Source organism: Pyrus communis, chromosome 13, assembly GCF_041283825.1.
Source record: "Pyrus communis isolate YQ-2024b chromosome 13, ASM4128382v1, whole genome shotgun sequence".
Lineage (NCBI taxonomy): Eukaryota > Viridiplantae > Streptophyta > Magnoliopsida > Rosales > Rosaceae > Pyrus > Pyrus communis.
In genome coordinates, this window is record NC_142577.1 from 28,158,222 (window position 1) to 28,213,589 (window position 55,368).

Sequence of the window (55,368 nt, forward strand, 5' to 3'; positions counted from 1 at the left end):
ATGTAAAAAGCAACAAATTCAATTCAAAGAACAATGATTTCACTCACAAATATGCGAAATTGTTAGGCACTCTCTCTCCAGAGGAGCGGACGATGGCTATCAAGCTTCAAGGAAACCCTAGGATTTGGGAATCGATACCGAAATTGACCGAACCAGCGGGCGGCGAGAAAATTGAGATCTCAAAGCGATTTGGAACCGGATTAAAACTAAAACCCTAGGGATTTTGATTGCTGCTTATTGCTCCAGTTGGCTGTTTCGTTTTTCTGAAAACTAGGGAGATATGGGGCTTATTTATAGATGACGTGAGACTTCTGTGACTATTTTGCCCCCTGTGTGATAGTGGAAAGACGGTATTAGCCCTACACCGTATAGCCTGCTAGGCTGGCGAGGAGGCTTGTTGGAAGCCGCTGGGCCTTTTGAACGAGAAAACCTATTCGCGGTCATGCGTTACTTGCTTTTTCTGTTATTTCATTTTCCCAAAAATTGGAAAATTCGTAACGGCACTAATCGAAAATTGGAAGGTTGGTAACGTGTGCAATCAATATTTTAATCGTTATGGAAATAAAGTAGGATTTTCTTCCTTCTAAAACTTTTTTTTTCTTCTTTTATTTAACGATCACGATTAAATCACTTCAACATTTTATATTGACTTCTCTAAAAAGAGAAGGACAAAAAGAAGAGTGAGAGATGAAGGAAATAAAGAATAATGAAATTGAAACAGAGAGAATCCTACTTCTTTGAAAAAGGGACAGTTCATTTTCCTTTTTCTAGTTATACACTCATTTTTATTCATAGGCTTTAATTTTCATCTATTTAGTTTTAAATGCCATAATTAAACATAAATATGTAAGAGTAGAAAAATGATTTGCAAAAACTATTTTTCTTACAAATGGTAACATTGTAAGGTTAATATTTTTGGCACGAAATTGAAAAGTTATAGATAGTGAACGCTTGTGCAAAAAGTCCAACTGTACAACAATTTCTAGTATACATCACTTTTTAGTGGCTCAAATTCGTCAATGAACGCTTGTGCAAAAAGTCCAACTGTACAACAATTTCTAGTATACATCACTTTTTAGTGGCTCAAATTCGACAATGATACATTTTTTTTTATAAATATTAAGAGAATTCATTTAAAGTGAGTTTTTTATGAATTACCTGTTACCTCACAGTTATATGATAATTTTAATATTGACATTATAAGTCATTGTGAAAAAAAAAATGAAGTCTCAGATAGTTCGTAGAGAGTCCAATCTTAAGAGTCCCCTAAATATTTTTTTCAAGTTGTATTAAAGTCAAAACAATATAATGACAAGACGCTTATATTTCTACATTAAACATTGACCTTGAAGTCTTTTAAGAATAGAATAGTCGAGAGAGGATCCACTTGTGAGGATTTCAAATTCTGTAATCACATTTGTTCATTATGTATCATATGATCAATTTTCATCAGGCACTGTTTATATTTAATTTTAAATATGATTGAAAGATTTTCGAAATCCTTACTAAGAACTCAGAATAGCCGCGTAAGGACAAGGGACAGAGAGAATCAGATTCGCGTGGGGGCACTTTTGTCACGATAAGGTTGGTCCGTGGTGAGTGGGGACCTGATTTAACAGAGCCTCAAACCTTCTGACACATGTTCGGCTTCTGTGGCCTCTATCCTTTGCTCTTTTTTCCCCTTTTTATTTTCCTTGCCTCCGATTGCTCCCTTCATTTCTGTCCACACGCTCCACCAGTACTTGTCCTGCATCGCAATTTGTATGCTTTCTTCCCTTATTTTCCTCCAATAATTACTATTTCTTTATTGTTTTCTTAAAATTAGGACAACTAGTGGTAAAACATAATTATTCATTTCTTTGCAACTAGAGAAGTTATGGAAAATATCATTTGGTTTATCGTCACAGTTAAACAAACTTACCAGCTTGAAACATTAAATATGAGATCTTCTATATTCTTTTGTTTATTGAGAAATGCAGACTGCACCCTTACTACTTCTTTATTAATTTTTTGGCAATAATAGCCACCGGATGAAGGGGTTTTCTTTCGCTGCAATTTCAACAACTTTTGTCAAACTAATTTTTGACTAAATGAAAATGTTGTCGTACCTAAAAAAGTTCCTTACTAAAATTACTATATTAACACTCTTAGGCACGTAAATATTTTCAAATTATCGCGTTTTGGGAATGAAATTTTCCTCCTTATCTGGTAAAAAAAAGTATGAAAGTGATCATCTTTGGATCTCTTCCACTAAATCAACCCAATCAATGAATTTGGACCTTTGAAATTTGATCTAACGATTGAAAACATGGGACTCCTTTAAAAATTATGATAATTCTAGCTGTTTGATTAAATTTTAAAGATCCAAATTTATTGATTTGGTGGATTTGATGAAATGGATTCGGAGTGGATTCCTTTCCAAAAAAGTAACGAAGAAGAAATTAATAGAAAAATAAAAAACAAATTAACAAAGAGTTCTTGCACGTGTTAGATGTGGTTTGTGGACTCACTCGTGTTAGATGTGGATTCATAATTCCAAAATTGCCCCTTCCTAATTAAGATTTTACAAAATAAAACCACCCACGTAGTGGGTAGTTTTTCTTCTTTTATTTCTTTAATTTGTTTAAATAAAAAAACATATTTAAACAAAAAAAAAGAATAAAAATTAAAAATAGACAAGAAAATGTACAAAAGAAAATTGCCACGTGAGCTTGGGGCAATAGACTAGTATATACAAAATGAGAAGGCACAAAAAGTGATGAAGCTTCATAATACTCAAATTGCTCTAAGAATTTAAAGAAAAAAAAAAAAAAACAAACAATCTAGTTGGACTGTAGGTGGTTAATAAGTGCATTATTATTTTTTAAAATATATTTAAATAAATAAATCAATTATCACACCCGTACGCGTGTAACAAGAAGCTAGTATAATATTATTTTATAATATAATTAAGTATTGTTATCCTTCATCTAAATCATGATAAAAATGTTCTTTAACATCACAATTCACACAAGATACATCAAGATGCCATGTCAAAATTTCAACACTAACTTTGCCTGGATTCGGTTTGTCCAACTAAAAAAAAAGAGGAGGTTCCTATGCTTGGATTCGGGAGCATCTAGCATATTATATATGTAAAAGAACATCCGTGGCCATTGGGGCCGTTAAACAAACATTATCTGTGCCCTTTGGGGAGCGTTAAACAAACATTAACTGTGGCCGATGGGGCCGCCCTTGAGATTAGCCATACCTTCTGACTTTTATTACCACGAGATATTCCTTGCTTCTCGGTGAAGTAATTTAATTAAATTCCGGCTTACCTTCTACATTATAAGCATCTTTTCGTTTGGATCTGCAAAGATATGTGGGATAGGTTCTAACGCACTTATTAATTTCTTAATATACCTATCAAGTTTTAAATTGCATGGACGGTTTATAATTTTCCTACTCAACTCAACTGTCTTGTGTAACTCATGTTATAATATGAATGGATTGATTATATAACTTACGTGCTTATTACTTCGATTCCCACAAGATTTCTTAAGCAGAGAAATTGAGATTTTCTTTTATACACCAGCTCACTATCAGTATCGAACGGACAACCATCGCATACAATTGTGATGCAAAGTAAGCAAACAAGAAGATCTGATTGAGTTGTTATCTTCTCTTAAACAAAGGTATTCGTGCACTCCCATGAAAACACAATTCTCCAAAGAACCCCGTGGAAACACGCTTTAATGGAATTTTAGCTTTAGTTGATCGTGACCAAGAAATGTGGATACATGTAAAAAGAAAAATGTGGTACAGCCAATTCAAGTGTTTTTGTATGAGTAGATTGCTTATGTCAAATAGCATTTTTCCAGTACCGTACAACAATTTCACGCCTCAATGAAGTCATTTCCAGTGCTTAAATACGCATGAAGATATGATATGCTAATTAATTATCCCCTAATCACAGATACTGTCAAACTAAAATAATTAAGTATAGAGATGTAACGTTACTGAGCTGTTACGCACTTGTAAAGCTCCATTAACAAAATGAAAAATGAGGTCAGCGAATGTGCAAGATATTTTGGATAATCATCACCCAATTATCAGCAGGACGGCTTTTTGACTCAGCAAGCAAATTGGGAGGATGATCAATAGCAAAACCTTTTCTCCTTCTTTTGTTTTTTTTGAATATATATATATATATATATATATATATATATTATATAAACTTTTATTTATTTAATCTGGGCCTGTACTGTATTGGGCCTCTCTTTGTTGGTGTCGTAGCCCAACTGGTGTGTTATATTAGTTGGGATTAACCCTTTTTGCATTTGCTATAATCAGGATGCACCCTCTTAAGGCCATCTCCAATTGAAAGGGTTAAAATATAACAATATAACCTTGTTTGAAATTATAGCCCTATAAAATATATTTTTATATAAACAGTGTTAGGTCATACTCATATATTATCTCCAATCGGATAGGCTAAACATGACCCCCTCAATATTTATTAGTTTTAAGTTTATTCTTTAAATTTGTTGGTTAATTTAATTAAACCACCGTTCGATGTTTTCAAATTTAGCCGTTGAGTTTAAATCAATTGTTGCAACTAAGGAGCTAATCCCCAAAAAAGGGTTAAGAGAGGGAGGGGGGGGTGCTTTGCTACATTTGGCACCACGAGGCCCTTTGGCCAAATAATGACCGGGTGAGCTCTAAAGAATTATAGCACAACCATTGGTAGGAGACAAGCTCTTGAACAAATCAGACTATTTTTTAGCTTTGGACATTTAGCCCTCTCTATTAAAGATGGCCTAACAATAGGAAAAAAACAGTTGCATGACCATGAGGTAGCCTGGCGAGAGATTCTACCCTGCAATTAGTTGTATATTCATATATGGATCCATGATTTGAAACTCCGGTGAGTTGAACTTTCAAGCCAATTCTTCCTTCCAAAGTTTCGGCAGAGCTTTGTTCGTTTCAATGTATTTTTTTCATTTGGGAGCTCACTTGATTACGCTATGTAGTCAATGATCAGCTAGGTCCTAATATAAAGTTCTGAAAGTATTTTGTGAGAATCAAGGAGCACTCCATAGCAGCCAACACGGTCTTCGAACATAGTACACAGAAATTGGTTGTGATTAGAAAATCAAGGGAACAAGATTGAGAATGATGTAGCAACTTGAGGAGGATTTATTGCATATGGTTGGAAGAGCTTCAGCCTTTATTGTTTGTAGGACTCCGGCAGCTCTATATTAATCAACTATATATAATTAATTAGTTTGAATTATTAGGTGAGAAATGCTAAGAGACTCTTCATAGACTCTTTGACACCTTGTGTGTATTGTACAACGTTTTATAATGTTGGTTTGTAGAATTATGCTTTAAATATAAGGTAGCGAAAAATCAATGATGAGTCTCACTTTTAAAAAAAATTCTTTAAACTAGGTTTAAAGCGTTGAAATAACAGCCACAACTTATTTTCTCTATTTGGCGTGCACAACACGACTAGGAAAGGGAGGGTGTGTGCGTTGGAATGTAAAAGTTTGTCATCACTAGGGGTGGGTTCAAAAAACCGAAAACCGAAAAAAACCGACAACCGAACCGGACCGAAACCGAAAAAAACCGAACCGATATTGTCAAACCGAACCGATATTGTCAAACCGAACCGAACCGAATCTGACCAGTTCGGTTTCGGTTTTTGAGGCTCGGAAACCGAACCGAACCGAACCGAACCGATATATATATAATTTTTTTGAATATCTATAAATAGTTTAGTCATACAATTATAACAAAACAGAACCTGTTGTCAAGTTGGTTTCATTGAAACTTTACAAGCTGGAGGCACGGGTTCGAACCCTCATGCCTCCAGGATTTGTGAGATTATTTTTAATTTTTTAAGTTGTTGTAACCCTAACCCTCCTCCTCCTTATTTTTCATTCCCCTGCCCTGGCCTCTTCTCTCTAGACTCTCGTTCCCTCCCTCTCTCTCTGAGACATGGTGGCCTCGTCCTCATCGTTGTCTGAGTACTCCTCGGACTCGTCCTCGTCGTCTTCGTCTGTATCTCGCCGCAGACATCATCCCCACCACCGCAGTTGCCGAGATAAAAACAAAGATGCCTTCAAGATCCGAAAAAAGACCAGTCGCTCCAACACTAAACGACGTCGTAGACACCGCCACCGCCACTCCTCGTCGGATTCTTACTCTTCCTCCTCTCCTTCCGATTACAGGTCAATTTACAAAACCCTTCTTTTATTTTTTGGGCTTATGTATGGTGGCTTTAATTTTGTTATCAGTTTTATCCTCTGTTTGGTTAGGGTTTTGAATATTGTGACTAATTCTGAGTAACCCTAATTTTAGTTATTTTATTCGGCGTTTAACATGGTTATGTAAATTATTGCAATTTGTATGCAATTTGGTGATTTGTGTAGTTCCCGTAGCTAACATTGGAAAGTTTCAAAACGGCCGGATGGGAAAATTAGGTTGGTTTCAGCTCAAAGTTAAGGTCTTTTATCTTCTTCTTCAGTTCAGAGTTCAGAGTTCTTCTTCTTCAGTTCAGAATTCGTTCGCAGTCTCGCGCAGCCTGAGGCCCTGAGCCTCCTTTCTCTCTCGCTCTGTCTCTCAGGCGACTCGCGTTGTCAGCAAGAGTGGAAGATCCCAACGGCGGATTCGGTTCCCAAGCTCCAACGATTCTGTCTGTGGCAAAGAGAATTCAGGAAGAGTGGAAGATCCTGGAGAAGGATTTGCCAGGCAAGTTCTTCCGTTTTTTTATTTTGAATATCCTTTTAGATGTGCTTACCCCCTTTTCATTGACATCCACGGATACAATAGTTGTTAGAGCTTATGAGGCAATAATGGATTGTGTGAGAGCTGTAATTGTTGGGGCGGAGGGTACTCCTTACCATGATGGTCTCTTCTTCTTTGATGTTTGCTTCCCCAGTGGCTATCCCAATGTACCACCAGTATGTGATAATTTTGAACTCCTAGAATTGATTTGTATCTGTTTACATCTTTGGCCTAACCGGGAACTCTGTTATGCGGAATGTCTACTACCACTCTGGTGGCCTTTGATTTAATCCAAATTTGTACAATTGTGGAAAAGTGTGCCTTATTCTTGGTTCTGGACAAACCAAATTCCATGTGTATTTGGTGGTTTTCTGCATTTTTTGCATCTTCATTTTCCTACTTTTGTGTGTTTGGCTCTGGAAAATTATTGAAACTCTGTAATCTGTATATAGTCTTAATATGAATGTGAACTTTCATATTTCCTTTTTTTTTTTTTTAATAATTTTGGAGGGAGAAAAAAAAAAAAAAAACCGAAAAAAAACCGAAACCGAACCGAGAAAAACCGAACCGAAAAAAAACCGAACCGAAAAAAACCGAAAAAAAATTGAACCGAACCGAACCGAACCGAAATTTCGGTTCGGTTTCGGTTTTGAGAAAAAACCGAACCGATTAGAACCGAACCCAGCCCTAGTCATCACTCCGTAGCCCAATCTCATATACCTTTAAAACTTACTTTTGCATGTACATTTAGTGGTGATAATTTCACGACTCTAAACCCACACGAACGCAAGATTAGCATGTATGATGTTAACAAAATGATAACTATTCTTAAGTTTTGTTGAATAGTATAATTTTATATGTTTTGCATGTTTATTATCCGTGGGACGTGAATATAAATAGGTGGTGGCATGGGAGGTTATATCGAAGAGAAATCACAAAGGCACACTTTTTTATTTTCTAACGTACTCATATTTAATTATATCTGTTATTTTTATTTGATTTGTTCGGTTTGATGCAAAAATTAAAGATAGATATGTGAAAGTTATAATAATGAGTTAAAATCCGCTGTCGTTTACAATTTTCTAGAGACTTAACCTTTGAACTTCACCCAAAAAAAAAAAAATTTGCCCTTTGAACACCCATATACACATGATATAAATTGATCATGTATATTCTAGCTAACAAGTGGTACTCTATTGCGGACAAAGTAATGATGGTGCCTTCAACTCCGGTTTAATTAGCTTCATCCTTTAACATGATCAACTTCACATTTTAGTCCGCTTAATTTTGGCTTGAAAACTTGTGCCATTGATCGGCTAATCTCTCATTCAAAAACTTGTGTTATTTTGGTTGGGCTGAACCCTTTTTGCATTTGTTATGAATTTGTATATCCGTGAAAATATTCGAAAGTATAGAAAAAAAAAATATGGAAAGAGGGGTGGGGTGAAGTCTAAACATCACTTTACATTAGAGAAACTCTTAAGTTTGGGAAAAAATTGATAGTTTTTTTCGATATTTTCGACATTTCGGTTAAACATCAAAGAAACTTTTATATTTCATCCAAACCATTGTTTGAGATCAGCTAAATTTTCACTTTAAATTTCCATTATTTCAATTGGAAATTCTATCAAAAGCAACTGAGACCATCTCCAACCGAAAGGTCCAAAGGGTCAGAGAGCCGAAAATAGCCCGAAAACCGTCTTCAACCGAGGGCTAGGCCAAAGGGCTTGTGGGCCCCATGGAATTTGAAAGGGCCAACCGACTTGGCCAGGAATTTAAGAATTGATGTCGAATATAACCGACAATATTATTATTAATCATGTCGGTTATATTTGACATGAATTCTTAAACAATTTTTGAATCCAACGGCTAGCTGACGCCAGTTACAGTTAGATTCAATTTTTCTTTTTGGGCCAATTTTTTTTTTAAATTCTTAAAAATTCTAATTTTTTTTCTTCTATAAATACCTAAATCATTCCTCACAAATTTTTCACCATTCCTACCCCATTTCAATTCTCATATTTTCTTACCTCTTTCAAAAATATTTTCTTCAATTATTTCAATAATTTTCAAATGGTATCGTCTGCAATAAAAGGATATGGAGAGGAACACTTCAAATCACACTCTAATAAGGCCTATTTTGATAAGAAAAAAAAAATTATGACCCGATGACAGTTGTTTACCTCTGACCATACTCCTATAATGGCGGATGATGAAGATGATGTTGATTATGGATATTAAATTTAATTTGTTGTAGTTTTTAAATTTAAGTTAATGTTGTTTTTAAATTTAATTTGTAGTTTTTAAATTTAATTTGTCATTTTTAAATTTAAGTTGTTGTTTTTAAATTTAAGTTGTTATAGTTTTTAAATTTCAATAATAAATTATGTTTGGCCCTATGACCCTTTGACTCACTGTTGGAGACAGTTTTTTGTGACATGGCTAAAACGAGCCATATGGCCCTTTTGGCCCTCGGTTGAAGATGGAAGCAAATATGACCATGTACTGTTCATTAAAATATTAATTTCTTAGAGGGTCAAAGGGCTAAAACGAGCCATCTGGCCAGCCTTCGGTTGGAGATGGCCTGATATCAATATTCGATATATCCAATAATATTTTTATAAATTTGTATATCGATATTTTTACGGATACTAATATTTTAAGCAATGCTCAACAGTTGGGGGTGCATCTCTTACCCTTAAGAAAGAGCATGGGCATGTCCATAGACAGCCAGACGAAAGATTCTATCTTGTAATTGGTTGTATTCATGAACAGATCCAAGATTTGAAACTCGATCGAGCAAGTTGAAATTTGAAGCCTATTCCTCCAAAACTTCGGCTAAGCTTTCTTCGTTTAGATGAAAATTTTTCTCATTTGCGAGTTCACTTGATTACGCTATTTACTCAGTGATCTGCAAGTTCCTAATGTAAAGTTGTGCAAGTATTTTGTGACAAATCGTATAAGCATTTAGTGGATATAGCTGGAAGAGCTTCAGCCTTTATTGTTTTTAGGACTCCCAACAGCTCTATATTAATCGATTGTGTGTAACTAATTTAAATTAATTGGCTTAATTAGAGTTCGGTGAGGTTTGCAGCATTGCAAAAAGGAAGGGGGTTGCAGCATTGGAATGTATAAGCTTCTAATCACTCCGCAGCCCCATTTTATGTGCCTTCAAAATTCACATGCTAGTCCGCTTAATTGGCTTGAAAAGTTGTGCCATTGATTGGTTAATCTTTCGTGCAAAGAGAAATGTTAACGGAACTTTCTTAAAAGAGGTAATGCTGGATAGACTAAATTTATAAACAAAATTTTGAAAATAAAGGACATGAAAATTGATTATCGGTTTATTACTTATGCGTTGATAAACGTGTTAATTCCTATTGGTGCCATATCATTTTGTTTGCAAATTTAATTTCTAAAACATTACCTATCTTACTGAAATTAAAAATAAAAAAAAAATACATTACCTCTTTTAAAAGTAAGATTCTCTGTATACTCTATCACCTCATGTTTTCACTTTCAGCACAATATTTTCTAAAAACTTAACCTTTGGACTTCACCCAAAAGAAATAATTAAAAAAGACTTGCCCTTTGAACACCCATATCCATATACACGTAACAGAACTCATGTATATTCTAGCTAACATGCGGTATTCTCCTTTAGCGCGGAGAAAGTAATCATGGTGCCTTTTAATTAGCTTCATTCTTTTACATTATCAAACGGCTAATGTTAGGAAAAATAAATTTGAAGATAAAATTTACAAATTAAATGATATATCACAAATGGGAATAAACATGTTTATTAACGGCTAAGAAATAAACCAATCATTAACTTTCGTATCCTTTAATTTCTAAAATTTTGTCTACAAATTTAGTTTTTCTAGCATTACCCTTATCACTTCGTAGTCCACTTAATTTTTGCTTGAAAACTTGTGCCATTGATCAGCTAATCTTTCATTCAAAAACTTGTGCCATTGACCAGCTGATCTTTCATTCACAATATGTTTTAAATTCAAATTTCATGTGAAGTTATAGTCGTAAACCAGTGTGCGTTTTTCTCTTATTAATTTGTTGATTAGAACATAATTAGATCAATAGTTAATTACCTCGATCCAGAAATGGTAAGTAGTTGGGATACAGGAGTATTGTCGCAAAGGCAAGTGATCAGTTGACATAGGAAAGGCAACAGTGAGTCAAAATACAGAATGGCAAGTGAATAGACTAGTCACTTAGTACTACGGTCTAGTGATATTCTTATTTATTTGCAAGCGAGAGGTCTTAAGTTTGATTCTCGCCAAAGGTGAATTTGAACCACGTTATTGTTAAGCTTATTGTGAGGCTAAGCCCATCTCCTCTCCGTTAGTGTAGATAATTTTTTTTTTTTTTTAGCACATCGATATTTTTACATTATGGGGAAGGGGAGTTCGGCAAAGCCACAAAATGAGCAACCTAATTTGGTATCGAATTCACCATCCATGAGATTCAAACCTAAGATCTCTCACTTCCAAGTGAAGATAAATAGCACCAGACCGTAGTAAAAAAAACAAAAAAGTGACTAGGCTATACATACATGCATACGTACGTACATACATACATACATACATACATACATTAATTAATATGAATTATTTTTCTTTGCTAAGTTGTATTATAAATACTCTCCTCTCCTCTCCTCTACCACAGACAGAGAAAGTCAGATTAATCTGCATAATTTCAGCAGCTAGCCATAAGCCATGTGGCCACCTTCATTTCTTTTGTTGTTTTTGCTCCTAACTGTCATAGCTCCTGACGCCATTCTATCATCCAAACCAGCTTCTTGTAAGTCCGTCAACCTTGGAAACTACCGTGAGATAGAGCTGGCTAGGGTTGTTGGCCCTGAAAGCATTGCCTTTGACTGCCGTGGAAAAGGACCCTACGTTGGGGTTTCGGATGGTACGATTCTCAAATGGCAAGGACCTCGCTTGGGTTGGACGGAGTTCGCCTTCACCTCCCCAAACAGGCAAGATCTCCCTTCATTATTCTTTGCTTATCTTCTTTGATGAAACGTGTATGTAGGGTCTCCAGACTCGTGCTATATTAATCACTTTAGTTCTTCTTGTTGGGTTTCCGCCCACCAACTTCCCGCGAAACCCAACAAGAAGAACAAAACTAACTAGCTAGCCTGAGTCTTAGAGATCCAAAATACATCACACACACACACACACAACATACAAAACTAACTTCGATTGTTGTTGCAACATATTAATATGGCCACTAATATATAAGAACGTTAGTTGAGCTCACTTTTTTTCTTTGCAAATGAAAAATAGGTTGATATATACTTGGTTTGAAAGCATTAGTAAATCAACGATCCTTCCAATAAAATCACTGCAGTTTGTAGTTCTTAGATTTCTGTTGTTCCTTCTTTTTGTCCAAGGATAAGGAACAGTGGTAGGTTGGAGTTTTTGGGTTATGCTTACCTACCCACCAATCGAGTTGTAAAATTGTGATGCCAACTCCAGAAAGTTGACTTTTTGGTTTTTGTTTTAGGGTGCTAAGCAAAGTTGACTTCTAATGTTTTCAAAAATAACAATCAAAGGCTGAGTCTCCACATTCACTTTGTTGATAAACCAAAAGTAGGCCGTAGTGTGGTTTAAGTCAGCTGACAAAACTTATTCGCATACATTCAAGTTTGAATCTTCTTCTTAAATCAAAATAATTTATTATATCGTCTTGTATAAACCAGGGCAAGGAAACTATGTGATGGTTCAACCAACGTGACGAACGAACCAATATGTGGGAGGCCACTGGGTCTGATGTTCCACCCTAAAACCTGTGATCTCTACTTTGCAGATGCCTACTTCGGGCTGATGAAGACGGGGCCTAATGGTGGTAAGGCGGAAGTTCTTGCCAATTCTATAGGAGGAGTCCCCTTCCTTTTTGTAAACTCTTTGGATATTGATGAAGAAACAGGAATCGTTTATTTCACAGACACAAGCAGTGTGTTCCAAAGAAGGTACATCATTTCTAACTCATCCTTCATTTTCCTTTGCTGACTGCACGAGTTCTTTTGATTTAAAGAAAAAAAAAACACAGGCACGTCAGTGAAATCCCATTTCTATTCAAGTATTTTCACTTTTGACCACAATTATTGATATGATTGATTACTTGAGAAGTATAATCACTGTTTAATCGACTGCTTGGATTTTAGGTTTAAGTCTAAAATTTTGATTATATACCTAAATAATTATTCCCATCACAAAACGAGGTTGTGTTGATTCTAAAAATTACTAAGCCTACGTGGCACGTAGATCAAATAATTAAGAGCTAATTACGTCCTTTTGAATGCGGGCGTGCTAACTCACAACTGTGCTCGATCGGCGAGTAAAATGGATGTGGTGGTGATGTCAAATGCGCTACTGACTTATGTGCTCAAGCGGTCACAGCCGAGGAAGGAACATGTCTCGGCCTTGGGTTTTAAAACCTGGAAACAAGGTTGCTAGTTAATGCGAAGTTCAAGATCTTTTGCACCAGGTTTGGCCGCTTTAACTATATTCGTAAAAATATATATAGGTGGACTGAATCGGCATTAAAATGTAAGAACACATGTACTCGAAGGAGATAAATGTCTTGATGGTAAGTCATTCAACCGTCAGAATGTTGAACCTTGAAATGAATTGGGATAACGAATCATACAACACTTAGCTAAATGAAATGACTTTGTTCTGCGAAAGAATCAAAGACTCTTCGCTGGTTGAGACTTGGATAGAATATTCAACCGAACTTGAAGAGCTTGAAGTACTGATGTTAATTCAAACTTTGAAGTAAGGCTGTGCTGTTCTCACAATGTGAGAAGGGTTCGTGCAGTGCGAAGTTTTGTGCAGAACGTTTGTGTATTGAGTTGAAGTCCCTTTTATGTTGGTATCTCGTATTTTTAGTACTTGAAGACATGACCCCCCATTCTCATTCGGTTCACATCCCCCATCCACATGCACTCCATGCATTATCCCATTATCTCATGCATGCATGATAGTATTCTTATCCCATTGAATCACTCGTCATATCCTTCTTTTTTTTTTTGAACGACACTCATCATGTCCTTATCACATTAAAGCCAAGGGGGAACAAATACAAACCTATCACCTTTCGGCTTTTTGAAAGATAAGCACTGTACCCACGTAAATGTGGAAACAAAACCACTCCAGCCAAGCTCCAACTGTTCCAACCCACACGCTCACATGCCAAATGGCCCAGATCAATTTGAATTGACTGCTTTTAAATTGGAGATATAGTCTGCAAATTCTATTTATCTCGCATATATAAGAAAAAGTCACGACAATTTAATAATTTATTAAGATTTAACTATTACAATTGAAAATCACAATATTATTCCTCAACAATTATTAAAAATTATCTTAAAATCTCTCACATATAAATTATCTTAAAACTCTCGCATTCAATGAACGCCTGCTAACTCAATGGTCTCAATTACACAAGCCGAGCTCATAGTGCGTCCAAGCAGATTGTGATGCCAAAAGTAAAGAACCAAATATGTTTGAGAAGAGATAGGCTGACATGACATGTATGCGATTCACTCAAATTAGAGTGTCTATTGAGTTCATAAGTGATATTTTGTTGACACATTCTTATTTTAAGAAAAAAAAATCGATGCTCTACTTATGTAGGCGAGATATTCGGTTGTTTTAGACTCAATAAAATTAAAAGAAAGAATCGATGTTTAATAAAATAAAAGTGATTGAAGATTTTTTTTTTTTTTTTTTTTGTCAAGATTAAGGAATTGAAAATTCACAGATTAATAGGATATTTGTTGCTCCCATAATGTTTTGGACTTTAACCTTATATACTCTTGTTGGTTAGATTTGTCAAATTTGTTTTGGTCTATTAATTACCTTCTTATACTTTCTTGTCGTCAATGTCAAAGGGTATGGGTTCAGTCGGTCCTAGCCGGTGACAAAACTGGCAGGCTACTACAATACGACCCACGTACAAAGAAAGTGAAAGTACTGCTCCACGGTCTGGGTTTTGCAAACGGCGTGGCTCTGAGCGGCGACAAGTCCTTTGTCCTCATCGTCGAATCGGCCGAGTTTAGAATCCACAGGCTATGGCTCCGAGGACCCAAAGCTCATGTGTTGGAACTTTTTATTCAGCTGCAGAGGCCCCCGGATAACATCAAGAGAACAAAAAGAGGAGAGTTTTGGGTTGGGCTCAACAGTGGAAGAGGAGTTAAGGGAGTGCAGAACAAAGTGCAGAATATGATGAATAATAATGAAAGCTCGGGGGAGTTGTTGAATGCGAATGATCCTGTGGGGGTGAAACTTGACGAACAAGGTGGGGTTTTGCAGGTTTTGGATGGAGAGGGTGGTAAAACTTTGCAGGCTGTTAGTGAGGTTGAAGAACACAATGGGCTTTTGTGGATTGGATCAGTGGTGACTTCTTATGTTGGTGTGATCAAGATTTAGATCTTGGTTCATTTCCTAATTTGATGTTAAATTATTTTTCGATGTGTGAGTTTCTCTTTGTATGTCACGCATGCATTGATTACATTAGTTTGTGACGTTGTCGAGATTACTTATGGAGTGGCTTAAAATATTTGCAGGCAATAAAAAGTGCTTTATGGCTACATTTGAAGAAAAAAATTCAAGTGTTTCTGGTATAAAAGTGCTTTATAGTGAAGAAATAACTTTTAGGTAAAACATACTTTTAATGAAAACACTTACGTTTTATGAGAAAAAAAAGTTCATAGCAATCACGAGTCGATTCAATGCAATACTATGAGAGAATTCTAGGCTTGTATTTCACATGGCTAATTTTGAGTTCAATTTTTGATGTTGATATAATTGCATGATGGTGATCATGGAAGACTGAAATACCTCTATAAAAAATTTTTGCTTCTGAAAGATTGGACTGCCTTAGCTTTGCCACAAACTTGTTCTTTTTTTTTTTTAAATAAAAAATAAAAAATAAATGGTCAAATTACAACTGCGTGAACAATAAAATGGACTCATAAGCTATATGCAGTATGAAATATTTTATAGTGGAGTATTACATGATCTAGTATTCGCTCAAAAACACAAAGATCAAGAATTAACGATTTAAAATTTTAAAGGTGTTCTGTATTTTGAATATCCATGGAATTGTAAACACTTGTGTTACATGTGCTGTTAGTAACATGTGATAACAACGTGTCATCTTAAGATATCTTAATTGGGGTGACAAAAAGCCTATTTAAACTACTTATTAATAGAAACCTGTTCATTAACTAAAACTTCATAAAATTACTATTCCAAACCTCTCATCAACACTAAACAAAAATAAAAACATGAACAATTTGATAATTACATGCAACACAAATTTTACTTTTCTTTTACATTAACCTCACACCCAAATAAACATAACACACCCTATTTAAAAATTAAATAATTGAGAAGAATTTTTTTTTTAAACCCACGTGTCCCACTTCAAACCCCGCTTCTTCCAAATAATAAACAAATTTAATTACACACATATAATATGTGGGCATATGACTAGTTTATATTTATTTTTTTAGCTTCGAGAATTTTGATTAGCAACCCACGTGCGAAGTTCCCACATCTCCCAAAAGTATTGAAAATACAACGGGGCAAGAAGAAACAACTCATCACTGAATTATCCTAAATCTTTTTTAATTTTTATCGAAATATAAATATTTTTAAAATTTTTAAAATTAAATTAGGATAATCTGCATAATATATATTTTTTAAATTAGTTTAAGAAAATAATTATATTAAATTTATTTTTTAATAATCCCAACTTAAAATTTTAACCATAAGGGTGGGAGGAGAACACTATTTCAAGGTTCAAACTTTTAAGTTTAAGCCGAAGGATATGAGATGATCTTGGAGTTGGGGGTAAATTAGAAATTTTCATTGACAAAAAAAAATTGCTAGTTTGACATTTTCTCAGATAGAAGCCTGAAGAATTACGTGTCAAGCTTCTATTCGCTAGGAACACCAACTCAACTGGATTGATACCGGGAAAATTTCTCCAGAAATTGGGCTCCTTTTCTGCTTTGGCATTTAGGGGCGGGAACCCGAGAATTAAAATAGTAAATAAATTTTTTAAAAAAGCATCAACTTTTTCCCCTTCTCTCTTTTGTTTTCGGCCAGCGGCTCTTTTTCTGCTTTTGTTTTTACCATTGAACCGACGATCTCAAGGCTCGAACAGGTAAACACTTATTTATTTATTTAAGTTTAGATTTTGTTTTGTTCTTCTCGCGTTTCTCTTATCTGCTTCATTTGTCTAATTTGGAACTTATTTTCTGAATTTAGATCCATGCATCGTTATATTTAGCATCCCTTCCACCCATTTTTTCGGAAGAGGAGAACCCCAAAGTTTTGGGTACTTATTTTTGTTAACAAAGTTTAGAGCTTTGAATGTTTTTTTCTGTTTTGGAAAAAGGTCTACGGGGTTCTAATCTTTCATTGTTTCTGCATTTTGGGCATTACCCAGTTGAGATGCTTAAATGTGTTGAATCTCAGAAAAATTAGTATTTGGGTTTGTGTTGTTCCGGATTATCTTGGGGGCAAGTTGACAAGCATGTATGATTGTATTCGGTGATGGGTTTTGTTCAGATGCTTGTATTGAGTTATCTCAGTTCATTTTGGTAGCAGGTTGGTTGTACTAAGGCTTATTTGGATTTTGAATCCATACGAAATATCGAAGCTTGGTTTGGAAGAGATGGGGTATATTGGGGCACATGGTGTGGCTGCTTTACATAAACACAAGTACAGTGGTGTGGATCACTCTTGCGTTGCCAAATATGTCATGCAACCCTTTTGGAGTAGCTTCGTTAAAATCTTTCCCCTTTGGATGCCGTAAGTTTCTTAATCTTCTTCTCTGATTCTATTGATTACGAGTGTTATGATTGACTAAAGTTAAGTTTATGTACTCTTCTCTTTGGCTTTAATTGGTGGCTACAGTCATGAGTTTTCTGGTGTTATGAGCGCGCTCAAGCGTCTGTTCTCGAATTTAGGAGCATAAGTTTTCTGTTTTAGTAGTTTCTGCTGGGTTTATCTTGGATTTAGGTTAGTCAATAGTCTACTTTTGATACATTTATTTTAAGAAAACTGCCAAATAGACGAGCAAACATTTGTAGTTTGCACATCGAGCTCGAGATCCTTAGCTGACTTTATGTAAATTTACAAGCCCAGCAATATGCAGCTATCTTTTGCTTAGGAGATGGAATACGTCTCTTAGTTGATTTGTGGACTTCCAAGAACGAAATTTTGTAGCATTTGTTTTCTCGGACTAGATATTGTCTTCTTTGGCAGTCCCACATCGGTGGGGGAAGTCAACAAGGGTGGCTTTAAATATGATTACCCTACTCTAACTAATATCGAGATCTTTTGTGGTAAAACTCTACACCTAATGGATTACGCATTTGGTAAAGTTGGCAACTCTATTGGTATCGTTAGAATGGAGCCTCCCTGAGTCCGACGATCTAAAAAATTTCAACATGGTGTTAGAGCTTAATGTTACTTGCCAGTGCAAGACAAAGGCTTGTCACTAGGAAGTGTGGGCTTGGAAACAAGTTTGGACTCTTAACATAGAACCGGCTTCTGAGTTTTTAAGAGCCACTTCTTGAAAAAGATTGAAAACAAGTGTGTGACTCTCCACGTGTGAACCACTAAATGAGGTTACATGTGTAAGAGTGTGTTAGCAGTCCCACATCTGCTCGGGGCAGAGCCCATGGTTATGGGCCCACGCAAGCCAAAGGAATCTTCTCCTTCCTTCCCCGTTCAATCCTGCTTCTTCTCCCATTTCTTCTTCCACCCCAGTTCTTTCACGCCATTTTTTTTCACCCCAGTTTTTTTTGCACGTAAGTGTGGACTACCACCCACGCCAATACTTTTGTACCCACTTCACACTACTCACACCAGATGTCATTATTTTTCAACCCATAGTACAAAACCCCATCTTTCATCATTGAGTAAAAAAGCTCCAGCACTTCTTTCCACCTCTAGTCTCTAAGACACGCACCGATCATGGCCGACCAAGAGTATAAATTTCTCTCACATATTGTGTAGAACACCTTGCGTGCATCATCCAAAAACCCGCATTTTTGCATACATGCTCACCAACTTCGTCTCAACAAATGGGTTCAATTCCTCAACTACATCAATACGCTCATGGATCTTCCGACCAGTTGAATAGAATTGGTGTCAATGCAAGATTGAAGTAAATTCATGTAAGTAGTGGAAGTTACCTTTAACCCACTTTTGGCAACGGAGTCAGGAACGGTGACGACCATGATCAAAGTTACCTTCGACCCACTATTGGGATCTTAAGATTTGGAGGGTTCTTCTAGAAAAGGAGATTGTGGATGTGAAAAGTACAAGAGAGGGTGGTAGTCCGCACTAACGTGAAAAAAATTGGGGTGAAAAAAAAGGACAAGGATTGTCTGCCCTCCTACTTCCGGTGTCCTCCCGTGCTCTTCTGTTTGTGTGGTCACGGTTAAGCCACATTAACATTTTATATTACTATTCATTTTTGTCTTATTATCTCTACAAAAATAAAAAATAAAAAATGTTAACGTGGCTTAACCGTGATCATACAAAACAGGAGGGCACGTGAGGGCACTGGAACTGGGAGGGCAGACAATCCTTGTCCGAAAGAAAATGGCGTGAAAGAACTAGCGTGGAAAAAGAAACAGGAGAAGTTGCAGGATTGAATGGGGATGGAATGAAAAGACTCCTCGTATACCACAATTACTATTTAATTCTAGCTTTTTTTTTAATTATTGGTTTATTAAATGTTTTTAATTTAAATTAAATTCTTATTATTTTAAATGATGTGGTTGTCCACATCAGATGTCACATAAGGTGATATATAAATGTGGTATATAATTTAAATTAGCTTTCGTTGGTAGACTCCTAATTTCATTCTGCTACTCTTTACTTGTATGCACAGCTTAAAGTTACATCTAAACCATTACTCTAAAGCCTCTTATTTTCTCTCTTTACATTTTCAGGTTCTGGTGGGCTTTACAACTTGCAAAGTCTTTGCCTTTTATGAGTTGGGGCCCCGTTCTTAATGGTAAGGCCGAGCCTTGTTTTTACTTCAGAAATCACAACAGACAAACCTGTGTTGTTTTCAACGTTTTAAAAGGCTTGCCCCAGGGCGCGCCTAGATGCTTTCTGAGGTTGCGCTTGAGGGTTGCCACCTCTGTTGGCGGCCTCAGGGCTTGTTTTTTTTATTTTTATTTTTTATATATAACTCCCAAACCCAAATTTTGGGTAGGGTTTTAACTACCTTATACCTCTTTCTTGCACTATCGTCTTTTTTTTTTTTTTTTTTTTTTTCTGATTTTTTTTTTTTATACAATGGACGTATGTGCTGTTAGCGTGCATTGTTATATCTGTACTCATTGTGTTTTTCATATTCTATAATATATATAATATAATATAATATATGTTTATATGTGTGTGTATATATTTAAAATATATGTGTGTGTTCAGGATGATTATTGGTTAATAATCTTTTTTTTTAAAATATAATATATATGTACGCTCCGTATATATATTAAAAAATTTAGGTTCCCTGAGGCTTCGCCTCACGCCTCACGCCTCATGTCTAGGTCGGGCTATCCCTCGAACGTCTCGCTTACGCTCACGCTTTTAATACACTGGTTGTTTCTAATGATAGCTTTTGCTGTTCTCCCAACGCTCGCATTCAAGTTTGTAATTAATTGTTATCCATACTACTCTTGGCATATTTGTGAAGACTCGAGTTACGGAAGCAGGGTTGCATTGCTAACCCAACATTGTGGGCATGAACTCAGAATTATTACGTTGCTATCTTCATGATCTTATTAACCTAAAATTCCTTGGGGTATGGGGTTGAATTAACATTCACTATTTTCTATAGATATAACAGCAACCTGGCGTTAATATTCCCAACAATATGTTTCTTTTGTGAGTGCCTTGGTATATTTTACCACTTCCCCAAACTATTCCTGTGTTAGAGGCTCAGAGTTCACGTGTAAACCTTTAGTCCATTGAAGGCCATTCGATACTTTTCCTTATGTTGGTTTATGCATGTGTGCAGTGTGTCCAACGTTCATAAGGTTGTTCAAGCAAGGAAAGCAAATATGCTATTCGCACTGGCAATGGTGATGCTTCCATCTTTCTGATTTTATGCTAATTCTAGACACTTGATTGGCTTAATGGGTGTTTCATGTTGTTTCTTCTCAGCTTTACCCTTTAGTAATCCTTTTGGGAGGAGTTTTGGCCTGGTATGTTTTGGCAGGGAAGACTGGTTCTTGCGCACGTGTGTGATGAGCCGAAGGGTTTGAAAACTGGAATGTGCATGGTGATGGAGTTTTGAGCTCCCATTGTAAACAACAATTTGTCAAAGCCCTTTATATAGGTCAAGTCTTTTTTATTAGTGATTAGGTGTTGGACCATTTGGAATGAGAATTGAGGTTTGTGCCATTAATTGTGTGGATTAGGCTTAATGATTATACTATAATATTAATATTAATTAATTAAGACAAGGCCCTTGGGCCTTGGGGTCAAAGAATTAAAATTAATCTGATCAATTAGTTTTAATTTCGAATTAAGTTTTTAATTAAATTAATTAAAAACGTTTTGATTAATAGACACAACTCTTTGGAAAGAGTTGTATAGCTTCAGATACATCCAAAATGTGTTTGAAGAGTTATGAAAGAGCTTATATAACTGGAGTTCTCAGTTCCATCAAAAATCATATTTTCTTCCTCCTTGTCTTCCGTACAAAATTTCCAGAGAGTAAACACACAAAGCAATTCGCTAGAGTTCTATAATCCAGTGTGGGTTGTAGAATTAGGTAGTTGTATCCTGGTCGAGTAGACGGTGTAGAACCATAAGCATAAGAGTGGGACGGAAATATTGTTCGAATGACATAGCTTTTGCGCTAGCATGTACCTTCAATTCATTCAAGTTAGTATCATTTTAATTTTTTGTAATTATTGTGTAATTGCATTCTATATTTTTGAATAATAAAATATAAATATTTCGGTTCTGTATTTTTGTTATTTTGTTGTTTCTAAATTGTTCTCCAACACATGGAATGTAACGTTCTAAACTACTGGAAATTTACAGGCGCTTGAGTGTCTATTTCTGGAGACACACTAATTGCAACGTCATATTTCTCGGCCATTGTTTAGCATCGACAACTTCTGCCATTTTTTGTAACTCAACACCACATTAGATTACTAAGTCCAATATTTTTTAATCTGTGCAGTCACTGTTGTATCTTCCATTTGCCATTGCAAATGCACCGATAGCTAGACTGAACGACGGGTATGTTGCATTTGATATTACGTTGTGAGCTCTTCAAGTGGAAATGTTATTCTTCTGTTGTTGATAGTCTTGACGTTTCTCATGTATTGAACTTCCTGTGTTTGCAGAGTTCCTTTGGTCGACGAGAGCTTGGTTCTTCTTCGTTACTGTGCATTTACAGGTACAGTAATATGTTACTTAGGTCCGTGTATTGGAAATACATGACACACCACTATTTTTATGGATATAGTGTCTACTTACGAATTTCATTAAACGATATCATGTCTTTTGGTTGAATTTTCTCATTTTCTTAATACAGCGACACTCTATCTTCACTTTACAACATCAGTCGTTCACGAGGTCACAACATTATGTGCTCATTCTTTCTCCCATACGACACGACAATTTGCTTCCGTTCACCCACTATACTTTTGATATTAACTTCTGGTTTCTTGTTGAATTACAGGATAATATAGAAGGAAGCTTGAATTATGCTGGTGTTAACTTTAGGGTAACTTTTATCTTCCAATCCATGCATTGTTAGTATAAATAGAAATTTAGAAACATTCACATTGCATCCGTTTCCTGAGTTCTCTATGCGTTTTTCAGTTTTCGTTTCAGAAGCGCTCGCAAAGTCGAGAATGGTGCAGCTCGAGCGAGGTTTCTTGTCGATATAAGTTTGTATAAGATGACGCAGCTCTGAATACAAAATGCAAACAGTGGATATCGACATTTGCCTGTTTTCGATACAAAATGTAGCTTTATGCAATACATGAGAGAAATGTAGTCATGGACAATGATGAATAATGTGATGATACACGATACTGAATCTTTGCCATGGTCTCACTTAAAGAAATGAAACCACCGTTGCGGTTGCGGTTTTTTTTCCCCGACCTATAACATGTGCAACTATAGAGTTATTAATTATTCGATCTCTGGGAAGTCAAATTATATAGCCTTCTCCAGCCATCTTGGCAATCTTAATGATGCTTTCATCCCGAGCCTCGTAAGGAACACCGAATATAATAGATGTATCAAGAACACGAAGGATCCGCAATTAATCAATACCTGTTACAAGTATAAAGCCTTAATACTTCAGTATATAAAAGAGTGTGTGCGTGCGAGAGGCAGAGACAGACATACCAGAGTACCAAATAAGACATAAATCGCTTCCATTGACGGGACTGTATAGATGCCCGTTGCAGTGAATATGTATGTTAGAGAAGCATGAATGTTTATAGTGATCTGCAAGCAAACCGATCCACGAACAAAACCATTTTAACTCAAATACTGGTACTGCATAAAACAAATATCAAAGGATAGTAAATTACCAAAGCAAGTATGTTTTCACTTATCAAGAACGACGATATCAGGACATACCCTACAGCACCCAGTGATCGAACCTGCACATATAATAAACTGTTACCATCAGTAAAAGCTTTTTGACTGGTTAAGAGACAACCACTGCTTCAAATAGATATAACGAATTCGGTGCAGAAGGGAGAAAACACTACAACTGTGCACAAGAAAATTGAAAGACTCCAGTTTGCTCCCGACCTGAGAAGATTAAAAATAAAAGTTAAAATTGCCAAGCAGCACGACGTAGACTCACCATAAAACTGTGATGTCAAAATGGTAACCCTTAGCCACTGCTTAAACTAATTTCAATCACTTCATACCTCCATAAACTTCCCATTGTGAAACCAACTAAACCATGCTTAAGCTGCACAAGATAATCAATTAGCATGGTTAAGTGCAAACATTCGATATTCACCAAATTTTGAAGAAAAAAGTTAACACTTTTCAAGGTGAAACCAGGCCATCTTGATCAATTGGGATGGATCGACTAATTTGGAATGGTTTGAGAATTATGACAATATCTCAGCTATTTTATGCAAGGAGAGATTCTGAAATACTAAGATGCAACTTGTTCGGACATGAAGAATTAGAAAATTGCTATACATACTAATTCACAATAACAAGAACAACTTGACAGACAGCATGCTCACCAGATAGGTTAAGGCTTTCACCGGACCAGACAGGATTAACAACAGCATAGTTGTTGCAACCTAGCAAGATCAGAAAACCATTGCAATTATGTAACACAAAACGCTACACCAAACCACTTCAAACATGGCAGGTCATGGATGGTCACAAACCATAGTTTTTCTTCCAGTGGCGATGCCCCATCTCATTGAGGTGATCACTATCGGCAGCGAGAAGAAGCAGCCAAAATAATTCTGCACTAAAACAAACATTATTGAGATAACCGATACTAGAATGCATAACCTCTCTCTAGCCCTATGCCTCTTAGGCTCTTATCCTTAGGTTTTCGTCCACTGGCAGGCATTTTCGGAAAACGTCTCAGATAATCACAGCAAAGTTCATACATAATCTGACATGAGTACACTAGTTATAATCATCAAATTCATACCAAGAACAAATAAAAAAAATAAAAAAAAAACTAACTTGAGGACTTGTAAGTTAGAACCAAAATAACTATCAGATTGTTCAAAACTTGTTTTTGTATATCTCTGCACACAAAAAAATCCCAACAAAATATGTAAAGCAAGCTACTTTACAAGCAAGAACATTAACAAAAGCATCATACATTACAAAATTAAAACTGTTAACTTGGGTTCTTCTCTGAATTATCAAAAACCCAATTTCAATTCGACCTAACGAACCTCAATTGCGAGAGAATTGCTGAGGAAGTACACCAAGCCAGTGAGAGCAGCAAACATGGAGCACTCCACCAACGCTAATGTCTTCTTATAAACGACGCCGTCCGCCGACAAGTCTTCGAGCCCGGTTGAGATTCCAGCGCTTTCTTCCTCATTTCTAGAAAGCGACGACGTTTGGCTCCGTGCGGCCCTGGGAAATTTGCAGGTGGGGTTGGATAGCAAAATTGGGGAAAACGAAAAGGGGTAGGGTTTGAGGGAAAATTTGACAGCTTGAGAGGTGGGAGAGAGAGCGGAGTGGAGAGGGGTAGTTTGGGAAATGAGGAAACGTGGGGTGAGGTGGTGGACTTGCAGAGGAATCATGGAGGTCACCGACTGGGAGAGCTCTGAGGAAGTGAAGAAATTTGAGAGCGGGAGAGGACATTTAGATTGGGCTTAATGGGCCGTCAAAGTGTTGGGCCTGATTTAATGTTGTTATAATGAGACGGGGGTGGGCCTTGGTACCAGAAATGCCGATGGTCCGGTTTGGTGTGAGTTTTTTATTTTTATTTTAAGGGTTCTGAGAGCGTGGTGCACCCAATAATTTTATCAATGCACTCATTGCCTTATTGCACTGGTTTAATAATTTAAAGAGATTTGATAAAGAAATCAATAATTAATATATATATATATATATATATATTTTTTTTTTTGGACATTTATCTCAAACATGGATTCTTGATGAATTAGATATGTAGTCTTAGGGCAAAGAGTACTTTTAAAATGATTGAAATTCTTTATAGATAAAATGTTTATGGTTCCAAAATATTTACTTGCATTTTTACTAAAGATTTTTTTTTAAATATTTTCACAAAAACGCTTTCAGCCATTTAAAAGTAGTTCCAAACAAAAATCCTTAAAGGATTTGGGATTTTTATATTTTGGTTTCGAGTTACAACCGTTGAAGCTAAGCATTGATTGAATTATTAGGAAAAGCTTAGGCAAAAGCACATGACAAAGAAAGTGCATGTCAGACAAGAAGCATGTTTATAGAAAAAATCTGCAGGTAAAGTTTGTACCTAATGATAAGCATATTCAAAACAAGAGCAATCTTATGATCCCCAAAACATTTAAAAACATCATTAATTTGCAGCACAACAAAATTATTAATCAAGGCAGCAGAACAATGGAAAACATCATGATGTCTTTACTAAATTAAATCAAACAAAACATTCTTTTGGTAAATAATTGTTTGTGTCCCAATCCTTGCACGGGGATCTGCATGCCTTGGGCGTGCCATCTTTGCTATTATTTCCACCTCCATTTTCGTTCTGCTATTGGTTTTGGTTAGAAAGGGTAGCAACTAGATTCAATAAATCGAGATGTTGAAGTGTTTTAGCTCATATCTCACACAATACGTATTGAGTTTGATTTTGTTATTAGTACATCACACGATGGTAAATAGGGAGCGGCTGAGATGCCTTTGTGAGTCTTCATGGTTTTTCAAAGAATGAACTACTGTAATGAAGCTGTCAGCTGGTCCCATTTAAAAAAAAAAGATAATAATTACGTGATATTGTATGATTAAAGTTTAGCTTCACATTATTAGTTTAGAATACCGATATATTTTGACATCTTAGTAGCATGTATATTTTTCTTTAACTCAAGTGTAGGATTAAGTTCAACAAAAGTAAAACAAGCAATTTGACTGAATGAATTTGTTTACATTTGTTGTTTCTTTTTTTGTTTTCTTTTTGTTTTCTTTGTTTTTTTTCTTGTGTGCTTCAAATTTAGGTGGGACTAAAAGGGAGGGATTTGTTGCTAAGTCATGTTCCATGTCAAATCATTTTCGATCAGTTAATCAGATGGAGATTGAAGCTTAACCAACTTTATTGAACCTCTCCATAATTAGATTCGTGCTTGCGATAATTATCTGTCGTGCAAGCGGCACTAATTAAGCATAAATAAGCTTTTCTATTTATGCTAGCTGTTGACAATCTCACGCAAAACAGTTCTCATAAAAATATAAGATTTTTATATTTTCGTATTAGTCAATCACATATTAGTTCTGTTCGATATGAGAGCTGTTATAGTAAGACGACCTTAATCAAGTCTCTCTCGAATCTCAATACATAGAGCTATTTATGTTGGTGATTTACCAAGTTTTGAGCTTAATGTTTGTGATCTAACAACACATAAACATAAAGAGACGATGGCAACCCCTTTCCTCAAAGGAGGGAGGGCGAGAAGATCTAAGAAAATAAGGGGAAAACGAAACAAGAAATCAATGGTGAGACAACGCTCAACAAAGCGAGACATCGCTCAAGACGAGCACCACCCAATAGGGGGTAAGGAAGCACCAACCCAATAGAAGGTAAGGAGACAGACCATAGGAAGGAGGGGGAAAGAGGCTGCCAGAGACCCAGCCCACAGCTAGGGTTGGCGACGACTAAGGTTTGGAGACGTTGAAGAACCAGATGTGGGAGCTAGAAATTCTCAAGAACCAGAGTTATAATATTAACTTCGAAATATCACATTGACAACAAATTCGTTTCATACAAGTTATTTTTTTTTTTTAACACACAATGTGACAGATGTAACCATCGTGGTCATCATCATCATCAACGTTTTAGCTTTGCGACTTTGAGGGCTAATCAGACACAATCTCATGCATTTTAAATTTATTTTTAGCCGTTATTTTCGTTTAATTTATTCAATCTAATCATTTGACTTTTTTATTATTTTTAAAACGGGGTTATTTAGGAGAGAATGAGTGGGCTTAGCCTTACAATGAGCTAGTAATAATGTAATTCAAATTCGCATTTGACGAGAATCGAAACTAAAACCTTTCATTTATAAGTAAAAATAAATATTATTAGACCGCGGCATTAAGTGACCTGATTGTTTGACTTATTTAATTTAATTATTAAAACAAGGATGAGTATGTTAAAATCATCTCCCTGCAATTTGAGTCAGTAACCCAGCATAAGTCAGTAAACCTAGACAATGCATCAGTGCACTGAGCAAGCATAAACGCTATAAACGTGGGGTATGTGACGCTATCCTCTAATACAATTTATCTATTAATTGAAAAACAAATAATCTTGCACCAATAAAAAGGAGGGGTATAAAAATCTTGAGAGAAAAAAAGTTGACAAAACAGATGGAAAGCTTGATGGATCTAGACTTATGATCTAATAACTTTACTTGCAGTGCGAAGCATGGCTGTATATCTATGTCGAGTAGGGAACAGTGGTGGGTCCGGAAAAGCACTGAACTGATAGTAATTAAGGTCATCTTCAATCGAAAGAGGATCAGAAGGTTATCTTTGATACTATAATCCTCTAAGAAATTAATATTTTAATGAACAATGCATGATTATATTTCTTACCATCTCCAACCGAGAGGCCAAAGAGCCATAGGCCAAACATAGTCATGTGACAAAAAACTATCTCCAACCTAGGGCCAAAGGACTATAGGGCTAAACATAATTTATTATTTAAATTTAAAAACTCAACAACTTAAATTCATGTTGTTAAATGTTTCTTTTTATGTTGTATAATTTTTATATTGTTTAATGTTATTTAATGTTGTTTAATGGCTTAGGAAGTTATAGGAAAAAATTTAATTTTTTTTAAAAATTTTGTAAAAAAAAATTGAAATATAACGGCTAGCTGATGTCAACTAGTTATCGTTGCATTCAAAATCCGGCCCGACCCAGGGTTGGTTGGTTTGGGCTAGCCGGTTGGCCCTTTGGCCATTTTTTGTCCCGTGGGGCCCACGAGCCCTTTGGCCTAGCCCTTGGTTGGAGACGATTTTCATACTATTTTCCACCTTCTGTCCCTTTAGACTCTTTGGTTGGAGATGGTCTAACGTGCAATTAATCAGATATTGTTCAGTGTGTCTGAAACATATATGCATATACCATGTATCGATCCCAAATAGATGCACATCTATGCCCAGCCTCGAGAAAACCCTTCTTAGGCCTTATTCAAGGCTTGAATGAACGAGGTTGAAACTCAAGATGAGATAGTTAACTTTCTAACTGAGGTCATGAGATATTCTTTTTTTGGATTTCGAGTTAGCTTCCAATATTATACAAGTAGAGGAATACATGAAAAAAACTTTCATCTACCTAATAACATATGACATATTATTCTTTATTCTAAACACATTAAAAAATATGTCGTAATTAACAAATGCACGCAGTAACAGTAAAAATTTATGAAAAAATAACTTCACTGATTTTACTCGAGTTTGCTGTGACATTCACTTCTCTACACAATAATGCCTGCAGCGGGCTTTAGTGCTTTCTCGCATCACTCCTTTTCTTCCCTCCCACTGTTTTTCTGGAAAGCAAAACGTAAAGTTGACGCCTCCTCCTCCTCCCATCCATCAATTCATTTCAATTCAATTTCCCATTCAGTCACTCCAGAAATCTCACAGCCACTCTTGATTTTCTTGAATTTCCCAAAAAAAAAAACCTCTCACCATTCTTTCAAATTCAAGTCCCGCAACGCTTGTTGGAGCTGGCATTCGATCTTTCTTCAAAATCCCATCAAATTTTTTTAGTTTTCTCACAGACGCTTTTTTTTTTTTAAGCTTTATCTTTCTTCTCAGAGGTCGAAGCTTTATTTATCTTCTTTGAAGCGGCGGAGAAGCCATGAAAGAGAGGGGCAAAGCTGTAGAAGCAGCTCGTGAAAATATCGACATGGAGTATTACTCTTCGTCTGAAATGCCGTGTCGAAGGCACCCCAATTCGTCTTCTGTCGGGATATGCGCATTCTGTCTGAAAGATCGTCTGCTCCAGCTGGCTTGCTCCGACTGCGGCGAGCAGCGCCTCTCATCCTGCTCCTGCTCCGCCGTCTCGTCGAACCGAAACTCCACTGTGGAGGTCGGCAGCGTCGGTAGAGTCTCGTTTTTGATCGAGAACGAAAAGCAGGAGCCTTTACAAAAACCCAGCAAAACCCAAGAGAAAGAGGACATGGTGGTGCTCCAGCGAAGCAGCAGCAGTTGTGTCGAGATCAAGAAAAGTAATTTTTGGAGATTTGGGAGGATTTTTCGGAAGAAACGATCGGAAAAAGATGGTGGGAATAAGAGTGTTGGTGGGTTTGATGAGAAAAGTGAGATGTGGCTGGTTGATCACATGGGAGTTTCGAGATCAAGGTCTCTGTGCAGTTTCAGAGGCGGGGCCCTCTTCGGATCGGAGGATGGCGGCGAGCATTTGATGGTTTCCGGTGCCCGGAGCTCCATTTCTGCTGCGAGAAGCTCTAGCGTTACAACTGCCGGAATGGTTTTGGATTCCGGGAGAAAGAGCGGATTTAGTGAAGGGAGAAAGAGCGGATTTAGTGAGGGAAGAAAGAGCGGATTTAGTGAAGGGAGAAGGAGTGGATTTAGTGAGGCAGAGCCGAGAAAAAGCGGTTTTGATGGTGAGAAGAAAGAAGATGTTGTAGGGTTTAGCAGCGCAACGAAACGCGTTTTTTCGCTGAAAGAGAGTGATTTCGGCATGGATGAATCGAGGTTTATCGATTTGAAGCTCGATTTCACGGCGGATTCGAAGCCGGAGTTTTCGGGCATGAGGGTGGGGAGCATTGCAGATGGAGAAACTGTTTTTGGGAGCATGAGAAGGAGTGAGCTTGTGGGGGATGAATGCGATGAGGGTTCGTTTGGTGTTTTCAGACACGGTGGTTCATGTAGATTGACAGTGAATGAGAGAGGGATAAAGAGGGGGAGCAAAAGTTTGAAGGGTTGGAGGTGGATTTTCAGGCATCATCCAATTCCAAGCTGGGGAAGTAGTAGGAAGAAGGATGAAGATTTACTGTTCAAAACTTAACTGTGTTTTTTCTGCGCTTACAGAAGTAATGTTTGTTCTTTCTTTTTCCTCAAGTCCTCATTTTTAGTTAGTCACTAGTTACACATTTACTGCCTCCTTCAAATATTTTCCTCCTTGTATTTATGTTGATGTTGGTAAATGTTAAAAGGATGTAGCTGATACTAAATGAGACATTGCAGAAATAGGTTAGGCCAATCGAACAAGGCAATGCGTACGCTTTATCCTCTATTCTTTGCATTTGCAGAACATAAAAATAAGGAAAGAAAGCAATGGTCTTGTAAATTTCGGCATAATACATTTGGTTTACGAAGTAAATACCACTAATTAAGTTCAAAGTTATAAGCTTTGAAATTTCAGGGACACCAAAAAGAGCATGTTCCCTTTTCTTTTTCTCCATTTAAGTTAGCCCAAGATAATATGTACAGCCAGAGAAACAAGAGATTGTTTTTTTCCAACTTTTTAATGGAAGCAGCCAGGACTTGCTAAAATCAGAGAGGGACTAGTCACTAGTCCTCATACCAAGTTGCATGTTGGGTCACACTTGCATAAGATCCATTGTTTTGCTTTCGAAGCAAAACGGAGTCTTGTAGTTGAAGAACTGGGGTAGAGCTGTTTGACCATCCAGCTAGTCAGCACAAGTCTTACCAAAGAACGGCTCCGACGATACTAGGGTATTAATACTACTCTTATGTTGATGCAACGTTTAATACACCCGGATTGGCTGGATGGTCGAATTCTCTCGTCTTGTAGACATCATAACTCATCTGAAACACCCTACAAAAGAATGACCCCCACTATATTAAGGTACAATCTAACTCTAAGTAGATGCCACTTTCAATATGCACACGGATTAGCTTGATGATCAAATTGTGCTACTAAAGACTTTCTCGTCTTGTCGACGTTGAACTTTTGTTGTTTAATCTCTTCTAAGAAAACTGTCGAGTCTAACTTCCGAACCACATAACTCGTGGGACACTGGACACACCTCACGAAGGAGCGACATTCCACATCTTTACTCACCCGATCTCACATGTTTGAGTCTATTGCCAAATAAGGATGCCGCAATAAAAAAGGGTTCCAAAGTAGGGAAAAACTTCTACCCATTTCAACAAAAGAACGAGACCCCATTTATTTGGTCTTCCCAATCCTACATTGGTCCCTCGTGAGCCTGCTCGACGTATACGGACTGTCGCGCCAAGAATCCTCATCTGCCTGAGCTTTTACTTACAACCACATATTGGCATATCTTATCAAGAATGGCGATTTTCTCACCTAAGTCAACTGGAGCAACAAACAATTGACTAAGTCAAATTCTACAAGTCGTTTACCCTCCAAGACAACTTATAAAGCACAAGAAAGCCTTTCCTTTTTTTTTTTTTTTTTCTCTCAAGAACAAATAAGAACAACGGAGTGAAGAGTTTATTTTGCAAAAATGTATGTGACAAGGCCTCTGTCGATGTACAAAAAGTCTCCGGCTGATCTCTCTGCCTCTGCCGGAGGGTCCAAACTCCGGCATTCTTGTCGTCAAAGACGAAGAAACGATTTTCTGTTTTGAGTTATCGAATATCGATTATATTAAAGAGCTGCCTTTCCCTCAGAACAAGAGCCTTGAGCTTTACCATGCTACTTGGTTTTATCCCAACAGAGATCTTCAGCTCCACGGAGTTTTCTTCATCCCAGTTCTTGGTCCATATGGGAAGGATAAAGGGTAAGTTTTTCTAGTCGAGTGATATTCTAATTAATGTAATTAAGTTATGGGAAGATAAATACAAACTTGTGCGCAGATGGAGAGTACAACTGATATATGGTAAATTTCAATATGAGGTTTATAACATTTTGTTTTAAAAAAAAAACCACATTCTAAGGATGCAATGTGACAACACACTGCGTTGGCTAACTGACCTAATGAGCGAGGGTTGTAACATGTAGCATGATTTTGTTTTGCTGGGAAGGGTACACAAGTGCAAACGATGATTCCATGGACATGGAAACATGCTGCTTCGACTGTTGGATAGTGGCCAAATTAGGCTAGGAAACAAAACAATATTGATGAGGGAACATCATGATGAGAATTATGTTTCCTTGTTTTGTGGCTTGTTTTGTGGCTTACTTTGCTCCTTGTTTTGTGGCTTACTTTGCTCCTTGTTTTGTGGCTTTTTCAAAGCCATAATTATTTGGCTAGGTATTAAAAGGAATGGATGGAGGAAGGGAAATCATCCAAGGAAGAGATATGTAAAGCATCCAAAGAGATGGTGAGAGCATTTGGCTCTACCATGGGTAAGGGTGAGAGAAATCAAGAGAGCTAGAGTGAAAGATCTCTTGTGAAAGAACTCTTGGGGTAGAGTGAGGCTCTTGGGAAAATTCTGTGAGTGGGTGTACAAGGGATATGGGATTAGGTTATGTCGATTTAACTCATGTGTAACTTGTATTGTTTTTCTCATAGTGAAGAGCAATATCTCTCCGGGGACGTAGGCAGTTTTTTGCCGAACCTCGTAAATTTCTCTGTGTCTTTATTTCTTGTATTTAAACTATTCAACTGTGTGTGATTTTGGTGAGGTTGTAATCTGAATCTCGGTTCCGCACTAACGAACGGGCCAAGGCACAACAATTGGTATCAGAGCATCGTTGGGGGCTTTGGTTCGTGGGAGGTCCAGATTTGTTGTTCACCATGGAATTTTCAGTTGAGCAGTTTAAAGGGAGAGGCGGTTTTGCTCTTGGTAAAGGAGAGTAATGGAAGCCTGAAGAAATGAAAGCCGTGTTTAGGGATGCTTGGATCAACTGCGAAAGTTGATGTTGAGGAAGAAGACAAAGGCCTCTTTCTTCTTACCTCACTTTCAGATTTGTACGAGAACCTTGTGAAACTTTACTGCAAGGAAAGAAACAGTAAGTTTGGAGCATGTGCAAGCTTCTTTGGTGTGGAATGATACACACAAGAGACCATGGATGATGGTGGGCACAAGACTGCTTAAGCTATTCAAGGTTGAAATCGTGGAAGAAAATTGGAAAGAGGATCTGAGAGAGACAGCAGGTTCGGATCCGGTTCCGGAGGCAAGGGTCCATAATGCTACGGGTGCAAGGCCGGGTTAGCAAGTTTGTGGTGGAAGACTTTGAGTATGCCCTCTAGGTACTCGAAGCAACACTTCTCCTGGTGATGTTTAGTCTCAAGTGTTGCAGGGGTTTTGCAGCAGGTGGAGCTATGGGATTCACAGGTGATGAGAAGGTCCTGAGGTAGGAGGAAGTGTGAGGAATGTTTGTCTGGCTCGACGGGTGTTGTTGGAAATGGGTGCACTGACAAGTTTCCAAGTTGCAGACAATGAAGAGGAGGAAAACCTGCTCGAGGAGACGAGGATGTGTCGAGATCCTGTCTGAAGCTAAATGTTTTTTTTTGCTTGCAGCAGCTGCACATGCATTGGCAGTGACTGAATCGGAACAGGACCAACGAGGTTGATTCAGAGTGTGCATGCTGGTACGTAAGGCCAATGGACTTTGGTACAATTTGGCCAAGGTGGAGATTGTTGGATAGTGGCCAAATTAGGCTAGGAAACAAAACAATATTGATGAGGGAACATCATGATGAGAATTATGTTTCCTTGTTTTGTGGCTTGTTTTGTGGCTTACTTTGCTCCTTGTTTTGTGGCTTACTTTGCTCCTTGTTTTGTGGCTTTTTCAAAGCCATAATTATTTGGCTAGGTATTAAAAGGAATGGATGGAGGAAGGGAAATCATCCAAGGAAGAGATATGTAAAGCATCCAAAGAGATGGTGAGAGCATTTGGCTCTACCATGGTAAGGGTGAGAGAAATCAAGAGAGCTAGAGTGAAAGATCTCTTGTGAAAGAACTCTTGGGGTAGAGTGAGGCTCTTGGGAAAATTCTGTGAGTGGGTGTACAAGGGATATGGGATTAGGTTATGTCGATTTAACTCATGTGTAACTTGTATTGTTTTTCTCATAGTGAAGAGCAATATCTCTCCGAGGACGTAGGCAGGTTTTTGCCGAACCTCGTAAATTTCTCGGTGTCTTTATTTCTTGTATTTTAAACTATTCAACTGTGTGTGATTTTGGTGAGGTTGTAATCTGAATCTCGGTTCCGCACTAACGAACGGGCCAAGGCACAACATCGACAGCTGCACAAACGATGTACTACCGAAACGTTTTGATCCCAAGGACATGTATCAGCAATACAAGATTAATCTTCACAAAAACATTATCAATGTGTCGGGTGGTTTTGTGGCCAGATCAATGTCCAAAGATGGGTACCCTCCGGAGGCATTGTGGAGGAGAGGGTGGAAAATCACAAGCTTAGCGTCCCCCGGATTTGAACTAGGTGATGCACGGACCTAGATGCCTCCCTACGCAGCCGTCTTCCGGATTTCAATTTCCCACTAAAGAATGTGGTTGTAGGGAAGTGGTACTGTCAATTCATGTTTGTTAAGGAAGAGACGCCGAAAACGTTGAAGGACATAAGGAACAGACCAATGTACTATGAAATGACACTTGAGCAGAGGTGGAAAGAAGTATTTGTGAAGGATCATAGTTTTCGACATGGTGAACGCAACGCCATTGGTGTGGATTTTGTTGTACAAAGTGAAGCGGTTATGGTGGGAGGGAGGGAAGGTGGGTGTGATGAGAAAAATGGGGATGATGATGGGGTGGTTTTGCATAGGAGTTTGAACAATGTTGGGCAAGAGACAAGCGTGCATGGGGGTGAGTTCAACAATTTTTGAGAGGATGAAGTGGGAGCAAGGGGGGGTTGGGGAGGAGAAGAAAGGAGAGTGAGAGTTGAGAGGGTTGAGGAATTTGGGGGGTTGGGTGAGTGGAAGTTCGGATTTTTTGTATTGGTTGAGAGGTTTTCTTTGACGAGAAAGGATGGGAGCTTGGTTTTTAGCCATGATTTCAGGCACACTAATCATAGGACTAAATGGAAATGAAAATTTCTCCTCTTTTTTTTTTTTTTTTTTTTAAACATCAATGGCACAAAGAAAATTTTATTGATAACGAAAAAAAAGAGTTATACTTAATCCTTTTTATATTTATATATGCTATTTGGGTATAAAATTTCAGATTTTGTACCTATATAAAATTTCAGATTGGGTTTTTTTGCATTGTTCTAACGTCAAGGTTATGGATTCAGTTATGCTTTTTGAGGTACTATTTGATTTATGAAAGTGTACATTTTTTTTGTGAATCACAACCCCAATTCATCCAAGAAACACCTTTTGAGGAATGTTCACATAATTCTGATCAATGCTGTTTACAATGTCCATTGTTCACATAAAGTGTAAATTTACTTATGATCTAATGTGCAAAAGTAGAAAAATTTGTGTACAACAGTCGAATCAGGTGGATTATTCTACTCATTCACAAAAGTTCGTGATATCGGAGTTTCTACTTGCATAAAGTCATATGATATTTAAACATAGAGAATTTCATTTCTTTATAAGTGGGTTAGACAGTCTATTTATATGATATTTAAACAGAGAGAATTTCATTTCTTTAAAAATGGGTTAGACAGTCTATTTATATGGTTTGTCGGACACAAATTTTTTACCAAAACATGAGACCGATTCTTAGTTCAAAGCCAAATTTGTTCCAACTTACATCGTCATATGGCTCAAAAAGTCAAAAACAAGAATTATATAAGATGTGATAGGGAAATTTCGTATTGACTATGAAGTGTAAGAAAAGTCATGAATTCATTAGTCATTGTCAACCCACGATAGCCTTGGCTGCCAGCGTTACACGTGGCAAATCTTATCAAGAACCACATCGCGAATTTGCGATCAACAATTTACTAAGTCAAATTCTACAAGTCCTTTACCCTACGAGACAACTTATAAAGCACAAGAAATCCTTCCCTTTATTCCTAAGAACAAATAGAAAAAACAGAGAGTGAAGAATAAGAATTTCTGCAAAAATGTATGTCACAAGGCCTCTGTCGATGTACAAAAAGTCTCCTGAGGATCTCTCATTACCCCCGCCAGAGGGTCCGAACTCCGGCATCTTGGTCATCCAAGATGAAGAAGCAGAGCCTACATGTTGCTTTGGTCTATGCAAATCCCACAAGCTCCGTGACATGCCTTTACCTCAGAACAAGAATCTAGAGCTTCGTCATGTCACCCAAGTGGGACAAGTCCAACATGTTTCTCTTTTCTACACCGCCTTCATTCCGGTCCTTAACCAGCCTTTGGCTTCCAACCGTTACTACGCGATTCAGTCGCGTGGAAATCTTGAAGGGTATGTATGCAATCTCAGTTTGAGCTTGGTATTTTTGTAGTGGCAATATCAATTCCCATAGTAATAGTATTAATAGTTTTTTTGTTACCTAACTTGAAATACATTGTTAGTCCATGCGACTTAATTGATTTCGGTTCCATGCAGGCAAGCCTACACATGTTCAACAGATGAGAACTTGGGAACCTGCTGCTTCTGCACTTATGTAAAGGATGTGCCGTCACAGCCGTTCAATCCCAATAACATTTACCAGCAATATGAGATCCAGCAGAAACGAAGTTGCAATCAATTTGGGGGTTTTGTTGCCAAATCCATAGCTTCAGATGGGTACCCTCCAAAATTTCTTGGAAGAAAAGGGTGGCAAATACACACCTCAACTCCCCGTGACTTCCATTTAGGTGAAGCACTGGGTCTAGACGCTAAGCTACGCGCCCGTCTTCCAGATTTCAACTTCCCATTATCACTCACAAGCTCGAATCCGGTGGTTGTAGGGAAGTGGTATTGCCCCTTCATGTTTGTTAAGGAGGGAACGCCTCAAGATCAAATGAGTAGGAGAAGGTTTTACGATATGACACTTGAGCAAAGATGGGAACAAATATTCGCATGTGACGGTAATTATAGCGAAGGCAACGCCGTGGTGGTTGATGTTTTTGTTCAAAACGAGTCTGTTGCTGTTGGCAGGAACGCGGAAGCTGTGCATGAGGAGATGGATGTGGTTAATGGGGTTATGTGGTATAGGGGTTTAGACAATGTTGGGGTGAGCTTACGAATTGTGGAGAGGATGAAATGGGAGCAACAAAGGTTTGGATGGTTTGGAGGGAACGAGAGGCAAGTGAGAGTGAAAAAAGTAGAGGAGTTTGGAGGGGTGGATAAGTGGAGAAAATTTGGTTGCTATGTTTTGGTGGAGAGGTTTGTGTTGAAAAGAATGGATGGAAGCTTGGTGCTAACTTACGATTTCAGACATACTCATCATATTAGGAGCAAATGGGAATGAAATTTTTGCTCCTTTTGGTTTGTGATTGAAAATTTCATTTCGTTCTGTGCTTTTAGTGGATGTAATTAATCACTCGAAGTAATATCCTTTCCATTATTTTTTTTTATTCGGACAAAAATCTTGATCATTATATAAGTACTATGAGTAGATTCATTTCACCTGTGTAATCTGCCCTTTTTAAAATAAAGGATATATTTCTTCAGCTTGATGTGTTATGAACCCATGCTATAGTACTATAGTGGGAGCAAGGGAGGGTTGGTGGGTGGGGGTAGAAGAAGGGGAGTGAGAGTTGTGAGAGGGTTGAGGAATTTTGGGGGTTGGGTGACTGGAAGAAGTTGGGGTTTTTTGTATTGGTTGAGAGGTTTTCTTTGAAGAAAATGGATGGGAGCTTGGTTTTTAGCCATGACTTCAGGCACACTCATCAGGTTAGGACTAATGGAAATGAAAATTTGTCCTGTGTTTTTTGTATTTATATATGCTAATTGTGTACAAAATTTCAGATTTTGTACCGAGAAAAAATTTCAAATTTGGAATTTTTGAACATTTTCTAGGTTATGGATTCTGTTGTGCTTTTAGAGGGACTATTTGATTTATGAAATTGTAAATTTTTTTGTGAATCACAAACCCAGTTTATCCAAGAAACACCCTTTGAGGAATGTTTACATAATTTTGCTCAATGCTGTGCCCCATGTTTTGTATAGTCAAACCATTCATTCACAAAATTATAGGGCCGTCACATTGGAATTTGTATTTACATGTAGTTAGATAGTATTTAAATATAGAGGGTTTCATTTTTTTTGTGAGTGAGTTATAATCCATTCAATCCGATTGTTGGACTTAATAATTTTTCCTAAAAATGAGAAGGATTCTTAGTTCAAAGCGAACTTTGTTACATCGTCATATGGCTCAAAATCAAGAATTTATATAATATGTCAATATCATATGGAGATTTCGTATTGACTAAGAATTGTAAGAAAATTCTTGTATAATTGGCAACATTGAACACAAATAAAATATTCAAAAATAATAGTCGACTAGAGCAACAAGCAATTGACTAAGTCAATTTCTACAGGTCCGTTACCCTCCAAGACAACTTATAAAGCACAAGAAATCCTTTCCTTTTTTTTCCTACAAACAAATAGAAAAAGGACTTTTTTTTTTTTTTTTTTTTTTTTTTTAGTACATCGGTATTTTTACATTTAAAAAAGTAAGAGTTCCGCTAAACTACATAATTGACAACTTAAAATTTTTTTTTAAGTGAGTCCAGTTTTCTAAGTACATGTTATTATTTTTTAACATTCATTTTATATTTTTTTAAATATTAAAAATCAATTAAAATCTTCTAATATTATGCATTTTTCAACTCCAAAAAATCTAATTAATATCTTATTAAAAAAAAAACTAATATACTAACATAAATTTTATCTGCAAAACATTATGCCCTAACTCAAGTAACAAATATATGAATATAATATACGTATACGAAAGATATGAAACATAACTAAAAGGTAACAAGAAATAACAAAAAAATAAATAAAAAGAAATAATCAAAAAGATAATTAGGAAGAAATTTGATTTTTATAATAAATCTTATCATTGAAAAGATAACTATTGATAATAAAAATAATTAAATTCAAAGAATTGGGCTTATTTTAATAAAGTAGACTATTCCTATTACTGGCTAAAAATTTAGACATATACTATTTCTATTATTTGACTAAAAAATTAGACATATACCAATTTTCTCCATAAAAAAATAAAATAAAATAAGATAAAATAACAACAGAGAGTGATGATTCAGAATTTCTGTGAAAGTGTATGTGATGAAGTCACAATTAGATTTCAACAAGAAGTTTTGGAGGTAAGCTTCCAAAACAATAATAATGTGTTGTTTTAACACCTCTCAACGTGATCGTCACATTGAAAATAAGTAGCCATATCAAAATTAGATGTTAACAAGAAGTTGGAGGTAAACTTCCAAACCAATAATTTGCCGTCGTAGAGAACTATAATTAGACTTAATGCACCTTTCCGACCTGGTGCGACATACAATAGAAGACACGGGTGATTAAAAAAATAAAAAAACACTAGAAAACACGCGTTATGCCGAAAGGCCTTTTCCAACTTAAGGTGACCGAGAAATAAATGTACGGACCCCCCAGGCATTTGATGCAAATTGTCAATTTCTGACACTTTTCTTGTATCAACCGAAGATCAATCAAGATAAAAGAGAAATTTTTAGTTGTGACGGGAACACAAGTGATACATCACGTGTTTTAATAGGAATGGTAGAAAATTTTATTTTTTTAATTATTAACTTTTTAGCACACATATTTCATAATTTGTATAATGACACGTGGTGTACCATCCGATATACCGATGACATTGAAAAATCCCTCTAAGATTAGACCAAGACGTAATTATCAGCACTTGACTAATCTCTACCGCTAAAATCACATTAGAAAATTAAATAATAGATTAAACGCCAATAGGCAGAATTACATAACAAAAGTATACTTCGTGTTACCGTAATAACTTGTATCAAGGATACAAAATTCTACGTAAGGTCATTTGATGCAAATTGTCAATTTCTGACACTTTGCTTGTATCAATCGACGACCAATCAAGATAAGACTATGACGTAATTATCAGCATTAGACTAATCTCCACCGCTAAAATCGCCAATAGGATCCCTTCCAGATCACTTTGATAAGGATTTTGAAGATTCGTAAATTGTGTTCGTTTATCGTACATCGTGTAATTAATTTTTTTCAAGTACTATTTGTGTTTAATTTTAAATAAAAATATTTAAAATAATTTCTGATCGTACGCTCTACGATGAACGAACATAATTGACGAATCTCCGAGATTCTCGCAAAGAGGATCCAGATTCCTAAAATCACATAAGAAAATTAAATAATAGCTTAAACGTCAATAGACAGACTCTCATAACACGAGTATACTTTGTGTTCTCATGATATCTCGTGCTAATGATACAAAGTATTATGTAAGTTTTTTACAACGTGAAATTGTATTAGTAACATAAAATATCACAATATTCATATAAACGTGTCATATAAATTGCTCACCATAAATCACCAGCTTTTTAAATATTTGCAGTAGCGAACAGTTTTCGGAATTACAAGAAGGTAAGCCATAAACCTAGGATATATAACGTGCAAAGGTTATAGGTGCCTTCTCAGAAGTTTGACTTCCTGAATTTCTATAAATTAAACCTCCTTGTAATCAAGTAATTTCATCAAACCAATTTGAAAGCGAGCCAATAGTTCTTTTCTTAGACGTTATTTTCTTTGCTTACAAAAATGTATGTTACAAAGCCTCTGTCTGTGTATAGAAGGTCTCCTCAGTTACTTTCTCTACCGCCCCCGGAGGGGCCAAATTCCGGTTATCTTGTACTTCATGACGACGAATCAGTCGAGATAAACTGTTGTGGATGCGAGGACAACGTGGTTAGAGGTTTGCCTTTCCCTCAGAACAAGGATCTAACCGTTGGATATGGCTCAGATGACGATGCTGTTGCCTTCATTCCAGTGCTTAATCAACCCTTGTCATCCAATCAATACCATGTCATACGTCGACGAGGGAGACATAAAGGGTATGCATCTATATACACTCATGCATAACCTTAATTAATATGATTGATTTTTAATGTGGCGATATTACTGTCACATAGAAAAATTTAGATGTACAATTAATACCGGAACTGATTTGATTTGCAGGGAAGCATGCACAAATACGAGGGAAGAGGACACGGATATTGGCTGTTGCGGCGGTAAAAGTATTCCAAATGCTATACCAAAACCCTTGGACCCGTCAGACATATATCAGCAATTTAGGATACTTCCCAAGGAGATGGGCAGCAGTCGTTTTTTTGCCAAGTCTGTTGATCCAGATGGTTTTCCTCCTTACTTCTTGAGGAGGAAAGGGTGGAGCGTGAGAATGAGCACGCTGGATCGTAACCAATTGGGTGAAGCCTCAGGACTCAACTCTTCACTACGAGCTAGCCTTCCCGGGTTTGATTTTCCATTATCACATGATTGCTCTGAAGTAGTGTGTGTTGGCAAGTGGTGTTGTCCTTTCATGTTTGTCAAGGAAGGAGGGGTGAAGTTGAAGGACCAAATGAAATATTCCATGTAATATGAAATAAATCTTGAGCAATGATGGGAAAAGATTTTTGACAGCGTTAATGAGAACGCCGTAGGAAAAAAGAATCCTGCTGTGTTTGTAAATGCTTTTGTTCAAAGAGAGGTGGTTTATGTGGGTGGACAGGAGGCTGTTTGGGATGAAAGAAATGCGGGTGCGGGTGATATGTTCGTGTGGTTTAAGAGTTTTGATGGGGTGGGAGGAGAAACAAGTGTGGGATTGAGCATGAAAGTTTTTGAAAGAATGAAATGGGAGCAGGAAAGAGTTGGATGGGTTGGTGGGGATGAAGGGCAAGTGAGGGTGGAGAGAGTGGAAGAGTTTGGGGGAAGGGGTGGTGGCGGGTGGAAGAGATTTAGTTGTTATGTGCTAGTAGAAAGGTTTGTATTGAAGAGAATGTCTACGACAGGAAGCGCGGCAGGACTACTTGCATATGATTTCAAGCACACTCACCAGATTAGGAGAAAATGGGAATGACAAAAATTTGGTTGCTACACCTACATGTACTGAAATGAATGGACGGGAAGTTTGGTATCGAGTCATGGTTTTCAGACACGCTGATCATTGTATTTAGGGCCGAAAAACTTCCGATTTGTCCTGTTTTCGGGTATACACTAACCGTTTTAGGTACATTATTGCAGTATTGTTCTTTTATAATGTTTCTGGACAGAATCTTGAGCAGTGTATAAATAATGAGTGTTTCCATTATAATGTCTTCAATCTCAGGCCTTGCACAGAAAGACATTAAGCTTGAAAGAAACCTTAACTTCCAGCTTATGATGATCATGGAATTTTTTAACCTTCGAGATATATGCTAACATTCCGACTTAATTAGCTACGCGCCTGTCTTCCAGATTTCAACTTCCCATTATCGCTTACAAGCTCGAATCCGGTGGTTGTGGGAAAGTGGTATTGCCCCTTCATGTTTGTTAAGGAGGGAACACCAAAAGATCAAATGAGTAGGACAAGGTTTTACGAGATGACACTTGAGCAAAGATGGGAACAAATATTTGCATGTGACGTAATTACAGCGAAGACAACGCCGTGGTGGTTGATATGTTCATTGAAAACGAGTCTGTTGCTGTTGGTGGGAACGCGGATGCTGTGCATGAGGAGATGGATGTGGCTAATGGGGTTATGTGGTATAGGGGTTTAGACAATGTGGGGGTGAGCTTAGCAATTGTGGAGGGGATGAAGTGGGAGCAACAAAGGTTTGGAAGGTTTGGAGGGAATGAGAGGCAAGTGAGAGTGAAAAGGTTAGAGGAGTTTGGAGGGGTGGGTAAGTGGATAAAATTTGGTTGCTATGTTTTGGTAGAGAGGTTTGTGTTCAAAAGAATGGATGGAGGCTCGGTGCTAACTTCTGATTTCAAACACACTCAACACATTAGCAGCAAATGGGAATGAGATTTTTGCTCTTTTTTTGGTTTGTGAACGAAAATTTCATATGATCATGTGCTTTTGATGGATGTAATTAATCGCTCGAAGTAATATTATTTCCTATTCAGACAAAAATCTTGATCATTATATAATTAATATACTAAAGTATGTATTTCTTCAGCTTGATGTGTTACGAACTCATACTAAAATATTCAAAAATAAATGCACGTGGTATACCGTCCCATGTGTGATGTTCACACAGAAAAATTGAAAATTTCTCGTCAACTAGAACTTGAAGGTGAACTGCCATAGTAACAATTTGTCATTGTAAAGAAGTATAAATGCAGATTCAATGAACCCTTCCAAGCAGGTGCTACAAATTAAACAATTAAAAGAAATCCAGACATTAAGCTGAAAGATTTTTTCCAGCTTAGGGTAATTGAGAGATGTTCCTGGCATGTGCTGCAAATTGTCAACTTCTGACTTCCCAGTGAAGATAAGATCAAGAGAGAATTATAATAATGACTTATTAAACTCGAAGCTACACCAGCAATTTCTGAATTATTTTCTAATTAATTTGTAATTAGATTAACTAATCAAATAACCGAATAAGTGCATGCATCTGAAGGTTGACTTCATTACCTATAAATTAAAACTCTTTGTAATCAAGTAAATTGTTGTGATTGGCTCATATTATGAGTTGGCAACAATTTCATCTCAACCATGTGGAGTGCTAGTTACTTTCGGCTAAAGAAAGGGACAAAGAAAAAGGGGGACATCATTATGATGTCTAGCCCTTGATTTGTGGCTTTTACAAAGGCAAAGAATTGGCCTTGTGTGATGAGCCAAAAGAGAGAAGAGGAGAGAGAGAAGGCGGGGCCTTTTGTTTATATTAAGGCATTTGGTTATGCCTTTGTGAAGTGTGAAAGAGAGCATCCAAGGGTAAGAGCATTCGGCTCTCCCATGGAAAAGGTTGAACATGGGTTGAGAGAAAATCAAGAGAGCTAGAGTGAAAAGTATTCTAGTGAAAGAACTCTTGGGGTAGAGTGAGGCTCTTGGAAAAATTCTGTGAGTGGGTGTACAAGGGATATGGGATTGAATTATGTCGATTTAACTCATGTATACTTGTACTGTTATTCTCATAGTGAAGAACAATATCTCTCCGGGGACGTAGGCAGTTTTTTGCCGAACCTCGTAAATTTCTCTGTGTCTTTATTTCTTGTATTTTATTTTGTTCAACTGTGTGTGATTTTTGGTGAGGTTGTAATTTGAATCTCGGTTCCGCACTAACAAACGGGCCAAGACACAACATAAATTTCATATCAAATCAAATTGAAAGTGAGCCGGTCTTCCTTAAGGCCTAATGTATGTGACAAAGCCTCTGTCTGCGTGTCGAATGTCTCCTCAGTCCCTGTCTCTACGGCCGCCGGAGGGGCCAAATTCTGGTTATCTTGTACTCCATGATGAAGAACGGGTTAAGGTAACATGCTGCGGATGCGCTGTTGGCACTGATGACGTGGTCAGAGACCTGCCTTTCCCTCAGAACTACGATATAGGTGTTGGATATGACTCGGATGAAGACGTTGTTGCCTTCATTCCAGTGCTTGATCAGCCCCTGTCTTCCAATCGATACCATGTCATACTTCGGAGTGGGAAGCATATGGGGTATGCATATACATATATGTACATCCATGCATGTTCTTCGTACTTAACTTCATGCGGCGGTGTTTCTGTCACATAGAAAAGTTTCCATGTACAATTGATATAGCAATTGGTTTAAATTGCAGGGAAGCATGCACAAATTCAAGAAAAGAAGACGTGGTTGAGACTGGCTGTTGCGGTGGTAAATCTATTCCAGATGCTATGCCAAAACCGTTGGATCCGTCCGACATAAACCAGCAAGTTCAAATAGTTCGTACGGAGAAGGGCAGCAATTGTTTCTTTGCCAAGTCTGTTGATCAAGAGGGGTTTCCTCCTCTCTTCTTGAGGAGAAAAGGGTGGAATGCAAGAATGAGAGGGCCGCATCATTACCAATTGAGTGAAGCCTCAGGAATCAACTCTTCTATACGAGCAAGCCTTCCGCAGTTCGATTTTCCATTATCGTATGATTTCTCTGCAGCTGTGGGTGTTGGTAAGTGGTATTGTCCTTTCATGTTTGTTAAGGAAGGAAGAGTGAATTTGAACGACCAAATGAAAAAATGTATGTTCTATGAAATTATACTTGAGCAACGATGGGAAAAGATTTTTGATAGTGCTTATAACAACGCTGAAGGAAAAGATAATGGTGTTGCGTTTGTGGATGCTTTCGTTCAAAAAGAGGCGGTTTTTGTTGACGGAAAGGAGGCTTTTTGGACTGAAAAAAATGTGGGTAAAGACAGGTTCATGTGGTTCAAGAATTATTTCAATGGTGTGGGAGGAGAAACAAGAGTGGGATTGAGCATGAAAGTTGTGGAGAGGATGAAATGGGAACAAGAAAGAGTTGGATGGATTGGTGGGGGTGAAAGGAAAGTGAGGGTGGAGAGAGTGGAAGAGTTTGAGGGGACGGGCGGTGGCGGGTGGAAGCGATTTGGTAGTTATGTACTGGTAGAGAGGTTTATATTGAAACGAATGTCAACGAATGGAAACTCGGAAGTGCTACTCACATACGAATTCAAGCACACGCACCAGATTCGAACCAAATGGGAATGACGGAAACTGAAGCGCCCGTTGCCACAATGCCACTGCCACCCTAGCCGTATCGACATTTGCTTTGATGAGGAAAGAATCATGAGTAGTTTCACTTCACCCGTTTTGTTCCTGCCATTTCAGTTTAAAGGATGAATTTCTTCAGCTCGACAGGATGCATTTCACTTTGTAATGTGAATTTGTAACACATGTTGGATAAGAATTAACAATCAACCACAAATATATATATATATATATATATATATATTTATTTATAGCCCTTTAGGCTAAGGGATCTCCTTTTCTTTTTTTCTTTTTTTTTTTTTTTCAAAAAATGGGAATTAGGTGTGGGTCCACTTGGAAAGGAACAGAGCCATCATGAGCAGCAGAAATAGAGGGTTCGGCCCTTGGGTCTAGGTCTGGGCTGCGTTGCAGAGAGAAAGGGCGTGGGTCACGGACTGCAGGGACGTGATCGGTAGACGGGGGTTCGGCCCTTGGGTCTGTGTTTGGGTTGCGTTGCAGAGAGAAAGGGGGTTAGGAGAGGAGTGAGCAAGTGGTGGTTGTGGAGAGAAGGGGCAGAGAGAGAGGGAATTGAAGAAGAAGAGGGAGGGTTCAAATAGAATTGGGTTTTTTTTTTTTAAATTTTAAATTATTTTTTTAAATTTTTTATTATTCATGAGGGTTCCATATTGACACGTAACATCCAGTCATTGTTCATCTGGGTGTCATATCAACAGTTAGTGGCTAACTTAACAACAATCTTAACAGATGTATGAAACTGTTTCAAAATTGTGACTTTAGGTACCACTCTAGGATGAAAAAAACTTCATGTACTAAATGTTGAAAACTAAGAAACTTGAGGGTAGTAAACTAAAATTAATCCAAATTAATTATAATAATACCTTAAACGTTAATAGACGAATTTTCACGACACAAGTATATTTCGTGTTATTGTGACACCTCATGTCAATCATACAAAGTTTTGTATAATTTTTTTACCATATGAAGTTGTATTAATATTAACATAGGATGCCACAGTGTAACCATATCATATAAGTTTCTCTTCATACACTTAACTTCTTAAAAATTCTCAGGAGCAAACAGTTTTCCGAATTACAAGAGGCTAAACCATAAACCAAGGATATAACGTGCAAAGGTTATAGGTGCCTTTTCAGAAGTTTGACTTCCTGAATTTCTATAAATTAAACCTCTTCGTAATCAAGTAATTTCATCAAACCAATTTGAAAGCGAACCGATAGTTATTTTCCTAAACGTTGTCTTCTTTGCTTACAAAAGTGTATATTACAAAGCCTCTGTCTGTGTATGGAAGGTCTCCTTAGTTACTTTCTCTAGCGTTCCGGAAGGACCAAATTCTGATTATCCTGTACTCCATGACGATGATGCGGGGACCTGGTCAACATGCCGGAGCATGCCGCATTCCGTTTGACTGCGGAATTTCAACAAAGTGGTGAAGTGCCAAAACAATAATTTGTCACTTTCAAGAATCATAATTAAAGACTTAATGCAACCTTCCAAGCAGGTGCCACATAAATAGAAGACAGACATTATGCGAAAGACTTTTTCTACGAACCTTCCTGGCATTTGCTGCAAATTGTCAATTTCTAACTCTGCTTGTATCAACACACGACCAAGCAAGACAATATTTATCAGAAAATTGATCATAATTATGACTCAAACTTGAAGTTAAGAGAAGGACTTTCATAACATGACACATTTATATACTTTTCGTTACCGTGGCATCTCGTTCCAATGATTCAAAGTTCTATGTAAGTTCTATCCACAAAGTTGTATCATCATGGAATGCCAAAATAAAGTGTTGTTCTCTATACACCATCAATTTCTTTGTGAAGTACAAGTAGCTAGGAAAGGGATTCTTTCCGGATCCCTTTCTCCTAATCTATCAAATCAGGGAATCCGTATCATTGAAAAATGATCTAACGGCTGCAAACAGAAGCCCACTTTAAAAGTTATAATAACTTTACTCGTTAAATTAAATTTCAATGACATAAATCCCCTGATTTAGTAGATTAGAAAGAAGGGATCCGGAAAGAATCTCTTTCCAATTAGCTAACCTTGAACCTAGGAGTTAACACCACAAGAATATTCCAAGTACGTTCTCAGAAGTTTGACTTCCTGAATCCTATAAATTAAAACTCTTTGTAATCATGTAATTTCATCAAAACAATTTGAAAGTGAGCCATCTTTCTTTTCTTAAACTCTTCTTTAATTTGGTCATAAAAATGTATGTGACAAAGCCTCTGTCTGTGTATAGAAGATCTCCTCAGTCACTGTCTCTTCCGCCCCCGGAGGGTCCAAATTCTGGTTATCTTGTACTCCACGACGACGAATCAGTTGAGATAAACTGTTGCGGATGTGAGGACGACGAGGTTAAAGGTTTGCCTTTCCCTCAGAACAAGGATTTAACAGTTGGATATGGCTCAGATGGCGAAGAGGTTGCCTTCATTCCAGTGCTTAATCAACCCTTGTCCTCCAATGGATACCATGTCATACTTCGAAGAGGGCGCCATAAAGGGTACGCAGACACACACACATCCACGCATATTCTTATAGTCAAGTATCATGCGGCGGTGTTACTGTCACATAGAAAAATTTCGATGTACAATTAATATTGGAACTGATTTGATTTGCAGGGAAGCATGCACAAATACGAGGGAAGAGGACACGGATATTGGCTGTTGCGGAGGTAAAAGTATTCCAGATGCTAAACCAAAACCATTGGATCCGTCAGACATATATCAACAAATTGAGATAGTTCATAGGGAGAGAGAAAGCAGTCGTTTTTTTGCCAAGTCCGTTGATCCAGATGGTTTTCCTCCTTACTTCTTGAGGAGGAAAGGGTGGAACGTGAGAATGAGCACGCAGTATCGTTACCAATTGGGTGATGCCTCGGGACTCAACGCTTCGCTACGAGCTAGCCTTCCTGGGTTCTATTTTCCATTATCACATGACTGCTCTGAAGTTGTGTGTGTTGGCAAGTGGTATTGTCCTTTCATGTTTGTCAAGGAAGGCGGGGTTAAGTTGAAGGACCAAATGAAATATTCTATGTACTATGAAATAAAACTTGAGCAAAGATGGGAAAAGATTTTCGACAGCGTTAATGACAACACTGAAAGAAAAAAGAATCCTGCTGTGTTTGTGGATGCTTTTGTTCAAAGAGAGGTGGTTTATGTGGGTGGAAGGGAGGCCGTTTGGGATGAAAGAAATGCAGGTGGGGGTGATATGTTTGTGTGGTTTAAGAGTTTTGATGGGGTGGGAGGGGAAACAAGTGTGGGATTGAGCATGAAAGTTATTGAAAGAATGAAATGGGAGCAAGAAAGAGTTGGGTGGGTTGGTGGGGATGAAAGGCAAGTGAGGATGGAGAGAGTGGAAGAGTTTAGGGGGACGAGTGGTGGCGGGTGGAAGAGATTTGGTTGTTATGTGCTGGTAGAGAGGTTTGTACTGAAGAGAATGTCTACGACTGGAAGCGCTGCAGGACTACTCGCATATGATTTCAAGCACACTCACCAGATCAAGAGCAAATGGGAATGACAAAAATTTGGTTGCTGCACCTACATGTACTGGAAAGAATGGACGGGAAGTTTGGTATTAAGTCATGGTTTTCAGACACGTTGATCATCATATTTAGGAACGAAAAAAATCCAATTTGTCGTGTTTTCGGGTATACACTAGTTGTTTTAGTTACATTGCTCTTCACTAATAATGCAGACTTGCATAAAGTTTTTGTAGTACTGTTCTTTTATAATGTCTCTCGACAGAATCATGAGCAGTGTATGAAAAATGAGTGTTCCAATTAAAATGTCTTCAAAACGAAACCTTAATTTTCAGCCTACAATGATCGTGGAATTTCCGAACCTTCAAGATACATGGTAAAATTCCGACTTAATTAGCTTAAGGCTAAATTGAATTTTATTTAATTTATTCAGCAAAAGGGCATCTGAACTCTGAAGTTCTTTAAGCGTGACAATATTGCCTTTATCATTCGGGTAACTATGACACAATCCGAAAGGACAAAACAAACACCAAAACACGACCCGTCACTAGAAAATTAAGGAATAGTTTATAACAAAAAAACAACTCTCACCACAAGCTTTATCTCACTAAGTGGAGTCGCATGTATGAGTCTTAGAATGTCATTGCGCTCGTTTTTGCACCATATCTTCCGTTTGTTCCAAGTACTTCATATCTTTTCCTAAAATGTCTTTCCAAGTCTTCCTACGTTTCCCTCTATCATTTTTGTCCTGAGCCTCCGTTTTATAATCTCATCTTCTAACTGGAGCATCTGTAAGTCTTTAGTTCACGCTAAACCACCTAAACCGATTCTCAAAGAATAGTTTATAAAGTTGGAAAAATCTCCACCAGCCTGTACAAAATATTAAACGGAACATATGATAGAGATGGTCTTTTCTATTAATTCTAGTATGTGTCAATCACTGTCATCCAATTCAATTCCTTTGGTAACAAGAAACCCCAACAAAACATAATGTATTTACCTCGTGCCGCCGAGGTTTTCCACCCCCCCCAAAAAAAAAAAAAAATACCCCACAAAACATAATGTATGCGATTTACAAGGGCTTTGTCTGTATATAGAAGGTCCCCCGAGTCGCTTTCATTGACTAGCCTAATAATATTAAGATAATAATTAACCTTATTGATTAGCCAAAAAATTACAATCAAAGTTAGGGTTTATAGCTAATGTAGAAAAAGGAAAGTTACTTGGACCAGGAAACAGTTTACAAACCAATATTTATGTAAGTGAGAGAGCAGAGAAGGAGATCGATGGAGAAGATGAAACGTAAGGGGAAAATGTTAAGGGTAGTAATCCAATGGTAGTAAAAGATGACACTTGTCAAAAGATAAAGAAGGTAGAGAAGGTAGTTAGAGTTGGTTATGTTGTGACTTAGGCAGTAAGATTTGTACAAGGTAGTATATAATCTTGAGGCTGTAAGATTGTAAGTAAGAAAATATAAAAACATCAGTTGAAGAATACTCTCTCTCTCTCTCTCTCTCTCTCTCTCTTCATATTCTTAGAACAATACTATGAACTTCTTCTTGTAATCACAGCTTGGTTAACATGGTATCGTCGTCGGTATAGCTAATCGTGCGATTTTCCGATCTTGGTTTGCTTCCGCTCTCTATTTCTGATCTCCTTGCTGCCTTCTGCTTTCTTTGTTTTCTGTGGAGATTATTGCAGATCTCATAGCTCATAGTTCTTGGCGTCTGGTTTCCGTGCACGCCAACTGTTCGACAAAAGTTCGCAATTACCATTCTGCTACAAGTTTTTGGTTTTCTTGCAGCAATGGTTTCTGCCTCTCAACTGCAAATTGTTCAATCCCCCATTACCTCTCTCATTTCTACTGTGTCAACATCTGTCACGGTCAAGCTTGATGAGACAAACTACTTGGTTTGGCATTTTCAGATGGAGCTTTTGCTTGAGGGGTATGGAATCATGGGATTCGTGGATGGTTCCACACATTGTCCTGCTCGATTCACACATTGTCCTGATGAAATTGGTTCTTCCCAAGAATCTGATGACTACAAGATTTGGAAGATGCACGATCGAGCCTTGATGCAGCTAATTACTGCAACCCTTTCATCACCTGCAATTTCTTGTGCCATCGGGAGTACCAGTGCACAAGATCTTTGGACACAGCTCAAGGAGCAATTTTTGACTGTTACAAGAACAAGTATCTTCCAAATGAAATCAGAATTGCAGAATATCAAAAAGGGTAATGATTCCATTTCTCTTTACTTACAAAGAATCAAGGAGGGTAGAGATTATCTTTTTGCGGCTGGGGTTAAATTTGATGATGATGATATTGTAATTCTTACTCTTACTGGTTGACCATCTGAGTATAATACGGTTCGATCAATCATCAGAGGCTGAGAACATGTTATATCTCTGAAAGATTTGAGAGCTCAATTACTTGCTGAAGAAGCAATGATTGAAAGTACTTCTGCCCCTTCATTTCTTACTGCAATGGCTGCTGATACCGATGGTTCTCAGACAAGTTTCAAGGGCAACTTTGGTCATCAGTCTTCTTCTTATACTCATACTGGTGCATCTCATTTTGAAGGTTCTTATAGCAATAACTATGGTGGCTCTCAATATAAACCATTCTATAACAAAAACAAGAACAAAGGGAAATTTCAGTATGGCCAAGGTGGACCTAAAATTGGAAACAACATGTCTTTTTACCCAAATCATGTGCGTGGGATTCTTGGTAATTCACCTACTCAGCAATTGCCTAATACTGGCAATCCATGTCAAATTTGTGGCAAGTATGGGCATCTTGCAGATACATGTCGGTTTTGAAATACTGATTCTGCATTTACTGAAGGGTGTCAAATCTGTGGAAAAAGGAATCACAGTGCACAGTTTTGCCATTTCCGAAATGCAAACATAACTTCCAATTCTGGAGGCATGAATGTTATGCATGTCAATGCTTCTGTTTCACCAGTGGAATCCAACTTATCTCAGCAAGTATGGCTCACAGACTCAGGTGCAACAAATCACATGACTGCAGACTTGAATAATTTGTCATTGGCAACTCTTTTTCCATCATCCGAGATGATTCAAACTGCAAGTGGTGAAGGTTTGCCAGTGTCTCATAGAGGATTTTCCATATTGCAGACTCCATTCCATACTCTAAAATTGAATTCAGTTCTTTCTGTACCTAAGATATCTCAGAATTTACTCTCTGTGCATAAAATCTGCCTTAACAATAATTGTTGGCTGATTTTTTATGCTTGGTGTTTTTGGATTCAGGACAAAGCCACAGGGAGAATATTATTCAAGGGCCTCTGCAATAATGGATTGTATCCCATTCCCATCAAACCACCCTCTCATCCCACAAAGGCTTTCTCAGTTGCTGCATATCTTGGAAAACAAGTAATTTCTAGTCTATGGCACCATAGATTAGGTCATCCTTCAAATAATGTTGTTTCCCTTATGCTTAAGAAGTCCAACATCACTAGTGTTGCTGATTCCACACCTACATTGTGTTCTAATTGTCTTGAGGGAAAAATTAGCAAGTTACCCTTTACCTCAGCCCCATGTAAACCTGTTAATCCTTTTGATATTGTTCATAGTGATGTATGGGGTCCGGCTCCATGTCTCTCTATAGATGGCCTTAAGTACTATGTTACCTTCATAGATCAATGTACTCGATTTTGTTGGATTTTCCCACTTGTTAATAAAGCTGATGTTTGTTCTACATTTGCTACATTCTATCAGTTTATTCTTAATCATTTCTCAGTTTCCATAAAGACACTTCAAAGTGATGGAGAGGGAGAATTTGTCGGGAACCAATTACAAACATTCCTTACTACTAAGGGTATTAGTCACCAATTGTCTTGTCCATATACCCCAGAGCAAAATGGGTTGGCTGAACGTAAACATTGACATATTATTGAAACCACAATCACTCTTCTCCAAACATCCCATTTACCTGCCCCTTTCTGGTCATTTGCTTGTCAAACATCAGTGTACCTTATTAATCGAATGCCATCACAAACATTGAACCAAAAGTCACCATTTGAGATGCTTTATAGTTCTCTCCCTAACATTAACCATCTAAAAGTCTTTGGTTGTTCTTGTTACCCACTGTTAAGACCTATTAATACCACTAAGTTGCAACCTTGAACAACAAAGTGTCTTTTTTTAGGGTATGCATCAAAGTACAAGGGGTACTTATGTTATGATGCCACTAAGCAGAAAGTCTATATTTCTCGACATGTTTTGTTTGATGAATCTGAATTTTCCTATTCAGTTCTAGTCTCAAAACGGCCATCTGACCTTCCTACATCCTATGTGCCAAAACCAGTCTTTCAACCACCAGTCACTACCCTTGATAATGTGTTAGTCTCCCCCAGATCTCCAGCTTTACAGCATGTTCCTTCTTCTAACATTGACTTATCATTATCATTACCATCTTCCCCATTATCCATAAACACTACTCCATCACCTTCAATACAATCCATTAATGCAAGAGAACATGTTTCAGCTCCTCAACTCCCTGTGGTTCCTGAGGTCCAATCTGAGAATCTCCAAGTAGTGCTCTCAATTCCACCATTAAATTTGCATCCGATGCAAACTAGATCAAAGAATGGCATTTTCAAAAAGAAGGCATTACTTACTACAATTCATGAACATGGAGGAGTGGATTTAGCTACTGTTGAACCTGCAACATACAAATCTGCCTTAAAGTGTAAAGTATGGGTTGATGCAATGCAAGAAGAATTAGATGCACTCAATACTCAGTCTAGATGGAGTTTAGTTCCACTTCCAGCACAGAAAAACCATGTTGGTTACAAATGGGTTTTCAAAATTAAGAAGAATGTTGATGGTTCGATAGGGAGGTATAAGGCTCGCTTGGTAGCCAAAGGGTTTAACCAAGAGGAAGGTATAGACTATGGAGAGACTTTTACTCCAGTTGTTAAACCAACAACTGTGAGACTTGTGCTAGCAATAGCAGCTCATTTTGGTTGGAATTTGAGACAACTTGATGTAAAGAATGCCTTTTTACATGGTATATTGCAGGAAGAGGTGTATATGGCTCAACCTCCGCGTTTCATTGATTCTCTAGACCTTGAGTATGTCTGCAAGCTTCATAAGTCTTTATATGGCTTAAAACAGGCTCCTAGAGCCTGGAATGATAAGTTCACAAGCTTTCTGCCTTCACTTGGATTTAATACAACTTATGCCGATTCCTCTTTATTTGTGAAGACGAATGGTTCCTCTATTGTGATATTGCTTCTTTATGTAGATGACATCATTGTCACTGGTAATGCTTCAACTATGATTGATGATGTAATATCTGCCTTGACAAGAGAGTTTGATATCAAAGATTTGGGCCCTCTTCACTTTTTTTCTGGGAATTCAGGTCATTTCTTAGCCTGATGGGCTATTCCTTTCTCAGGCAAAGTATGTTAAAGACCTACTTACTAAGACTGAAATACTAGATTCCAAGGCTTGTGCAACACCCTGTTTGGCTTATAATCAGTTAGTTCTTGATGATGGAAAGCCGTATAACAATCCAGCTCTTTACAGAAGTGTGGTTGGTGCTTTACAGTATCTGACATTCACTCGGCCCGATATAGCATTTGTAGTGCACCAAGTGTGTCAATTCATGCAGAATCCCATGGAGTCTCACTTCAATGCAGTCAAGATGATACTCAGATACCTTAAAGGGACTATGAACTTGGGGATTAGCTATATTCAAGGAGGTTTGGCAGTTCATTCTGATACTGTAAGGGCATTTTCTGATGCAGATTGGGCTGGAGACCTTAACGACATGCGCTCTGCTACTGGATTTGTTGTGTTCTTGGGTTCCAAC

The 55,368-nt window shown here is 37.4% G+C and overlaps 6 protein-coding genes and 2 pseudogenes across 7 annotated transcripts; 7 read left to right on the forward strand and 1 right to left on the reverse strand.

Annotated features, from left to right (window-relative positions):
• The first annotated feature begins 11,453 nt into the window (after positions 1–11,453).
• On the forward strand, positions 11,454–15,267 carry LOC137736592 (protein STRICTOSIDINE SYNTHASE-LIKE 10-like). The gene is made up of 3 exons (XM_068475835.2): positions 11,454–11,773; positions 12,500–12,769; positions 14,696–15,267. Exons 1-3 carry the CDS (start codon positions 11,508–11,510, stop codon positions 15,231–15,233), a joined length of 1,074 nt encoding a protein of 357 aa, XP_068331936.2. The 5' UTR covers positions 11,454–11,507; the 3' UTR covers positions 15,234–15,267.
• A 7,546-nt stretch (positions 15,268–22,813) lies between these two features.
• Positions 22,814–25,159, reverse strand: LOC137737950 (uncharacterized). Its single transcript, XM_068477538.2, has 8 exons — positions 24,761–25,159; positions 24,233–24,313; positions 24,083–24,142; positions 23,753–23,796; positions 23,588–23,630; positions 23,405–23,476; positions 23,217–23,318; positions 22,814–23,141 (listed from the first exon to the last, which is right to left on the reverse strand). Exons 1-8 carry the CDS (start codon positions 25,115–25,117, stop codon positions 23,022–23,024), a joined length of 879 nt encoding a protein of 292 aa, XP_068333639.2. The 5' UTR covers positions 25,118–25,159; the 3' UTR covers positions 22,814–23,021.
• A 3,842-nt stretch (positions 25,160–29,001) lies between these two features.
• Positions 29,002–30,771, forward strand: LOC137738370 (uncharacterized). Its single transcript, XM_068478006.2, has one exon. It carries the CDS (start codon positions 29,397–29,399, stop codon positions 30,564–30,566), a length of 1,170 nt encoding a protein of 389 aa, XP_068334107.2. The 5' UTR covers positions 29,002–29,396; the 3' UTR covers positions 30,567–30,771.
• Positions 30,772–31,998: 1,227 nt separating this feature from the next.
• On the forward strand, positions 31,999–35,492 carry LOC137736340 (uncharacterized; annotated as a pseudogene).
• Positions 35,493–36,385: 893 nt separating this feature from the next.
• LOC137738171 (uncharacterized) lies at positions 36,386–37,991 on the forward strand. Its single transcript, XM_068477797.2, has 2 exons — positions 36,386–36,798; positions 36,943–37,991. Exons 1-2 carry the CDS (start codon positions 36,479–36,481, stop codon positions 37,787–37,789), a joined length of 1,167 nt encoding a protein of 388 aa, XP_068333898.2. The 5' UTR covers positions 36,386–36,478; the 3' UTR covers positions 37,790–37,991.
• A 3,054-nt stretch (positions 37,992–41,045) lies between these two features.
• LOC137736341 (uncharacterized) lies at positions 41,046–43,547 on the forward strand (annotated as a pseudogene). The gene is made up of 3 exons (XR_015954722.1): positions 41,046–41,405; positions 41,530–41,809; positions 42,786–43,547. The product of XR_015954722.1 is annotated as an uncharacterized LOC137736341 (transcript).
• A 699-nt stretch (positions 43,548–44,246) lies between these two features.
• On the forward strand, positions 44,247–46,232 carry LOC137736345 (uncharacterized). Its single transcript, XM_068475628.2, has 2 exons — positions 44,247–44,992; positions 45,115–46,232. The coding sequence occupies exons 1-2, from the start codon at positions 44,691–44,693 to the stop codon at positions 46,013–46,015; spliced, it is 1,203 nt and encodes a 400-aa protein (XP_068331729.2). The 5' UTR covers positions 44,247–44,690; the 3' UTR covers positions 46,016–46,232.
• Positions 46,233–48,152: 1,920 nt separating this feature from the next.
• On the forward strand, positions 48,153–49,829 carry LOC137736346 (uncharacterized). Its single transcript, XM_068475629.2, has 2 exons — positions 48,153–48,545; positions 48,664–49,829. Exons 1-2 carry the CDS (start codon positions 48,253–48,255, stop codon positions 49,559–49,561), a joined length of 1,191 nt encoding a protein of 396 aa, XP_068331730.2. The 5' UTR covers positions 48,153–48,252; the 3' UTR covers positions 49,562–49,829.
• The last annotated feature ends 5,539 nt before the right edge of the window (positions 49,830–55,368 follow it).

What these genes read in the sequence shown, in the direction of transcription:
- LOC137736592 (XM_068475835.2), top strand. Translation starts at nt 11,508, where the DNA reads ATGTGGCCACCTTCATTTCTTTTGTTGTTTTTGCTCCTAACTGTCATA. An exon ending in GCCTTCACCTCCCCAAACAG is followed by an intron (nt 11,774 to 12,499) that starts GCAAGATCTCCC and finishes TGTATAAACCAG; the next exon opens with GGCAAGGAAACTATGTGATG. An exon ending in AGCAGTGTGTTCCAAAGAAG is followed by an intron (nt 12,770 to 14,695) that starts GTACATCATTTC and finishes TCAATGTCAAAG; the next exon opens with GGTATGGGTTCAGTCGGTCC.
- LOC137737950 (XM_068477538.2), bottom strand. Translation starts at nt 25,117, where the DNA reads ATGATTCCTCTGCAAGTCCACCACCTCACCCCACGTTTCCTCATTTCC. An exon ending in GCAATTCTCTCGCAATTGAG is followed by an intron (nt 24,314 to 24,760) that starts GTTCGTTAGGTC and finishes GTTTTAGTGCAG; the next exon opens with AATTATTTTGGCTGCTTCTT. An exon ending in ATGTCTTATTTGGTACTCTG is followed by an intron (nt 23,142 to 23,216) that starts GTATGTCTGTCT and finishes TACTTGTAACAG; the next exon opens with GTATTGATTAATTGCGGATC.
- LOC137738370 (XM_068478006.2), top strand. Translation starts at nt 29,397, where the DNA reads ATGAAAGAGAGGGGCAAAGCTGTAGAAGCAGCTCGTGAAAATATCGAC.
- LOC137738171 (XM_068477797.2), top strand. Translation starts at nt 36,479, where the DNA reads ATGTATGTCACAAGGCCTCTGTCGATGTACAAAAAGTCTCCTGAGGAT. An exon ending in TCGCGTGGAAATCTTGAAGG is followed by an intron (nt 36,799 to 36,942) that starts GTATGTATGCAA and finishes GGTTCCATGCAG; the next exon opens with GCAAGCCTACACATGTTCAA.
- LOC137736345 (XM_068475628.2), top strand. Translation starts at nt 44,691, where the DNA reads ATGTATGTGACAAAGCCTCTGTCTGCGTGTCGAATGTCTCCTCAGTCC. An exon ending in CGGAGTGGGAAGCATATGGG is followed by an intron (nt 44,993 to 45,114) that starts GTATGCATATAC and finishes TTTAAATTGCAG; the next exon opens with GGAAGCATGCACAAATTCAA.
- LOC137736346 (XM_068475629.2), top strand. Translation starts at nt 48,253, where the DNA reads ATGTATGTGACAAAGCCTCTGTCTGTGTATAGAAGATCTCCTCAGTCA. An exon ending in CGAAGAGGGCGCCATAAAGG is followed by an intron (nt 48,546 to 48,663) that starts GTACGCAGACAC and finishes TTTGATTTGCAG; the next exon opens with GGAAGCATGCACAAATACGA.